A 72,089-nucleotide genomic window follows, 5' to 3' on the forward strand; every position below is an offset into this window, starting at 1 on the left:
TGGGAGATCACAACCTCCCGTTCTCTGAACTTGATAAATCTAACCTCAAAATAAGTGAAAAAGAAGTTAAGGAGGTGAATAGAATTTTAGAAAAGGCAGATATGATAGACCTCTGGAGAAAACTGAATGGGAATAAAAAGGAATGTAGTTTCTGCTCAGTGGTACATGGCACATACTCAAAAATTGACTGTGTACTAGGGCATAAAAACCTCACAATCCAGTGCAGAAAGGCAGAAGTGGTCAAAGCATACTTTTCAGATCATGATGCAATAAAAATTATTTGTAATAAAGAACCATGGAAAACAAGCTAAAAAACAATTGGAAACTAAATAATCTAATTCTTAAGAATGAGTGGGTCAAAGAGGAAATCAGAGAAACAATTCATAATTTCACTCAAGAGAATGACAATAATGAAATGACATACAAAATTTATGGGATGCAGCAAAAGCGGTTCTTGGTGGAAGTTTTATATCTCTAAATGTTTACATGAATAAAATAGAGAAAAAGGAGATCAATGAATTGGGCATGCAACTGAAAAAAGCTAGAAAAAGAACAAATTGAAAATCCCCAATTAAATACCAGATTAGAAATAACTGAAAATAAAAGGAGAAATTAATAAAATTGAAAACAAGGAAACTATTGAATTAACAAATAAAACAAAGAGTTGGTTTTATGAAAAAAAATAAAATTGATAAACATTTGGTGAATCTGATTAAAAAAAAGAAAGAAGAAAATCAAATTACCAGTATAAAAAATGAAAAGGGCGAATTCATCTCTACCGAAGAGAAAATCAAAACAATAATTAAGGATTATTTTGCCCAATTTTATGGCCATAAATGTGACAACCTGAGAAGAATGGATGAATATTTACTAAAATTTAAATTTCCCAGGATAACAAAAGAGGAAATAAAATACCTAAATATCCCCATCTCAGAAAAAGAAATTGAGCAAGCCATCAATGAACTCCCTAGAAAAAATCTGCAGGACCAGATGGTTTTACATATGAATTTTGTCAAACATTGAAAGAACAATTAATTCCTAAACTTTGTATACTATTTAGGAAAATAGGGGAAAAAGGAGTCCTACCAAATTCTTTTTATGACACAAATATGGTACTAATACTCAAACCAGGTAGAGTCAAAACAGAGAAAGAAAAGTATAGACCAATTTTCCTAGTGAATATTGATGCAAAAATTTTGAATAAAATATTAACAAAAAGATTGCAGCAACTTATAATGAGAATAATACAATACAATCAGGTAGGATTTATTCCAGGAATGCAAGGCTGGTACAATATTAGGAAAACTATTAGCATAATTGACCATATCAGCAACAAAACTAGCCGAAACTATATGATCGTCTCAATAGACGCAGAAAAAGCCTTTGACAAAATACAACACCCATTCCTATTAAAAACACTAGAAAGCATAGGAATAAATGGAGCCTTCCTTAAAATGATAAAGAGCATCTACCTAAACCATTAATAAGCATTATTTGCAATGGGGATAAGCTAGATGCATTTCCAATAAGATCAGGGGTGAAACGAGGATGTCCATTATCACCCCTACTATTCAATTTGGTACTAGAAACGTTAGCTGTAGCAATAAGAGAAGAAAAAGAAATAGAAGCAATTAGAATAGGCAAAGAAGAAACTAAATTATCACTTTTTGTAGATAATGTGATGATTTACTTACAAAATGCTAGGGAATCAAGTAAAAAACTACTTGAAATAATAAACAACTTTAGCAAAGTTGCAGGATATAAAAGACACCCACATAAATCCTCAGCATTCCTATTTATTACTAAAAAAGCCCCAAAGCAAGAGATAGAAAGAGAAATTCCATTCAAAGTTACTGTAGACACTATAACATATTTGGGAGTCTATCTGCCAAGACAAACCCAGGGCCTATATGAACATAATTATGAAACACTTTTCACGTGAATAAAGTCAGATCTAAATAAATGGAAAAATAACAGTTGCTCATTGTTAGGCCAAGCTGATATAATAAAAATGGCAATTTTACCTAAATTAATTTACTTATTCCATGCCATAACAATCAAACTACCAAAATTTATGTTATGGAGCTGGCTAAAATAATAACAAAATTCATCTGGAAGAAAAAGAGGTCTAGAATATCTATAGTATTAATGAAAAGAAATGCTAGGGAAGGTGGCCTAGCCATACCAGATATTAAACTGTACTATAGAATAGCAGTCATCAAAACTACCAGGTACTGGCTAGGAAATAGAGTCAGGGATCCGTGGAATAGGGTAGGTACACAAGACACAGTATTCAATGACTAGAGCAATCTACTCTTTGATAAACCCAGAGAATCCAGCTTCTGGGCTAAGAATTCAGTATTTCACAAATGCTGCTAAGAAAATTGGAACATGATAGGACAGAAACTGCACATAGACCAATATCTTACACCACATACCAAAATAAAGTCAAAATGGGTTCATGATTTATGAATGAAGGCTGATATTATAAGCAATTTGGGAGAGCAAGAAATAGTTTACTTATAAGATTAATGGAAAAGAAAAGAATTCATGACACAACAAGAGATAGACAGCATTACAAACTGCAAAATGGATAATTTTGATTATGTTAAATTGAAATGTTTTTGTAAAAAAAAAAACAATGCAACCAAGATTAGGTGGGAAGTAGAAAATTGGGAGAGGATCTTCACAACCAGTGTCTCTGATAAAGACCTTATCTCTAAAATATACAGGAAACTGAGCCAAATGTGTAGGAATATGAGTCATTCCCCAATTGAGAAATGGTCAAAGGATATGAACAGGGAGTTTTCTGAGGAAGAAATTAAAGATATCTATAGGCATATGAAAGTATGCTCTAAATCACTACTGATTGGAGAAATTCAAATTAAAACAACTCTTAGGTACCACATCTCTCCTGTCAGATTGGCTAAAATGACAAAACAGTAAAATGATAAATGCTAGAGAGAATGTGGGAAAATGGGAACATTGTTACATTGCTGGTGGAGTTGTGAACTGATCCAGCCATTCTGGAGAGCAATTTGGAACTATGCCCAAAGGGCTATAAAAATGTGCATACCCTTTTTTTTTTTTTTTTTTAATGCAATTTATTTATTTATTTAACAGATTTGGTTTTCAGCATTGATTTTCACAACTGTTTGAATTACAAATTTTCTCCCCATTTCTGCCCTCCCCCCCACTCCAAGATGGCGTATATTCTGGTTGCCCTGTTCCCCAGTCAGCCCTCCCCTCTATCACCCCCCTCCCCTCTCATCCCCTTTTCCCTTCCTTTCTTGTAGGGCAAGATAAATTTCTACGCCCCATTGCCTGTGTATCTTATTTTTTAGTTGCATACAAAAAGTTTTTTTGTTTTTGAACATCTGATTTTAAAACTTTGAGTTCCAAATTCCCTTCCCTCTTCCCTTCCCACCCACCCTCCCTAAGAAGTTGAGCAATTCAACCTAGGCCACACATGTATTATTATGTATAACCCTTCCACAATATTCATGTTGTGAAAGGCTAACTACATTTTGCTCCTTCCCAACCCATCCCGCTTTATTGAATTTTCTTCCTTGACCCTGTCCCCTTTCCAAGGTGTTTGTTTTGATTACCTCCACCCCCATCTGCCCTCCACTCCATCCTCCCCCTGCCTTTTATTTTTTTTTTTTTATCTTCCTCCCTCTTCTTTCCTGCGGGGTAAGATACCCAACTGAGTATGTATGGTATTCCCCCTCAGGCCAAATCTGATGAGGGCAAGGTTCACTCATTCCCCCCTCACCTGCCCACTCCCCTCCTCTCCTAGAACTGCTTCCTCTTGCCACCTTTATGGGAGATAATCCACCCCATTCTATCTCTCTCTATCTCCCTCTTTCAGTAAGTTACTCTCTCATCCCTTAATTTCATTTTATTTCTTTTAGCTATCTTCCCTTCATCCTCAACTCACCCTGTGTCTGCTCTCTTTCTTTTACATATATATATATATATACACATACATACATATACACATAGATACATGCATACATACACATTCACTTATATATATACATAAACATATATATATGCATATATATATATGCATATTCCCTTCAACTACCCTAATATTGAGGTCTCATGAATCATACTCATCATCTTTCCATGAAGGAATGTAAACAAAACAGTTCAACTTTAGTAAGTCCCTTGCAATTTCCGTTTCTTGATTACCTTTTCATGCTTCTCTTGATTCTTGTGTTTGAAAGTCAAATTTTCTATTCAGATCTGGTATTTTCACTGAGAAAGCTTGAAAGTCCTCCATTTTATTGAAAGTCCATATTTTGCCTTGGAACATGATACTCATTTTTGCTGGGTAGGTGATTCTAGGTTTTAATCCTAGCTCCATTGACCTCCGGAATATTGCATTCCAAGCCCTTCGATCTCTTAATGTAGAAGCTGCCAGATCTTGGGTTATTCTGATTGGGTTTCCACAATATTCAAATTGTTTCTTTCTGGCTGCTTGCAGTATTTTCTCCTTGATCTGGGAGCTCTGGAATTTGGCAACAATATTCCTAGGAGATTTCTTTTTGGGATCTATTTGTGGAGGCGATCGATGGATTCTTTCAATTTCTATTTTGCCCTGTGGCTCTAGAATATCAGGGCAGTTCTCCTTGATAATTTCCTGAAAGATGGTATCTAGGCTCTTTTTTTGATCATGGCTTTCAGGTAGTCCAATAATTTTTAAATTATCTCTCCTGGATCTATTTTCCAGGTCAGTGGTTTTTCCAAGGAGATATTTCACATTGTCTTCCATTTTTTCATTCCTCTGGTTCTGTTTTATAATATCCTGATTTCTCATAAAGTCACTAGCTTCCACTTGCTCCAATCTAATTTTTAAAGTAGTATTTTCTTCAGTGGTCTTTTGGACCTCCTTTTCCATTTGGCTAATTCTGCCTTTCAAGGAATTCTTCTCCTCATTGGCTTTTTGGAGCTCTTTTGCCATTTGAGTTAGTCTATTTTGTAAGGTGTTGTTTTCTTCAGTGTATTTTTCAGTATTTTTTGGGTCTCCTTTAGCAAGTCATTGACTTGTTTTTCATGGTTTTCTCGCATCCTTCTTATTTCTCTTCCCAATTTTTCCTCTACTTCTCTAACTTGCTTTTCCAAATCCTTTTTGAGTTCTTCTATGGCCTGGGACCAGTTCATGTTTTTCTTGGAGGCTTTGGTTGTAGGCTCTATGACTTTGCTGTCTTCTTTAGGCTGTATGTTTTGGTCTTCTTTGTCACCAAAGAAAGAATCCAAAGTCTGAGACTGAATCTGGGCGCGTTTTCGCGTCCTGGCCATATTCCCAACCAACTAACTTGACCCTTGAGTTTTTCAGTGGGGTATGACTGCTTGTAGATTACAGAGTTCTATGTTCTACGTTTGGGGGGGAGGTGCCAGCTCTGTCAGAGCCGCACTCCTCCTTCCCCAAGGACCCCCAGTCCAGACTGGGCTCAGATCTTCGGCAGGCTGTGCACCCCTGCTGTGATCCGCCACTTATTTCCCCCCACCGGGTGGGCCTGGAGCCGGAAGTAACAACAGCTGTAGCTGCCCCACCTCCGCTGCCCCCGGGGCTGGAAGCCGAACCGCGAACTCCTTCCACTCCCGCAGCTTTTCCCACTAACCTTCTCCGCAGTCTTTGGTGTTTGTGGGTCGAGGGGTCTGGTACCTGCTCACGTATTCAGGGCGCTAGGGCCCCCTCCGCCCGGCTTCCGGTCCGGATCGTCCACGCCGCTCAGGCTGGGCTCTGCTCCACTCCGTTCCCAGCTCCCAGCTCCCAGCTCCCAGCTCTGTGTGGAATAGAGCCCACCCAGAGACCATCCGGGCTGTCCTGGGCTGGAGCCCTGCCTCCCTCCGCTGTTCTGTGGGTTCTGCCGTTCTAGAACTGGTTCAGAGCCATTTTTATAGGTTTTTGGAGGGACTCGGGTACGGAGCTCACTCTAGTCCGTGCTTACCAGTCGCCACCTTGGCTCCGCCCCCCTGTGCATACCCTTTGACCAAGCAATACCCTTCCAGGGTTGTATCCCAAAGAGATTACACAAGTGGGAAAATGACCCATATGTACAAAAATATTCATAGCGGCTCTTTTTTTAGTAGCTGAGAATTGGAAATCAAGGGGATGCCCGTCAATTGGGGAATGGCTGAACAAGCTGTGGTATATGAAGGTAATGGAATACTATTGTGCGATAAGAAATGGGTATGATATGGACTTCATAACAACCTGAAAAAACCTACATGATATAATTCTGAGTGAGCAGAGCAGAACCAGGAGAACATAATACACAAACACAGACATATCGATTCTGTGAGGACTAACCCTGATAGACTTTGCTCTTCTCAGCAACACAAGGTGCAAAGACAACTCCAAAGGACACATGATGGGGAATGCTATCTACATCCAGAGAAATAACTACGAAGTATGAATGCAGATTGAGGCACACTTTATGTTCGCCTTTTTTCCCCTTTTTTTCTCTCTTTTGTTTGTGTTTTTAGGGTTTTTTTGGTTCTGTTTCTTCTTTCTCATGATTCATTCCATTGGTCATAATTCTTCTTCACAACTTGACTAGTGTGTAAATAAATTCAATGTGAAGTTATACATTGAAGATATATCAGATTCCATGCCCTCTTGGGGAGGGAGGGGGGTCTGGAACTCATAGTTATGTAGAACCAAGTGTTGTAAACTAAAAATAAAAAAAAATAATAAAAAAAGAAGCTGCTAAGTCTTGTGTTATTCTGATTGTGTTTCCACAAAATTAAAATTGTTTCTTTCTGGCTGCTTGCAGAATTTTCTCCTTGATCTGGGAGCTTTCAAATTTGGTTACAATATTCCTAGAAGTTTTTTTTTTTTTAGGGGGGGATCCTTTTCAAGAGGCAATTTGTGGATTCTTTGAATTTCTGTTTTACCTTCTGGTTCTAGGATATCAGGTCAGTTTGATAATGTCCTCAAAGGTGATGTCTAGGCTCTTTTTTTGATCATGTCTTCAGGTAGTCCAATAATTTTTAAATTATCTCTCCTGGATCTATTCTCCAGGTCAGTGGTTTTTCTAGTGATATATTTCACATTGTCTTCCATTTTTAGTTCCTTTGATTCTGTTTTATAATATCTTGGTTTCTCATAAAATCACTAGCTTCCACTTGCTCCAAACTAATTTTTACGTTAGTATTTTCTTCACTGGACTTTTGGACCTCCTTTTCTATTTGACTAATTCTGCTTTTCAAGGCAGTCTTCTCCTCATTGGCTTTTTGGAGATCTTTGGACATTTGGGATAGTCTATTCGTTAAGGTGTTAGGGAAAGTTAAGGTTAAGGGAAAAGGGAATGGGGGAAGTGGGGTGACAGAAGGGAGGGCTGACTGGGGAACAGGGCAATCAGTATATATGCCATCTTGAAGTGGGGAGGAGGGTAAAAATGGGAAGGAAATATGTTATTCAAAATCTTGTGGAAATCAATGCTGAAAACTAAAATATTAGATAAATAATAAAATGAAACAATAAAAATTAAAAAAGGAGAAGTTAGATAAAATTCTAGCACAATGCCCTATTTTTTTTTCTAAAGAGAGCAGAGGGGCCAACCTCTAGCCCAACCTTTAGCTTTCTCTTCTGTCATGAATCAAAATCTTCTTTACAGAAAAGTCAAGGAAGGAGACATTAGAATTGCTCATTTTTGCCTCCCTGAAAGCCATATCTAAACAGACTTGTGTGGGTACATGTAGGCTAAATTGGCCAAACAACAACATTACCTAGACATAAACCTTAAATTAGCAATGTTCTAAATTATGTCTTGCGGCTTAGCATTGCATGAATCATGAATTACCTTTTTTGAAAAGTCTTTTATGGCTGGATGTCACATCCTACATACAATCTTTGGCCATGTTACAGAAAAAAAAAACTTAATGTTAATATCACATGAGCAAATAGCTGCCTCAGTACCCCTAGGTAGCTAGATGTCATGGGGAATAGAGTGTTGGACCTGAGTTCAGGAAACATGAGTTTAAATCTATCTTCCGACCCTTAGTAGCTGTGTGACCCTGGGCAAGTCACTTAGCTTTGTTGTACATTAGATTATTCACCTGTAAAATGGAGATAATACTAGCATCTACCTCTCAGGGTTGTTGTGACAATAATGTGAGACAATATTTGTAAAGTGTTTGGAATACAGTAGATACATATTAAATGTTTGTTTCTCTCCTTCTTTCCTACTGCAAGGGCTCACTAAATACCACTTTTTCCTTGTATTTCTGCTATCTATGCACCCTCCTCCCCCATCATAAAGTTTCCAGAGAGCTTTTTACTTTATTCATTTTGAACACATTTTTCTAAGGGAGGGCAGAAACTTCTTTCTTAAAGTTTGCTACTTTTGTTCTGATTGGGCAAGGAAGAAGAGAAAAGGAGGAGAGAGAGAGACAGAGAGAGAGACAGAGAGAGACAGAGAGACAGAGAGACAGAGAGAGAGACAGAGAGACAGAGAGAGAGAAAGTGCCCACTTACTTGCAGGAAAGTTATGCTCAGATATAATGCAAATTATGATATTAAGTCTACATATATGTAGATATCTGGGGGTGGGGGTGTTGGCAAGGGATATAACTTAAAACCTTTAAATCTCCAGAGGCTGGCTAAATCAGGAGTTGAATACCATCGCTCTTATGCCATTTTCATAGCTACTTTTTGACACTTTATAGACAGTGTGTGTGGAGAAGAAAAAAATACCCAAGAATGGGAATCTTTTATCTTTCTGTACTATTTCTCATTACCCACATGATATACCGTCCTTACAGTCAGATGAAGTTACATTTAAAAATGATAATACCAGATGACAGTAATTTTTAAATGGGAAAAAGGGCATCTCTCCTTGGTTTCACCTTTGTTTGTAAAAGTCACAGATGGCATAACTAAATTTAGAAGACAGAGAAAATGTACCACATGGGTGAATTAACCTTTCTCCTGTTGCCTTTGGGAGAGTGATTATGAGAGAAGAAGTTCTTCCCAATGCTTATGGCAATTGAGAGGCCTAGGGGATGTACTTCTCTGAACATTTTGTAAATGTTAATCCTTATTTGATACTTTAAGGTAGTCTTGAATCATGCTTCTTGATTTTCAGATCCCCTGTGTGCTTAAATAACTTATGAATAATAATGATTCAATAGGTCTTTGATGGTTTTCCAAGTTTTAATCATGTGCCCAATCTCATCTGATATAATAGTATAAGTCAGATTTCTATCTACATAGAAACTAATTAGTTGTTTAAAGCCAATACAAGATGTAGTCAAAAGTCTTGATTATATTCATTGTCAGTCTAGATATAATGTATATAGTTCATGCTAAACATTTGGATTTAAATAAAGCTTTTTTTCTTATTAAAAAAAATTCATTACTACATATGTATAACCTATATTGAATTGGTGCTTTCTCAGTGAGGATGGGTGGGAAGGGAGGAAGGGGGAGAATGTGGAACTCAAGACTTTAAAAATGAATGTTAAAAATTGTTTTTACATGCAACTGGGAAAAAGATATAGAAGCAATGGGGTAAAGAAATCTATCTTTCCCTACAGGAAGATAGAAAGGAAGGGGATAAGAGAAGGGAGGGTAATAGAAGGGAGGGCATATTGGAGGAAGGGGTAATCAAAATGCATGCTGTCCTGGGATGGGGGAAGGGAAGAGAAGGGGAGAAAATTTGGAATTAAAAATCTTGTGGAAGTTAATGCTGCATACTGAAAATAAATACACATATATTTAAAAAGTTCACAGTGATAAAATTAGTGTGGGAATGAATTAGGAAGGTGAAGAGGCAAAAACTTAAAGGAAAGAATAAGATAGATAAATTCATTTCTTGTCAACATGCTACTCTTAAACAAGGTAAAATAGAGTTCGTTACCTAATAATTAGTTGTGATTTGATGTGGATAGAAAATTATTTCTTACTTTTGTTTCTGCTTCAGTGTTATTAACGTTTGCCAGTGTTAAGCAATAGTAACAAAAGAGTGGAAACTTTTTCCAAACAACCAGATAGAGTAGAACTCAGAAAACTAGAGATCTGCCTTTGTAAAGCCTCAACAAAAGAAAAAAGAAATCAACAGCCATAACCAACCCACTCCCCAAACAGCTATGACTCTTAAAGATGTCGTAAGTCCATGAATCATTAAAAGTTAGCTAAGTCCTTGTCATCTGGGGGGTGGGATGAAAGGGCAGATAATTTAGTAGATGAGTATTTTTACTTATTCTTTCTGCCTGTCATTTTCTTCGGAAGATTTTATGATTTGTGCTTTTACTATGTCCCTTTTTAAAAATTGTTATCATCAATATAAAAAAAATTTAAAAACCAATAGTTAATAGAAATTTGAACCAGAATTTCTTATTTGTACCTCTAAGCAGCTGGCAGAGTTAATGGTTAGAGCCTGACACTCCGAATCAAGGAGATCAGAGTTGAAATTGGGTCTCAGACATTTCCTATGTGATCTTGGGCAAATCATTCACTCTCTGTCTCAGTTTCCACACCTGTAAAATGGAGATAAGAGCACCTATCTCACAGACTGATTGTGAGCATAAAATGAGATATTTGTAAAGATCTGTGCAAACCTTAAACAACTATATTAGTGTCAGGAATTATTATTGCTATTATTATAAAATTTGGTAGTGTGAGAAGGACATGCAAGGGAGTTTTGTTTTTCTTTTAAATCTGTATCTTAAACATTTTTTTTTCCTCTCCTGGCCCCATTAGCATACTCAATAACTTAAAGTAAGAGAAAGGATTACCAGCAATTTTGCAAAACTAAGGAAGATCTCTAGCTGCGTAGTTAATAGTTTAAGCAATGTATATGTGTAAAAATATTATTTATTTTCAATAAAACTGAGACATTGAGAGATGTCAAGGAGGGCAGGGATCAGACAGAGACAAAACAAATAGAAAAAGAGGAACAAGAGAGAGAGAAGGTGAAGGAAGAAGAAAAGAAAGAAAAACAATGACAATGATGATGATGATAATTACAAGAATTGCTCCTAGAACATCCTAATGACTTAGAAGCTTTACATAAGAAATAGGGTTACATATCACTAGATAAATCATACTCGATGTATCTGTAGAAGATAGTTTTAAATTAAATTGGTACATCCTCATAAGTGATGAAACTGGTAAAATTATGACATCACAGTGAATAATTTTGTTTTATCATCAAAAGGAAATAACCTTGATACAAAAAATAAAATGGTACATTTCTTATAGTGATTCACAAATAATTCAGAAAACAAGTGCTTTTTTGAAATTTTTAATCAAATCTCCACATTTATTGCACAAAAGTGTCATGTAGTGTGATTTTTTGATTACTCTTTTCTTATTTTCCTATTAGTTAAGGACTCTGGGACAACTTTAACTTTCCTTATTACTATATTTTGAAAGCTTATTTAAAGAATCTTTAATCCTTTATTTTTGTATATATACATACATAATGTAAAAATATATGTGTGTGTACATAAACATATATATGTATACATACATATATATATATATACATATATATATATATATATATATATATATTGCCAATCTTTAAGAGCCAACTGCATCTTCCAATATGTCTAGAACAATTCATTTGGAGTTAGATACCTTATATGTCATCTATTCCAAAATAGAGAAGAGAAAAAAGCTTCTTAATTTTATATCTCTGGAAAATGAAAATTGAAATTCCTTAGGATCATAGCAATGCAGAGTTAGACATGAGATATGCCTCAAAGACCATCTAGTCTAACTTACTCACTTTTCAGTTCAAGAAATTGAGGAAGGAAGTGTCTTGTCTAGCCTCACATAATTAGTAAGCATTAAAAGTGGCATTTAAACATATATACACTGACTTTAAAGCCACAGAGCTATGCAATCTACATGACTAAAGTCATCTATGTAATAAATGGTCAAACCTTGATTTGAATCTCAGACTTCTCTCTCTACACACAATATTCTTTCCATTGTACCATCATAATTTTTAGGCCCTATTATATGGGAGTTATTGTTTTGAGGGTTACAAAAATAATTATGAAACAAACCTTGTCTTCTAGAATCTCATATTGTACTAGAAAATGCAGCATGAATTAATTAGTGGATATATGGATGGATAAGTGGATGTATGCATGGATGAACACAAAAAATGTGTTGGGAGGTGGCTACATGTCAAACATTGTGCTATATCCTTGGGATGCATTGCAAAATTAAACATTCCTTGACTTTGAAGAACTTACAGTCTAATAAAGAAGGTCACACATATAGTTAAATGATAAATAGTATGTGAAATTTTTGGTCTTAGACACTCCAGAGATGATGAATATAGTGACTAGGGATTCTACTGACCTTACTTTTTCACTAGCAATAGCAATACTGATTTGATTATAGTTTCAGATCAGGAAAGCTGAGGGAGAAGGGGACTAAAGGTATGCACACGGAAACAAGGAAGAGGGAAAAGGAATGATTTGGGTGAAATGTGAAGTCTCGCTATGTCAAACTAGATATAGTGGATTCTGTGACATATTCATAACATTAAGGACCCCAGGATGTGGCATAGAGGTGCTTAATTTCCCAAGGAGAGTTCAGTAACAGAGTGGATGACAAATCCTAGTCATCTAAAGGGAACAGAAATACGCATGTCAGATGTGGGGGGTGGTATGGTCAGGATGGCACATGAAACATGAAAGGGGGTGGCTAGATATAGTGAGTGAAATACTCATCAATCAAGATATTTTTTTTCAGAGACAGAAATCTAGAGCTGAAGGGGTTACTGCACTAGTAAGGTGTAGCAATAGTTCAAATGAGATACTTTAATAGATATTGTAGGCTGGTGTGCAAAACCCTTTATAAGCTAGCTGTCCACTAACTTTTTTACACCTTACTACTCACTACCCCCTACAATCTAATGACATTGAACTTCTTGATGTTGCCCAAACAAAGTATTCCCTCTTTTACCTCTGAGCATTTTCTCTGACTTTTCCCCATGCCTGAAATGCTCTCCTCCCTCATTAATATCTTCAGACTTTTTTTGGCTTCCTTCAAGATTAAGATACTATTCCATCTTCTAAAAGAAGCCTTTCCCAATCCTTTTAATTATAATGCCTTGCTTATATTAATTATTTCTTATTTATCTTCTACATAGTTTGTTTGTACATGGTTGTTTACATGTTGTCTCTTCCATTAGATTATAAGCTCCTGAGAATAGGGGTTGTCCTTTGCCTTTCTGTGTATCTCAGAACTTAATACAGTGTCTGGCACCTAGTAGGTATTTTATAAATGCTTACTGCCTGTTTGGTGGACTGGAGCCAAGAGATAACCTGAAGGAACCAAGATGCTTATTAATTCTAACCTAAGAAAAGTATAAACTACTAATAGGAATAAATTAATGGATAAATATTTATTTAGCATTCATCATTTGCCAAGTACTGTGCTAGACACAGAGGAACACAAAAAATAAAATAAACCTTGCCATCAAGGGACTTTTTTATCTGAGAGAAAGGAAGCTTTGCGTATATAATCATTTATAAAATATGTGCAAAATAAGAAAAATGTAATTTAAAAACAAATTGTGTTTGCTGTTGGTGGGATCAGGAAATTGGTACTTAAGTACCAGGGCTATGGTAGGAGTAATATCCTACTGCCATGTAAGTTAGGTTAGTTTTTTCCTCAAAAAGTATTGAAAGCTTTCTTGAGACTTTGTTCATTCAGGGAACTGGTTCAGCCTATTGACTTTTTAGCATCAGCTCTTGAGTACAAATTACCTAGGAGGAGTTTCAGGAGTTTTCCAACAAATGCCTGGTAGATTACAAAGGGTAACTTTAGCAAGGGAGTTTTGGTCAGGGGAATCAATTCAATGTGTTCTCAATAACTATCCCTTTTGAACATCCTTTTTCTTCTGTGGATAAGTAAATCTCTTTGTTAACTATTGACCGACAAATGTCTCATGTTGTTCTGATATTGAACCTAAACTACCAAAGGCCTAATCTGAATTAGGTTCAGCCCAGAAGAACAAATAGGAAGTCTTAAGTGTCAATATGAGTAAGAAAATTTGGCCCTGAACCATCAGATAAACATATAGTTATAATGCCCCTGAAGCTATCTCCTAAAGTTGAAGATGGTAGCCCCTTAAATCCTAGAGATCTCGATAACAGGAAAAGTATATAGCTTGCGTCAGGGTCATTAGGCCATTCCTAAAGTACCATTTAACCTCTTGACTTTGCTACCTTCTCTTTTTGCATTTGGCATTCTCTGAGCTTTTCACCCAGTCAGTAGCAAGAATAACCATAGCATATGTTGAGGAGGGAAAAGAAAGGAACATACTTTACTACTTCCCTAGCTTTCTTAACCCAGGAAAGAATTTGAAGAGAAACAAACTTTTCCACATTGTATAACCACTTCCTCACTATATCAAAGAGGCTTATCTTGATCTGATTCTCTCTCTCCAAATAATTAAATTCATCAAAACTCTCCACAATTGCAGCAAGTCTGATGTTCTCCAGTGACCACCATTCTTACTACTCCATAATTCTTAGAATTAAACACTGTGCATACAAAATAAATGTGACACTACAATACATTTCAGATGCAGTAAACATTTGCTTTCCATAGTCTTAGTTATTTTTAATCTAGCCCATATCAGCTTCTCTAAGTTATGGTGCTAATATACATGGTATTGTCTTATTTAGACTTAGAGTGATCTAGAATCATAGATGACCTAGAATTCCAGTCTTGATAAAATCTGGTACTATGGTTGAACCCATAACTGTAAAAAAGTACCCTAGGTCCCAATCACTCCTACCTCTAATTCTTTCTCTCTAAATTGATTGTCTTGCTCCATAGTCACTGTCAACAAAGGCATGATGAGGCAGGTCCTGTAGATGAGGAAACCAAATATTAAAGAGCTTAAATGATATATCTTAATCACACTGGTATTAATTACTAGAAGCAGGATTTGAACACAGATCTCTCCTGACTCCAAGTCCTATAATTTTACTCTATACCACACTGACTCTCCAATCTTTTCTTTGAAGCAAAGACATTATTTAAAAATTAAAGAGAAAATGATTCTCCAATAAAGAGACAAATTCCTTCAAATCTGGCCTCAGACACTTGATACATTTACTATGTGTGTTATCTTGGGCAACTCACTTACTATGTTTGATTCAAGACGATAAATATTTTATGCCTGAGAAACTCAGGAAGCCTACCCTTGTGGAGGAGTTCCCATCAGAGTCAGGGGAGAAAATGCCTATACTGACATAATAATATTCATCTAAATATTGTTATGATTTAGAACTTTATAATGATGGAGTCTGGAGATACTTAAGAAATCAAGTCCAACTGCTCTTACTTTATAAATGAGGAAACTGAGGGTCAGATAAGTTTAGTAACAAAAATACAACAGCAGGAAAAATAATAATAACTAGCATTTAATATTGCACTTTAAAGTTTATTAAGTATTTTAAAGTATTGTCTCATCTCATCCTCACAACAATCCCAGGACATGGGTAGTTATTATTTTCTTAGATGAGGAAACAGCTGTACTTAGGAGTTAAATGACCCGCACAGAATTACATGGCAAATAAATATCTGAGCTCAGATTTGAATTCTGCTCTTCCTGACTCTAGGCTCATGAGATAATGACAATATCGTGATAGAAAAGAACTACAGTACAGTGAAAAGTACTATATACATCATTTAAAAAAAAAACAAAAAAACAAAACAAATTAGAATCAGATTCCAGTTCCAATTTTTTATTGGCTGTGCGATCTACAGCAAAACATTTAACCTCTATGAAGGAAAATTGTCTCACTTCTATAATGGATTCAATAGAACTTACAAATTGTGATTTTTTTTGTTACCTACATTTCCCTTCCTTTCTCATGGATATGAGATACAGATCAAATGAGATAATGTAAACTAAAGGACTTTATAAAACACAAGCTAAAATCCATTATGTTGGAGGTAAGATGTATAATGATGATGATGTAATATTTATTATTTATCTTTATAAATGTTCAAAACTATAAGTGTATCTATTTGATCATCAAATAGCCTTGTGAAGTAGTCATTATGGACCTTTTATCCCTATTTTACAGATAAAGATAATCAAGACCCAATGGATATATGGAACTAGTATGGACTTGGGAGCTCTAGATTCAAACCTGGGCTTTGATATTTAACAGTGCGACCTTTTCTCACTTAAAAAGTTGTCAAGAAACAGGAACATAATTCACTCTTGAAATGAAAATGTGAGTCCTTAACATATGGATAATTATAAGTTGCTAGAATGGTCAATTGAAAATACTCTCATTATTATTATTGTTATTAATTATTATTAACAATAACAGGATTATTTGAAAGGACAAAGAAGGTAAGGACAAAGGTAAGAATCTTTGCTATGTCATTACTTGAAAATAAAAGCAAGTGAAGACACAAAAGTAGCTTAGGTATATGAAATAGTTTTTATTCTCTAACCAGTATTAGACTTTGGGAAATTCATAAGATGGAGCTTCATGGCACCAAAGAAGGTGACAAATGGAAAATGATAGTTACTGATGGAATGTGGGGGAAGGGTGCTGAAAGCAAGAGTAGAAAATTGTACAGATAGATCATTTCAGATACTGAATGACAGTGAAGAGTGGGTACTGGGTTACTGAAGGCACTGCAGGCTTAACAAATCATTTCCTCTAAAGCCCAGAACTGTCAAAGAAGGAATATAGGAACCTTGTCAAAAAGACTATGCTTACATAAAACTGCAGTTTGATGACTGGATACCTTATGGACAGTAGGCCTTACTATTTATTGCGCGCGCGCGCACACACACACACACACACACACAAACACACACACAACAGGCTATTTAATCTATAAGGTATTTTGTCACATTATGTAACATAATTTGCTAAATATATGGTGTTATCTTTTGATATACTATGTATGTAATATTTACTATATATTAAGTACCATAAAATTTTTATGTGATATCTACTTAATGAATTCTAATTAACTTATAAAGACTAGGGTTACTAGGTGTCACTGGAATTAAATCAATAAATCAGAAATTGGGGGTGGAGCCAGGATGGGAGCTGGAAAGCAGGGACTTGCATGAGCTCCCCTCCAGGGTGCTTCCAAAAACCTGTAAAAATGGCTCTGAACAAATTCTAAAGCTGCAGAACCCATGGAATAGTGGAGGGAAGCAGGGCTCCAGCCCAGGACAGCCTGGATGGTCACTGAGTAGGGTCTATCACACGGAGCTGGGAGCAAAGCAGAGCCCAGCTTGGGCTGCTCCCTAACCAACCAGACTGGGAGCTGGGAAGAACAGGCCCTACCACCCTAAATCAGTGAACTGTGGCAGTTACCACACTTCTCAACCCACAAACAACAAAGACGACAGAGAAGTTTAGTGGGGAAAACTGTGGGAACAGAGTGAAGGGAGTTCACGGTTTGACCACCTTCCCAGGGAGAGCAGAGGTGGTACAGTTACAGAACTACAGCTGCAGATGCTTCCAGCCCCAGGCCCACATGTTGGGAGGAATTAACTGGTGGATTTGAGTGGGATTGCAGAGCCTCCTTAGATCTGAGTGTGGTCTAGATTGGCGGTTCTTAGGAGAGGAGGAGCACTGGTGTGGCAGAGCTTGCTGTGTAGAAATAGCTCTAAAAACAACAGTGTGGCCCCTCAAGCTTGGGACAAAGTACTATCTACTCTACAAGCAGTAATACCCCACCAATAAACTCAAGCGTCAAGTAGTTGGCTGGGAACATGGCCAGGCAGTGAAAATGGTCTCAGATTCAGACTCAGACTTTGGAATCTTTCTTTGGTGGCAAAGAAGACCAAAACAAACAGCCAGAAGAAGGCAACAAAGTCAAAGAGCTTACATCAAAAGCCTCAAAGAAAAACATGAACTGCTCTGAGGCCATGGAAGAGCTCTAAAAGGATTTCAACAAGCAAGTTAGAGAAGTAGAGGAAAAAATGAGAATAGAAATAAGAGTGATGAGAGAAAAGCATGGAAAACAAGTCAATGACTTCTAAGGAGACCCAAAAAATACTGAAGAAAATAACACCTTAAAAATAAATTAACTCAAATGGCAAAACTGTTCCAAAAAGCCAATGAGGTGAAGAGTGCCTTGAAAGGAAGAATTAGTCAAATGGAAAAGGAGTTCCAAAAGACCACTGAAGAAAATATTGCCTTAAAAATTTAGATGGGAGCAAGTGGAAGCTAGGGACTTTATGAGAAATCAAGATATTATAAAACAGAACCAAAAGAATGAAAAAATGGAAGAGAATGTAAAATGTCTCATTGGAAAAACCACTGACCTGGAAAATAGATCCAGGAGAGATCATTTAAAAATTATTGGAATACCTGAAAGCCGTGATCAGAAAAGAGCCTAGATATCATCTTTCAGGAAATTATGAAGGAGAACTGCCCTGATATTCTAGAGACAAAGGGTAAAGTAGAAATTGAAAGAATCCACAGATCACCTCCTACAAAAGATCCCCAGAGGAAAACTCCTAGGAACATTGTTGCCAAATTTCGGAGCTCCCAGATCAAGGAGAAAATACTGCAAGCAGCCAGAAAGAAACAATTTGAATATTGTGGAAACACAATCAGGATAATACAAGATCTAGCAGCTTATACATTAAGGGATTGAAGGGCTTGGAATATGAGATTCCGGAGGTCAATGGAGCTACAATTAAAACTAAGAATCACCTATCCAGCAAAACTGAGTATCATGCTCCAAGGCAAAATATGCATTTTCAATAAAATAGAGGACTTTCAAGCTTTCTCAGTGAAAAGACCAGAGCTGAATAGAAAAGTTGACATTCAAACACAAGAATCAAGAGAAGCATGAAAAGGTAAACATGAAAGAGAAATCGTAAGGGACTTACTATAGTTGAACTATTTTGATTACATTCCTACACGGAAAGATGATGTGTATAATTCATGAAACATCAGTATTAGGGTAGCTGTATGGAACATATATATATATATATATATATATATATATATACACATACATTCATACATGCATAAATACATATATACATACATATATATGGGTGTATATGTGTGTGTGTGTGTATAGACAGAGGGCACAGGGAGAGTTGTATATGAAGGGATGATATCTAAAAAAAAATCAAATTAAGGGATGAAAGAGGAATATGTTGAGAGAGGGAGAAAGGGAGAGTTAGAATGGGGTAAATTATCTCACATAAAAGTGACAAGAAAAAGCAGTTCTGTAGGAAGGGAAGAGGGGTCAGGTGAGGGGGAATGTGTGAATCTTGCTCTCATCAGATTTGACCTGAGGAGGGAATAACATACATGCTCAATTGGGTATCTTACTGCACAGGAAAGAAGGAGGAAGGAGATAAAAAGCAGGGATGATAGAAGGGAGGGCAAATAGGGGGAGGAGGTAATCAAAAGCAAGCACTTTCAAAAGGGGACAGGGTCAAGGGAGAAAACTGAATAAAGGGGGATAGGATAGCAAGGAGCAAAATATAGCTATTCTTTCACAACATGAGTATTTTGGAAAGGTTTTCCATAATGATACACATATGGCCTATGTTGAATTGTTTGCCTTCTTAGGGCGGGGGTGTGGGGAGGGAAGAAGAGAGAGAATTTGGAACTCAATATTTTAAAAGCAGATGCTCAAAAAAAACAGTTTTTGCATGCAACTAGGAAATAAGATATACAGGCAATGGGGCATGTAAATCTATCTTGCCCTACAAGAAAGTAAGGGAAAAGGGGATGGAGGGCACTGGCGTGACAGAAGAGAAGGCTTACTGGGGAATGCAGCAATCAGAATATGTGCCATCTTGGAGTGGGGGGAGGGTAGAAATGTGGAGAAAATTTGTAATTCAAACTCTTGTGAAAATCAACGCTGAAAACTAAAAATATTAAATAAACAAATAATAATAAAACAAACAAAAAAATACAAAGTCAAAGAGCCTACATCGAAAGTCTCCAAGAAAAATATTGAATTGGTCTCAAGCCATGGAAGAGCTCAAAAAGGATTTGGGAAAGCAAGTAAGAGAAGTGGAAGACCAATTGAGAAAAGAAATGAGAGTGATGAAAGAAAATCATGAAAAAACAAGTGAACACCTTGTTAAAGGAGATCCCCCAAAATGCTGAAGAAAATAACACCTTAAAAATAGACTAATCCACATGGCAAAAGACCTCCAAAAAGCCAATAAGAAGAATACCCTAAAAGGCAAAATTAGCCAAATAGAAAAGGAGGTCCAAAAGACCACTAAAGAAAATACTCTCTTAAAAATTAGAATGGATCAAGTGGAAGCTAGTGACCTTATGAGAAATCAAGAAATTATAAAACAGAACCAATAGAATGAAAAAATTGAATGCAATGTGAAAGATTTCATTGGAAAAACAACTGCCCTGGAGAACAGATTCAGGAGAGATAATTTAAAAATCATTGGACTACCTGAAAGCCATGATCGAAAAGAGAGCCTAGACATCATCTTTCAAGAAATTGTCAGGGAAAACTTCCCTGACATTCTAGAACCAGAGGATAAAGTAGAAATTCAAAGAATCTGCCAATCTCTCTTGAAAAAAAATTCCAAAAAGATGATTAGTAGGGATATTGTAGTCAAATTCCAGAGTTCCCAGGTCAAGGAGAAAACATTTCAAGAAGCCAGAAAGAAACGAATTCAAGAATTGTGGAAATACAATCAGGATAACACAAGATGTCGGAGCTTCTATATTAAGGGATCAAAGGGCTTGGAATATGATATTCCAAAGGTCAAAGGAGGTAGGATGAAAACCAAGAATCACCTACCCAGCAAAGCTGAGTATAATGCTCCAGGGCAAAGTAGGGATTTTCAAAAAATAGAAGACTTTCAAGCATTGTTGATGAAAAGACCAGAGTTGAATAGAAAATTTGATTTTCAAATATAAGAATCAAGAGAATCATAAGGGACTTGCTAAAGTTGAACTATTTTTTTTTAATTCCTACATGGAAAAAATGACATTTCAAACTCATGAGACCTTTCTCCGTATTAAAGGGTGAGTTGAATATGAAACGATGATATCTAAAAAATAAAATAAAATTAAGGGGTGAGAGAAGAATATATTGCGAGAAGGAGAATGTGAGAGATAGAATGGGATAAATTATCTCACATAAAAGTGGCAAGAAAAAGCCTTTGTAATGAAAGGGAAGAGGGGATAGGTGAAAGGGAATAAGTGAATCTTGTTCTCGTGAAATTTGTTCTAAGGAGGGAATAACAAACACACTCAATTGGGTATCTTACCCCACAGGAAAAAGGGATGAGGGGGCAATAGAAGGGAGGGCAGATTGGGGGAGGAGACAGTTAAAAGGAAACACTTTTCAAAAGTGAAAGGGTCAAGGGAGAAAAGTGAATAAAGGGGAACAGGATAGGATGGAGGGAAATATAGTTAATCTTTCACAGCATGACTATTGTGGAAGTGTTTTGCATAATGACTCATCTGTGGCCTATGTTGAATTGCTTGCATTCTCAAGGAGGGTGGTTGGGGAGGGAAGAAAGGAGAGAATTTGTAACTCAAAGTTCTAAAATCAAATGATTAAAAAAAGTTGCTTTACATGCAACAGGGAAAAAAAAGATATACAGGAAATGGGGCATAGAAATCTATCTTGTCCAACAAGAAAGTAAAGGAAAAGGGGACAAGGTGAGGGGGACAGTTTGATAGAAAGGAAGGCAGACTGGGGAAAATGGCAATCAGAATTTATGCCATCCTGGCATGGGGAGGTAGAGATGTGGAGAAAATTTGTAACTTAAAATCTTGTTGAAATCAATGTTTAAAAGTAAAAAATATTAAATAAAATAAAGTGCAAAAACACATCATTTGAGGAAATACTTGAATTGAAGAGAAGAAATAATGATAGAAAACATCTGAGAGTCAACTAGTTAAGGGAAAAACAAAACAATATTCTGGTGGGATTTCAGACCAGTCGGGCAAAAAGCAGGAATGGATGATGAGTTCAAAAAACAGATCAAAAGCCTGATATTTTATTATTTGGGCATGAAACATGTATTTCTCTCTAATGAAAGCAGAGTACCAGTAAATTTTTATCTTAACAATGTCAATTTTATTTTTATGGTGATGTTTCTTTCAAAGACTTATTTTAAACTTCAATAGGAGTAAGTTGGCCCAAGAGTGATGGAAATCTCTGAAGAATTAAAACATAATAGCATAAATGTTCCCTATTATAACAAGGAAGAAAAATAGATCATTTCTAAAGAGACACATGTGAAAAGCACATAGACTGCATCAAGAAACTTAGGTTTTTCAAAGACATATAGAAAATATGGAATAAAAAATGAGTAATGGAGAATGAATTCAAAAGTGTTAAATCCTTGAAGACTAGTGACAAGATGATTAAAGATAAAAAGGTACAGACACCCACAACAAATGTCAAGGACAAGAGAAAGATATTTAAAAATTTGGGGAACAAGAAAAATGTCAACTAAAGGAACATAGAAAATGTTAAACAAGTAGGCAAAGATTAATAAAACTCTGTTAAGTGTTTTGAAAAATTTAAAGTACTATGTAAATGCAAACAGTTGTTGGTGCTTGAAGAAAATGGGCAGATGAACGAAAGAAGGTAAAAAAAATGTGGAGACAATTTTATTTTATTATGATCAATTCATTTATTTTTAGTTTTCAACATTCACTTCCACAAAATGTTGAGTTACACATTTTTCCCCATCTCTCCCCTCTTCCCCACCCGAAGATGTCATGTATTCTGATTGCTCCTTTCCCCAGTCTGCCTTCTCTTCTATCACCACACTCCCCCCATCATCCCCTTCCTCCTTACTTTCTTGTAGGGCAAGATAGGTTACTATACCCCACTGCCTGTGTATCTTATTTACAAGTTTTTAAAATTTATTTTTAGAACTTTGAGTTCCAAATACTCTCCCTTCCTCCCTCCCCACCCACCCTCCTTGAGATGGAAAGCAATTCAATATAGGTTATATATATATCCTTATGAAAAACACTTCCGTAATAGTCACATTGTGTACAACTAAGTTTATTTCCCTCCATCCTATCCCATTGCCAATTTATTCAATTTTCTCCTTTGACTGTGTCCCTTTTCAAAAGTGTTTGCTTCTATCTATCCCTCCCTCAATCTGCCCTCCTTTTTAACATCCCCCTTCCTATCTCCTTTGTCCCCTACTTTCCTGTAGGGTAAGATACCTAATTTAGTGTGTATGTTATTCCCTCCTTAAAACAAATCCAGTGAGAGTAAGGTTCACTCATTCCCTTTCACCTCCCCCCTCTTCCCTTCCATTATTACAACTTTTTCTTGCCTCTTTTATGTGAGACAGTTTACCCTATTCTATCTCTGCCTTTCTCCTTCTGCCAATATATTCCTCTCTCATCCCTTAATTTTATTTTTTAGATATTGTCACTTCACATTCAACTCATGCTGCATCATCTATCTATCTATCTATCTATCTATCTATCTATCTATCTAATCTATCTATAGTCTCTCCAACTACCCTAAGGCTGAGAAAAGTCTCATGAGTTACAAATATCATCTTTTCATGTAGGAATATTAACAATCCAACTTTAATAATGCCCTTGTGATTTATCTTTTCTGATTATGTTTTCATGCTTCTCTTGATTCTTGTACTTGAAAATCAAATTTTCTATTCATCTCTGGTCTTTTCATCAAGAGTGCTTGAAAGTCCTCTATTTCATTGAAAGTCCATTTCTCCCCCTGAGGTATTATACTCAGTTTTGCTGGGTAGGTGATTCTTGGCTTTAATCCTAGCTCCTTTAACTTCTGCAATATATTGCATGCCCTTTGATCCCTTAATGTCAAAGTTGCTAGACCTTGTTTTATCTTGATTGTGTTTCCACAATATTCAAATTGTTTGTTTCTGGCTGTTTGCAATATTTTCTCTTTGACCTGGGAGCTCTGGAATTTGGCTACAATATTCCTAGGAGTTTTCCATTTGGATCTTTTGGGATCTTCTTCAAGAGACGATTGATGGATCTTTGCAATTTCTATTGTACCTCTTCATTCTAGAATATTATGGCAGTTTTCCTTGATAATTTCTTGAAAGATGATGTCTAGGCTCTTTTTTTTGATCATGGCTTTCAGGTAGCCCAATATTTTTTTTAAATTATCTCTCCTGGATCTATTTTCCAGCTAAGTCTTTTTTTTTCCAATCAAATATTTGACATTTTATTTTTTTTTATTCTTTTTTGTTAATAATTTCTTGATTTCTCATGAAGTCATTAGCTTCCATTTACTCCATTCTAATTTTTAAGGAATTATTTTCTTCAGTAAGCTTTTTAACCTCCTTTTCCATTTGACCAACTCCTTTTAAGGCATTCTTATCCTCATTGCCTTTTTGGACCTCTTTTGCCATTTGGTTTAGTCTATTTTTAAGTCTTTATTTTCTTCTGCATTTTTGGGGTCTTCTTTAGCAAGCTGTTGACTTGTTTTTTCATGATTTTCTTGCATCCCTCTCATTTCTTTTCCCCATTTTCTTCTACTTCTCTTACTCAATTTTCAAAACCCTTTTAAAGCTTTTCCATGGCCTGTGACCAACTGATATTTTTCTCGAGGGCTTTGGATGTAGGATCTTTGACTTTGTTGTTTTCTTCTGTATGTGTGTTTTTATCTTCTTTGTCACCAAAAAAGATTCTATAGTCTGAGTTATTTTTTTTATGATGTCTCCTCATTTTCCTAGCCAACTACTTGACTTTTGAGCTCTTTGTCAAGGTATGAATGCTTCCAGAGAAAAGAGTCCTCTGTCCAAAGCTTCAGGAGGTTTATTCTGTAGGTTTCTGAAGTACTTGTAGGCACCTGTAAATTTTCACTTCTTCTGAGGTGGTATCATCCAAGGAGAGGTGTTTACTCCTGCACTGGCCTGTGCTATGGTCTGTGAGTGCTCTCAACCACTTTTTTCTTCCTTAAAACTGCTTGGAGGACTCTTTCCACAGCCACCACAAGCTCTACCAAAGCAGCACTCATTCTCACCCAAGGACCCCAAACCAGGACTGTGACCCAGATACAAGCAGGACAAAGCAAGAGAATTCTATCTCAGTCCCAAGAAAGAGATCCCTGTACTTGTGCTTTGATTCGCAGCTTGATTTCCCACACTGTCTGTGGGCCTGGAACTCTGGAAGCAGCAGCTGCTGCTTCAGCCAGCTCTGCTGCTCCATGGGCTGCTATAGGACCATTCCCTACTCTCACCCAGCTCCAAAAGAGTTTTCTCACTGACCTGCTAACTTGTCTTTGGCATTTGTGGGTTGATCAGTCTGGAAACTGAAATCACCACAGCTCAGTGATTCGAGTCCTGAGGCCTGCTCCACCTGGTCTGCTCTGGCCTGGTGTGTCCTGGCATGTCCCATGTTGGGCTGTGCTCTGCTCCCAGCATGGCACAATAGACCCTTCCCAGCAACCATCCAGGCCATCTTAGGCTGGAGAATTGTTTCATGCTGTCATTTCATGGATTCTCTAGCTCTAGAATTTGTTTAGAGTAATTTTTACAGGTGTTTGGAGGGATTTGGGGGAGAGCTCAAGCAAATCCCTGCTTTTACTCAGCTATTTTGACAATTTTATTTTTGCTTCTATTTTCTCTATGAAGCATTATGATGTTTAGACCTAAATGAATAGAAAACAAATGGGCAAACAAATGGAAATTGAAGTCTTAAATAAGAATATATAGTGTTCCTCAGTGAATTAAAGTTAGTATACCTTGATGATCTTCACCACAGGAAGCAGAACTGTTGAAACTATTCACAGTCTGTGAAATATGCAAAAGAGGACTGGTGTCATAAGACTGGAGCAAGGAAGATGTTTGAGTAAAAAAATTCTTTGGGCACTCTGTCTCTGGAGTGAAGGGTCCACAGACCAGGGACTTGAACAGAGGATGAAGAGAGAGGGGAATAAAGGGTGCTTCGTGGTAAGAAGATGTCTTATGCTTGGTGCACATGTACAATATCCTTCCTCCCAACCCTTCCTCTTACTTTTTTTCCTGGAAGAATGTGAGGCAAGAACTACAATAACACTTCCTTTGGGAAGGTGCAGTTGGGGAGGAAATGCCTTCTCTTTTACCTGGCTACCATGTACCATTGAATGTTTGCTATCTCTGTTACAGTTGTGTTTCCTGATCTTAAACAAAAAAAATTCTGAGAGGGATGCACACAGTAGAAATAGTGATGCTTAGAGAGATCCATCAAAGGCATCATAAGTCCAACTTACAAGAGCTTGTAGCGGCAGTGCAGCTGAATTTGGTGAAGGCCCAAAGAAGAAGTCAAGCAACCTATTCGACCAAGTATATGAATGGATTGACTAGTTATCTAAGTCACAGTGTCATCAAAGAAGCCAGCTCATCTGATCAGGTGCAAAGAGTTATTTCTTGTGAAAACTTCAGCACTAAAAAAGCCTTGGTGGGGATTCCCTAAAAGGAGAAAAGGACACAGTGTCCCAAAGTAAAGAGACACTACATATATAAGTGTAAAAGGAAAGTATGCCTCCTAATTGAAGATGATTATTTTGCTTCTCTTGTCTTTGCTTTACTCTCTTTGTAAGTAGTATTTTATAAAAAAAATAATTAATGTCAATTGTTGGCCTCAAGGTGGCTTGATGGATAGAGCACTCAGGCAGACCTAAGTTTGAATTCCGCCTCAGATGCATCCTAGCCATATGAACCTGGACAAGACACATAACTCTGTCTACCTCTGTTTTTTCAACTGTAAATGAAGACCATAATAGCACCTACATCATAGGGTTGTTGTTCATTGTCTGTTGGGAGAGTAATTGCAGAGATGGTACCACATATATTTTACTTTGATTCTTCTTTTTTAAAAAAAAATTTATCTATTTTAAGTTTACAACATTCAGTTCCACAAGCGTTTGAGTTTTAAATTTTCTCCCACTCTCCCCATCCCCAAAACAGCATGCAATCTGATATAGGCTCTACATATATATTCATATTAAACATTTTCACATTAGGCATGTTGTAAAGAAGAATTCAAACCATGAAAAAGAAGAAACAAAACAAAACAAAAAAGAGAGAGAGAGCAAATAATATGCTTCTTTCTGCATTCAGACTCTGTAATTCTTTCTCTGAATGTAGATTGCATTTTCCGTCATGAGCCTTTCTGAGTCTCAGAACCTTGCATTGCTGAGAAGTGCCAAGTCTATCAAAGTTACTCATCACACAATGTGGCTGTAACTGTGTACAATATTCTCCTGGTTCTACTCATTTCACTCAGTATCAGTTCATGTAAGTCTTTCAAGGGTTTGTTCTGAAGTCCACCTGCTCATCATTTCTTATAGCACAATAGTATCCCATTACATTCATAGACCAAAACTTGTTCAGCGATTGCTCAGCTGATGATCATCCCCTCAATTTCCAATTCTTTGCCATCACAAAAAGGGTTGGTATAAATATTTTTTTGCACATGTGGGTTCTTTTCCCATTTTTATAATCTCTTTGGAATACAGCAGTAAAAGTGGTCTTGTTGAGTCAAAAGGTATGCATATTTTATAGTCTTTGGGGCATAGTTCCAAATCACTCTTCAAAATGGTTAAATCAGTTCACAACCACAGCAACAATGCATTAGTGTTCCAAGTCTACCACATCTTCTCCAGTATTTATAATTTTCCTGTTTTGTCATGTTAGCTAATTTGACATCACCTAGATTCTTATAAGCCATTTGCCATTCTGTTATCATGTTCTTTTTGATGAGGGAGAAAAGTGTAGTCTAGGTGATTACATTAGAATAATTTGTTTCAGAACTGGTTTAATAAACCAAGTAACAGATCTATAGCACTGTAGAGCATAATTAGTAGGGAGTTCAAAGGCTATACTTAAATCCATGTCTGAAAAGGAATCCTCAGTGCAATAGGTGTAAAAAAATGTTCATCTAGACTTTGCTTGATCACCTCCAGTGGAGAACACACTGCCTTCTAATGTAGTTCATTTTACATTTGGATGTGTCTAATTGTTAGAAAATGTTGATGATTCCAATTTAAATTTGCCTCTTTTTAATGTTCACCTATGGTACTTGACTATACCTCCTATAGGAGTAATCCTGGAATATTATATACTCAAGTCCTTTCCCTCTCTTATTTTCCTTCCCCTGGATTCTCTCTTAATTTATAAAAGACCTTCCTATAGCTTATCAATGACACTCTTAAATTGTTGAGACCAAAGTTTAATAAAAGTACTAACACAAATAGTAGTTATAAATTTATCTCTAGATCTCTTAATGTTGCCATAAATCATGTATCTTGACCACAATATTCCACTGTTGACTCATATTCTGTTTATATTCGATGAAAAATTCCAGAAAATTTTCCCAAGGGTTATTTGGCCAAGTCTTCCAGTGTCACAAACATGTAGTTGATATTTTAACCCACCATCCTCTATACTTATTGCTATTACAATCCATCTTAATTAAATTTCCCTCACTAGTCCAGTCAATCCAGTTAATTTTGAACACTAGTTTTGCTACAGTAAAAGATGCATGGTACTGAGAGTGGGAGAGATCTGTAAAATCTTTTTTTTGGTACTGTTTTGCTAAAAGAAGAAAAAGTGTTTGTACTTGGAAGGAAATCTTTGTATCTCTAGTGCAATCCCCCTTGTTTTATAGAGAAGGGGGGAAATAGAATGAGTTATTAATTGCCTTGACCATCATCATGCAGCTAATTGGAACTAGGACTAAGTCTCTTGCATAGCAGTTCTATTCTTTCTCCTCTAAATTACAGTGAATAGTTCCTTTATTGAATGGGAATACAGAGTCAGTTACTTTTAATCATCAGTCTATAGCAGAAAAAAATCTTTCCAACTCAAAGATGTGATGATTGTATGATAAATTCTGCAGTCCCCTCTGTTTCCTTTTCCTGGATAATATTATAGCTAAAGTTTATTTACCTAATAACCCCCAAGTAGTTTGCTAGGTAGTGAATACTTTAGAAAGGAGGATTCTTCCATGTAACAGATGGAAAAGGAGTTGATCAAATTTAGTACATCAAAGTGAGAAAATAATTATAACAAAACAATTACCATGATGATTATTATTAAAATGCATTTGTAAAGAACTTAATGTGTGGTGCCAGGCATTGTGCTTTACACTTTAAAATTATCTCATTTAATCCTCACAACAACACTGTAAGGTAGATATTATTATTATCTCCATTTTACAGATGAGGAATTGAGACAAACAGAGGGTTAAGTGACTTTTCCAGGATCATGCAGCTACTAAGTGTCTGATAGTGGATTTGAACTCAGGTCTTCCTGACGCCAGGCCCAGCACTCTATCCATTGGGCAACCTGGGTGACAAAAAGCATAAAACATCATTAATTTTGTTTGCTTTTTGCCTCATAAGTAGCAAGGGAAATGTGAGTGCAGCTTTTTTGAGAAGCTTAATATCCATCAAATAACGTGCAAACAAATATCAAATGAAAGGGAATGAAAAAAAAACATGTCTTCTAAAAATGGAAAACAAAACTGATTAAAATATACATTTTTGATGTTATTTATATAGCCCAAGAGACTTCTTTAGTGTTTAGAAATGAGAATTTCAAAATACCAAAAAAAAACTTACATCCTTGAAAGCTTTCAAAGTGGAAAATTGAACTTTAATTTTTATAATATGCTATATCAATAATTGCATCTATTATTATATTATTGTACTTTAAATTATTGCAGATTAAGTCTAGGGATTATTTTGTATAAAAGGAAATTGGTAATACTTGGGAGGCAAAGAATTATTCACTCACATTTCTGAAGACACTTTCTGCTTATTTCAGCCTCCTTCCCCACAGCATTTTAATACTACAGGGCATCCTACATTGTGTATGAGATATCATCACCAAAGTGAAAAGATAATTGAAGGAATCTATCATGATTCTACAGAGACTGTGTAAATTTTAGCAAGACTTTTCTATTTCTTCCTTCTATTGTTTAGAAGCTGATTTGCATGCTTGAAACATAATCCAAAGAAAATCCTACTACCCATGTTTCAGGTACAATAAGAAGTCCAAAAGGAAAAGGAAAGGAAAGAGAAGAAAAGAAAAGAAAAGAAAACAGCAACAACAATGGAGGCTTCATTCTAACTTTATTCCTAGGAGTGAATATTACTTAGAGAATTAATGGGTTTAGAAAGTATCTTTTTTTCTTTCTAGCTACTAATCAAGTTTTCCAAACATTCTAATTTTCTTCAGATTTTCAGCTCCTACTTAATTTTCAGAGCATTTTTATTTTGAATGTTGGCTGGCATTGGACTAATATGTGAATATCTAAAGTATGAATGCAGGGTTTTTTTTTAGTATTTTACATTTTAGAATCAATTCAGTATTACAAATAATATAAGCACAGTCTGAATAAAATGTTTACAGATTTTTAAAAATTAAGATACAATTTTTGAAAGGCTGCTGGTTTATTTATGATAAATTATTAAATTAATATTAAGAATACTTTGATCTCTACCCCACACATGAGCTGCATATCAGGACTAAGACATTAAACCTTTTATAAAATAAAAAAATAATTAATAAGAAGGAATATTCATTAAGCTATAAAGTTAACATATGGGAGCTGGAATACTCCTTCAAGATCTTCTCCTCTAACTTCCTTATTTTAAACATGGGAAAATTAAAATATAGAAATATATTTGAGAAATTCTATCATATACCTCTAAAAAAAGTGAATCTGAGCAGATTTGAGAGAGTTGGAAGCCACTAGTGGACTGAGTGGGGCAAATTTCCAGGCCAGGAGAGTCCACAAAATTGACAAGACAAATCTGTAGGCTGGGAGAGCACCTAGCAAGTTGAACTGCACCAGACCATACCAGAAAGGGAGCAACAGTGAAACACAGCCAACAAATCAGTCTGGGAGAGTGCTGGGTGCGTGAAGCTGGTGGCGATCCCCAGGCCTCCCAGCCCAGGAAGGGGGATAGCAGTGGCACACCTACAGCTACAAGAGCAACTACTCCTGAGGCTTGCAGTTCACAGTCTAAAGGTTTGAAAATCACTTTCTTGAAATTCTGGAAGTCATGATGAGAAGGGAAAATGGGTCTCATCCCTCCCTTCCACACCTAGATAATACTCCCTTGGGAGAAACCCTGAAATAGAGGAGCCAGAAGTGGGGCTTCAGTAGCCAAACAGAGGGACTTCCTGAGCCTCAAGGGGGTGAAGCTAGCAAGGGTCAGTACCAGGAACCCAGAGGTGCCTTCACATAGCCAGGGGAAGTAGCAGACAATGGCTGAGACCACCCATGACGTAGCGCAGCCCTGGGAAAAGAGGAGACTTCCAGCAGCCAGACCACCCCACACACACACCTCACAAAATTAGAGGCCATAGCAGACAGAGAAACCCAGGTACCAAAACAAGAAGCTTGAGATACAGTCCCTTAGGCACCAGAAGCAAAGATCCACTTTGAAAGCCAAGAAAAGAACAGACATGAAGAAGCAATACAGAAAGCTAAGACAATTGCTGGGTCAAAGGGTATGAACATTTTTATAGCCCTTTGGGCATAGTTCCAAATTGCTCTCCAGAATGGCTGGATTAGTTCACAACTCCACCAACAATGTAACAATGTTCCAATTTTCCCACATCTTCTCCAGCATTTATCATTTTTCTGTTTTGTCATGTTAGCCAAGCTGACAGGAGAGATGTGGTACCTAAGAGTTCTTTTGATTTGCATTTCTCTAATCAATAATGATCTAGAGCATTTTTTCATATGACTACAGATATCTTTAATGTCTTCCTCTGAAAATTGCATATTCATATCCTTTGACCATTTCTCAATTGGTTAATGACTTATATTCCTATATATTTGGTTCAGTTCCCTGTATATTTTAGATACAAGGCCTTTATCAGAGACACTGTTTGTAAAGATTTTTTTCCCAGTTTTCTGCTTCTGTCCTAATCTTTGTTGCATTGGCTTTGTTTATATAAAAACTTTTCAATTTCAATTTAAGAATTTAAAATTCAATTTACTCATTTTGTGTTTTGCAGTGCTCTCTGTCTCTTGTTGGGTCATAAATTCTTCCCTTTCCCATAAATCTGAGAACAAAACTATTCCTTGCTCTCCCAAATTGCTTATAGTATTAGCCATTATTCCTAAATCAGTAACCCATTTTGTCTTTATTTTGGAATATGGTGCAAGATATTGGTCTATGCCCAGTTTCTGCCATACTATTTTCCAATTTTCCTAGCAGTTTTTGTGAAGTAGTGAACTCTTAACACAGAAGCTGGATTCTTTGGGTTTATGAAAGAGTAGATTGCTATCATCATTGACTATTGTGTCTTGTGTACATAACCTACTCCACTGATCCACCACTCTCTAATTTGTTAAAAACAAATAGACTTGGCCAAGTAGAAGCTAATGACCCTATGAGGCATCAAGAATCAGTCCAACAAAATTTAAAGAAGGAAAAAATAGAAAGAAATGTGAAACATCTGATGGAAAAAACAACTGACCTGGAAAATAGATCCAGGAGAGACAATCTAAAAATTATCGGTCTACCAGAAAGCCATAATGAAAAAAGAACCTGTGCAGTGTTTTCAGGAAATCCTCAAGGATGGCTGCCCCAAGGCCCTAAGACCAGAGGGTAAAATGGTGATTGAAAGAATCCACAGCACACTGCCTGAAAGAGATCCCAAATTGAAAACTCCAATAAATATTGTCACCAAATTCCAGAATTATCAGGTCAAGGAGAAAATACTGTAAGCAGCCAGAAAGAAATAATTCAAATATTTCAGAACTACAGTCAGGATGATGCAGGAACTTGCAGCTTCTATACTAAAAGACAGGAGGAATTGGAATATGATATTTTTAGAGGCAGAGGACCTTGGACTACAAAGGAGGATCAACTACCCAGAAAAAATGAGCATAATTTTCCAGTCAAGGAGATGGACATTCAATGAAATAAGGGAATTCCAGACCTTCCTGATGAAAAGGCCAGAGCTCAATAGAAAATTTGATCTTCATATAAAAAACACAAGAGACACATAAAAAGATAACCATGGGGAAAAAACATTATTATTCAATAAAGACAAATTGTTTACATCCTTATATAGGATTATGTTGTTTTATATGTGTATATATATATATATATATACATATATATGTCAATCTTGAGAATTGTACAGTTATTATGACAATTGAAAGGGATATGCATAGGCTGAGAGTGTCAGTATAAAGTAACTGATATGATTACAAAAATATAATTAAAGTGTGTAAAGAGATGGTTCTGGGAGAAGAGGGAAGAAGGTGGTAGAAAGCAGTAAATTGTATCACATGAAGAGATATAAAACTATATTACAGTGGAGGGAAAAAAAGAGGGAGAAGAGAAGTATTCCAGCTTTACTCTTATTGGATTTGGTTCAAGGAGAGAATAACATACTCTGATAACTATAGAAATGAAACTTGTTCTACAGGCTGTAAGAGGAAGAAGGAGAAAGAAAATGGGGTGAGGTTAGAAGGGAGTGAAGAAGTAGCAAGGGGAAAAGGGTAAGATAAGGAAGGGAAGTCCATTGGGAGGGAAAACTGAGGAAGGCAATGGCCAAAAGCAAAACTCTTTTGAGGAGTGGAAGGGAGAAAGGAGAAATAAAACCATAAATGGGGGTGAGGAGTAGGATGGAGAAAAATACACTGACTGTAATCATAACTATGAATGTGAATTGGATGAACTCTCCCAGAAAATAGAGGCAGATAGCAGAATGTATTGAAAACCATAATACTTCAATGCTCTGTTTAAAAGAAACACATTTGAAACAGGAGGATATGCAAAGGATAAAGGTAAAACCCGAGTAGAATATATTATGCTTCAGCTAACATAAAAAAAACACAAAAGCAGAGGTAGCAATCCTAATCTATGACAAAGCAAAAGCAAAGATAGATCTAATTAAAAGAAATAAGAAAGGACACTATATCCTACTAAAAGGCACCATTGACAATGATGCAATATCATTATTTAACATATATGCTCCAAGTGGTACAACATGCAAATTCTTAGACGAGAAGTTAAGGGAGTTATGGGAAGAAATAGACAGCAAAACTACACTTGTGGGGGATCTCAACTTTCCCCTCTCTGAACACAATAAATCTAACCTCACAATAAGCAAGAATGATGGTAAGGAGTTGAATAGAATTTTAGAAAATGTAGATATGATAGACCTGTGGAGAAAACTGAATGGGGATAAAAAGGCATATACCCTTTTCTCAGCAGTACATGGAACCTACTCAAAAATTCACCATGTACTAGGGCATAAAAACCTCACAATCCAGTGCAGAAAGGCAGAAATAGTCAACGCATCCTTTTCCAATCATGATGCAATAAAAATTATATGGAATAAAGGACCACAGAAAATTACACTAAAAATCAATTGGAAACTAAATAATCTAATCTTAAAGAATGGATGGGTCAAAGAACAAATCATAAAACCAATTAATAACTTTATTCAAGAGAATGGCAATAATGAGACAACATAACAAAACTTAAGAGATGCCACAAAAGCAGTTCTTAAGGGAATTTTTGTATCACTAAATACTCACATGAATAAAATAGAGGAAAAGGAGATCAATGAGTTGGGCATGAAACTGAAAAAGCTAAGAAAAGAACCAATTGCAATTCCTCAATTAAATACCAAATTAGAAATACTGAATACCAAAGGAGAGATTAATAAAATTGAAACTAAGGAACTTATTGAACTAATAAATAAAACTAAACACAGATTTTTTGAAAAAAAGTCAATAAAATTGATAAACCTTTGGTCAATTTGATTAAAAAAAAGAAAGAAGAAAACCAAATTACCAGTATCAAAAATGAAAAGGGTGAATTCACTTCCAATGAAGATGAAATTAAAACAACAATTAGGAATTATTTTGCCCAATTGTATGCCCATAAATGTGACAACCTGAGAGGAATGGACAAATATTTACAAAAATTTAAATTTCCCAGCTTAACAGAAGAGGAAATAAAATACCTAAATATCCCCATCTCAGAAGAAAGAAATTGAGCAAGCCATCAATGAACTCCCTAGGAAAAGATCTCCAGGGCCAAATGGTTTTACATGTGAATTCTATCAAACCTTTAAAAAAACCAATTATATCCCATACCTTATAGACTATTTGGGAAAATAGGTGAAGTAGTCCTACCAAATTCTTTTTATGACACAAATATGGTACTAATACCTAAAGTAGGAAGAGTCAAGGCACAGGAAAAAAACTACAGACAAATTTCCCTAATGAAAATTGATGTGGAAACTTAAAATAAAATATTAGCAAAAAGGTTGCAGCAAGTTATCATGAGAATAATACACTACAACCAGGCAGGATTTATTCCAGGAATGCAAGGCTGGCTCAATATTAGGTCAAGTATCCACATAATTGATCATATCAACAACAAAACTAGGAAAAAACATATCATTATCTCAATAGATGTAGGAAAACGTTGTTGACAAAATACAACACACATTCCTACTAATAACACTAGAAGGCATAGGAATAAATGGAGTCTTCCTTAAAATTATAAATAGCTACCTAAAACCATCAGCAAGCATTATATGTAATGGGAATAAGCTAGATGCATTCCCAATAATATCAGGGGTGGAAAAAGGATGTCCATTACCACCTTTATAATTCAATATGGTACTAGAAGTGTTAGCTTAGCAATAAGAGAAGAAAAATAAATTGATGGAATTAGAATAGGCAAAGGAGAAACTAAGTTACCACTCTTTGCAGATGATATGATTACTTACTTAGAGAATCCTAGAGAATCAAGTAAAAAACTACTTGAAATAATTAAAAAAAACTTTAGCAAAGTTCAGGATATAAAATTAACCCACATAAATCCTTGGCATTCCTGTGTATTACTAACAAAGGTCAACAGCAAGAGATAGAAAGAAAAATTCCATTTAAAGCAACTGTTGACACTATAAAATATTTGGGAGTCTACCTCCAAAAACAAATCCAAGGCCTATAGGAACACAATTACACAACATTTTTCACACAAATAAAACCAGATCTACACTAATGGAAAAGAAAACATCAATTGCTCATGGTTAGACTGAGCTAATATTTAAAAAATGACAATTTTACCTAAATTAACTTACTTATACATTGCCATACCAATGAAACTACCAAAAAATTGTTTTACAGAGTTTAATAAAATAACAACAAAATTCATCTGGAAGAAAAAGAGGTCCAGAATATCAAGAAAATTAACAAAAGGAAATGATAGGGAATGTGGCCTAGCCATACCAGACAACAAAATGTACTATGAAGCAGCAGTCATTAAAACTACTTGGTATTGGCTAAGAAACATAGTGGTGGATCACTGGAATAGGTTATGTAACCAAGACACAATGGTCAATGACGATAGCAATCTACTCTGTGATAAACCCAAAGAACCCAGCTTCTGGGTTGAGTTCACTATTTCACAAAAAGTGCTGGAAAAATTGGAAACTGATATGGCAGAAATTGGGCACAGAACAATATTTTACACTCTATTACAAAATAAAGTCAAAATGGGTTCATGATTTTGGAATAAAGACCGATATTATAAACCATTTAGGAGAGCAAGGAATAGTTTAGCTGTCAGATTTATGGGAAAGGGAAGAATTCATGACACAACAAGAGATAGAGAGCACTACAAAATGCAAAATGGATAATTTTCATTATGTTAAATTGAAAAGCATTTTCATGAACAAAGCCAATGCAACCAGAATAAGGAGGGAAGCAGAAAATTGGGAAAAAAATATGTACAACCAGTGTCTCTGATAAAGGCCTCATATCTAAAACATACAGGGAAGTGACAAATCTATAGGAATACAAGTCATTCCCCAATTGAGAAATGATCAAAGGATATGAACAGGCAGTTTTCAGAGGAAGACATTAAAGGTATCTGTAGTTATATGAAAAAATGTTCTAGATCACTATTGATTAGAGAAATGCAAATCAAAACAACACTTAGGTACCAAATCTCATCTATCAGGTTGACTAACGTGACAAAACAGGAAAATGAGAAATGCTGGAGAAGATGTGGGAAAATTGGAACATTGTTACATTGTTGGTGGAGTTGTGAACTGATCCAGTCATTCTGGAGAGCAATTGGGAACTATACCCAAAGGGCTATAAAAATGTGCCTACCCTTTGACCCAGAAATACCACTTCTAGGGCTTTATCCAAAAGAGATCATACAAGTGGGAAACGTACAAAAGTATTTATTGTAGCTCTTTTTATAATGGCAAAGACCTGGAAATCAAGGAGATGCCCATCCTTTGAGGAAGGGCTAAACAAATTGTGTTTTATAAATGTAATGGTATACTATCGTGCTATAAGAATTTAGGAGCAGACCAACTTCATTATAATCTGGGATGACGTATATGAACTGATACTGAGTTTGGGAAGCAGAACGCGGAGATCATTACACACCATTACAGATAAATGGTGTCTGTGAGGACTAACTTTGGTAGACTTGACTCCTCTCATCAATGCAAGGTTCAATGACAGCACCAAAAGACTCATCGAGAAAAAGAATTATTGAGTCTGAATGCAGATTGAGGCAAACTTTTTGCTCTCTTTTTTCCCTCTCTTTTTGGTTTCATTTCTCCTTTATCATGATTCATTCCATTGGTTATAATTATTCTTTACAACTGGACTATTATGTAAATATTTTCAATGTGGAGCTACATGTAGAACCTACATTGGACTACATGCTGTCTTGGGGGGAAGGAAGGAGGAGGAGGGGATATAATTTGAAGCCCAAAAATGTGTGGAGCTGAGTGTTGTAATAAATTCATTTAAAAAGTTTTTTAAAAAAAGAAATGTACTTACTTGGCCAACATCACACAACCAACAAGTGGAATGACCAGGATTACACTAATTTCTCCTGAATAACTCATAGAGCAACACGTTTTCTGCTATACTACAATAGTTTCTATCACCACTTAGAATATGATTACCTAGATCTCAACTGGAAAGTTTTTTGACACTCTTTTAGCTTAGTTTGTAATTTTTGGATTTAAACTTGAAAGAGTAGCACCTATTTTAGAGTACTACAATTCCATGAGAGTGAAGGACAAAACTAATTAGAATTAGTTAAGCTCTTTGGACAGATTCTTCTTCTTCTTCTTCTTCTTTGGCTTCTGCTTCTTCTTCTTCTTCTTCCTCTTCTTGCATTTTTGTAAGGATTACTATTACTATTAATGATGTTATTATTGCAATTACTAATGTTCCTTCAATTATTGTTGATTAATAATATAAAGATCAACTTCCAGATGTTAAATATATGCTGAATTCACCCTTGTTCTATGGCTTGTTCTTTGTCTCTTGGAGAGAGGGAGGGTGTGGTAACGGCTAAATAAATTATTGATTGGATGTAGCACTTTTCCTATGAGTAAGTCTGAGATAGTAAAGCTACTCTCAAATTGTTTCTTTCCAGTCTAGTAAATATGAGCCTCTTAGAAATTTATTTTAACTAGGGTTATCTTCCCTCTATAGCAAGACAATGAGAAAAATAATTGTTGAGTCCTAGCCTCAAGAATTTTTTAAAAAGGATTAAATCATTCTCACCATATGCCACACAAGTATTTGCATATGTGCATATAAAGAAACAAAAATCTTTATGATGTATGTGTTTGTGGATACTGAGAAACAGAGAAATTCCATTTATAGTAACCTTGGGGCATTTGCTATATTTGGGAGTCCATCTAACAAAACATATGGAAGAATTATATAAATACAATCATGAAACAATTTTCAAAAAAAAGATAAAACTAGAGAGCTACTAATTCCTCATAGTTGGGCCATGCCAAAATAATAAAAATAACAATACTACTTTATTATCTAGATGAGTTTTGTTAGTAACTGCCATACAAATTATACTATGGATCAATTTCTTTGGAGATCTAGAGAAAATAACAAAATTCATTGGAACAAAGGAAAAATCAAGAATATCAAGGAAAATAATGAAAGAATGGGAGAAAAGCAGCAGTGAATCAAAGAGTATGATGCCAAATTTTTATGATCAAACAGAATAATGCGATCCTCATTAAACAGTAGAAAAGTTGTCCAGTTGAACAAATGCAGATGTCAATGCAAATAAACATGTTAGTATGGTTTTTGAGGAACCCAAATACCTCATGCATGATAAAATAAGTACTCACTATTTGATGAAAACTATTAAGAAAACTGAAATGTCCTTGTAGAAATGAAGTTTATACAAATAGATCATATACCAAGATAAGCTCCAAATTACATATCTGACCTAGATCATTAAACAAGGAACAACTATGCATAATGGGAAGATTTTTCATTAAACAGGAAACGGAGAGGATGCAAGGAGGTAAATGTACAATTTTAATACATAAGATTTGATTAACTGGGGAAAATGCTTTTTTCCTCATTAGTCATGTTGTAAAGAAGAAGTAGAACAAAAAGAGAGGACACAGGAAAGAGGAGAGAGAGGAGAGAGAGCATGGTATGGTTCAATAAACATTCAGAATCCGTGGTTCTTTCTTTGGAGGTGGATAGCATTTTCCATGATGAGTCTGTTGGAATTGTCTTACATACTTGTTTTGCTGAGAAGAGTTAATTTATCAAAGTTGGTCATTGCACAATGTTGCTCTTACTGTGTACAATGTTCTGCTAGTTCTGCTCACTTCACTCAGCATCAGTTCATGTAAGTCTTTCCAGATTTTTCTGAAGTCCACCTGCTCTTCATTTATTATAGAATAATAGTATTCTCTTATATCCATATAATACAACTTGTTTAGCCATTCCCCAATTGATAGGCATCCCCTCAATTCCTTGCCACCACAAAAAAAAATGGCTATAAATATTTTTGTATATGTTAGTCTTTATCTCATTTTTATGATCTCTTTGGGATACAGACCTAGATGTGGTATTGTTGAATCAAAGGTATTCAGAGTTTTATAGCCCTTTGGGCATATTTCTAAATTGTTCTTCAGAATGGTTGGATCAGGTCATAACTCCATCAATAATGCATTAGTGTTCTAATTTTCCCACATTTTCTCCAAAGTTTATCATTTTCCTTTTTTCTCCTTCTAGCCAATCCAATAGGTTTGAATTAATTTAAATTTGCATTTTGCTAATCAATAGTGACTTAGAGCAATTTTTTTTCATATGACTATGAATAGATTTAATTTCTTTTTCTGAAAACTGCCTGTTCATATCCTTTGACCATTTGTCAATTGGGGAATGACTTGTATTCTTAAAATTTGATGTAGTTTTTTTATATATTTTAGAAATTAGACCTTTATCAGATACATTGGCTACAAAAAAATTGAAACTTTCTGCTTTCCTTCTAATCTTGGTTGCATTGGCTTTGTTCAAAAGCTTTTTAATTTAATGTAATCAAAATTATTCACTTTGCATTTTATGGTGTTCTATATCCCTTCTTTGGTCATAAATTCTTCCATTCTCTATAGATTTGACAGGTAAACTATTCCTTGCTCTCCTAATTTGTTTGTAGTCTCACTCTTTATGTCTAAATCACACATCCATTTTGACCTTATCTTGGTATGTGATATAAGATGTTGGTCTATGCCTAGTTTCTGACATACTATTTTCCAGTTTTCCCAGCAGTTTTTCTTAAATAATGACTTATTATCCCAAAGCTGGAGTCTTTTGGTTTATCAAAATGGAGATTACTGTAATCATTGACTACTGTGTCTTGTGTACCTAACCTATCCCATGATCCACTACTCTGTTTCATAGTCAGTGCCAAGTGGTTTTGATGATTGCTGTTTAAAATAAAGCTTAAGATCCAGTTGGCCACCTTAACTTGCATTTATGTTCATTAATTCCTTTGATTTTCTTGAGCTCTTTGTTCTTCTTGATGAATTTTATTAATTTTTTTCTACCTCTATAAAACAATTTTTAGTAGAATGATTGCTATGACATTGAATAACTAAATCAAGTTAGGTAGAATTGTAATTTTTATTATGTTAGCTCAGCCTACCCATGAGCAATTGATATTTTTCCAAGTGAAAAGTGTTTTGTAATTTTGTTCCTATATTTCATATAGTTCCTTAGCAAGTAGGTTTCCAAATATTTTGTGTTGTTTATAGTAACTTTAAATGGAATTTCTCCTTTTTATCTCTTCCTGTTGGGCTATGTTTGTAATATAAAGCAATGTCAATGATTTATGTGGGTTTATTTTATATCCTGCATTTTTGCTAAAGTTGTTAATTATTTCAAGTAGTTTTTTAACTGATACTCTAAGTATATCATCATATCATCTGCAAAGAGTGATAGCTTCATTTCTTCTTTGCTTATTCTAATTCCTTCAATTTCTGTTTCTCATTGCTATAACTAACATTTTTTGTACAATACTGAATAACAGTGGTGATAATGTGCATCCTTGTTTCATCCCTGATCTTACTGGATATACTTCTAGCTTATACTTATTACATATAATGCTTGATGAAGGTTTTAGATAGATGTTACTTATTTTAAGGAAAATGCCATTCATTCTTCTACTCTCCAGTGGTTATTACTATTACTGTTATTATTATTATTTTTGGGAATTGGTGCTGTATTTTGTCAAAAATTATATCTATTGAGATAATCATATGATTTATTTTAATTTTGTTATTGATGTGGTCAATTATGTGGATAATTTTCCTAATATTGCACCAGTCCTGCATTACTGGTATAAATACAACCCATAGCAAATTATTCTTGTGATAAGGTGCTATAATCTTTGTGTTAATATTTTATTTAATTTTTTTGCACTTATATTCATTAGGGAAATTGACCTATAATTTTATTTCTGTGTTTTGGCTCTTCCTGATTTAGGTATCAGTGCCACATTTGTGTCATAAAAATAATTGGTAGGACTCCACCTATTTTTACAAATAGTTTATATAATATTGGAATTAATTGCTCTTTAAAGGTTTGGTAGAATTCACTTTTGAATCCATCTGGGCCTGGAGATTTTTTCTTAGGTAGTATATTAATGGCTTGTTAAATTTCTTTTTCTAACATGGGGTTGTTTAAGTATTTTATTTCCTCTTCTATTAATCTGGGTAATTTATATTTTTACAAGTATTCATTCATTTCACTAAGATTGACAGATTTGTTGGTGTACAGTTGGGCAAAATAACTCCTAATTATTGTTTTAATTTCTTCTTCATTGGTAGTGAATTCACCCTTTTGATTTCTGAGAATAGTAAATTGATGTTTTTCTTTCTTTTTTTTAAAATCAGATTAATCAAAAGTTTATCTATTGCATGGGAAACCAGCTCTTTGTTTCATTTATTAGTTGGATAGTTTTCTTAATTTCAATTTTAATAGTATCTCCTTTGATTTTCAGAATTTCTAATTTGATATTTCATTATAAATTTTTTATTTCTTTCTTCCCTGGCTTTTTAGTTTCTTGCCCAAATCATTGATCTCCTCTTTCTCTGTGTTATTCATGTAAGCATTTAGAGATATAAAATTTCCCCTAAGAACTGCTTTGGCTGTATCTCATAAGTTTTAGTATATTGTCTCATTATTGTCATTCTGTTTGATGAAGTTATTTATTGTTTCTGTGATTTGTTGTTTGACCCATTCATTCTTTTTTTTAAATTAATTAGTTTGTTTTGAGTTTACAACATGCAGTTCCACAACTTTTTGAGTTACAAATTTTCTCCCCGTCCCTCCCCTTCCCCTGTCCCCAAGACATCATGCAATTTGGTATAGTCTCTACATATACATTCTCATTAAACATATTTTCCCATTAGCCATGTTGCAAAGAGTTATAACCAATGACAAAACAACAACAAAGGAGAGCAAATATTATGCTTTGTTCTACATTCACACTCTGTAATTCTTTGTCTGAATGTGATCCATTTATTTTTTCAATTATTTAGTTTCCAATTAATCTTTAGTTTATCTTTCCATGGCCTTTATTACATGTGATTTTATTGCACAGTGATCTGAAGAAGGATGTAGTTAATATTTCTACCTTTCTGTATTGGATTGTGAGGTTTTATTCACCAGTACATGGTCAGTTTTTTTTTGTGTAGGTGCCATGTACTACTGAGAAAAAAAGTATATTCTTTTCTATCTCCATTCACTTTTCTCCAGAGCTCAACCACATCTAACTTTTCTAAAATTCTATTCACTTCCTAAACTTCTTCCTTTATTTTGTGGTTAGATTTATCTAGTTCTGAGAGGTAGTGGTTGAGGTCCCTCCATTATAGTTTTGCTTTCTATTTTTTCCTGTAATTCACTTAACTTCTCCTCTAGGAATATGGATGCCATACTTTTTGGTGTATATATGTATAGTACTGATATTACTTCATTCTTTATGGTACCTTTGAGTAGGGTGTACTTTCCTTTCTTGTCTTTTTTTGATTAGATCTATTTTTGCTTTTGCTCTGCTTGAGATCAGAATTGCTACCACTGTTTCTTTTTTACCTTCAGCAGAAGCATAATATATTTTTACTCTAGCCTTTTGCCTTTACTCTGTGCGTCTCTCTTTGCTTTTAAAATGTTTCTTATATACAACATATTGTAGGATTGTGGCTTTTAATACACTTTACTCTCCACTTCTGTTTCATGGGAGAGTTCATCCCATTCACATTCACAGTTATGATTACTAAATGTGTCTTTCTCTCCATCCTATTCCCCCTCCCTGATTTATGCTTTTCTCTCTCCTTTCTCCTTTTCCCTTCTCACAAATGTTTTGCTTCTGACCACTGTCTCAATCAATATGCCCTCCTTTCTATCAATCTCCCTCCCTTTTCTTTCTCCTTTTCCTTGCTACTTCTTCACTCCCTTCAACCTTTCCTTCTATCCACTCCCTCTTTTTCTTTCCCCTTTTCCCTTTCCCCTCCTGCTTCCCATGTGGTGAGATAGATTTTTATCTGATAATTCAGGAATTTGGCTGAAATGTTCTTTGGCATTTTCATTGTGGGATCTCTTTCAGGACCTGGTTGGTGAATTTTCTCAATGACTCTTTTAGGCTCTACTTCTAAAAATCAGGGAAGTTTTCCTTGATAATTCCTTGAAGGATGCTGTCTAGGTTATTTTTTTATCAGAGCTCTCAGGTAGCCCAATAATTCTTACATTTTCTCTCCTGCATCTATTTTTCAGGTCAATTGTTTTTTTTTTTTTTCCCATGACCTATTTTACATTTTTTTCACAAGGGGGAAGGGAGGGCAATTGGGTTAAGTGACTTGCCCAAGGTCACACAGCTAGTAAATGTGTCAAGTGTCTGAGTCTGGATTTGAACTCAGGTACTCCTGACTCCAGGGCCAGTGATCTACTCACTGTGCCACCTAGCTGCCCCCCATTTTACATTTTCTTCTATTTTTTTCATTCTTCTGATTTTGTTTCACTGATTCTTGATGTCTCATTGAGTCAGTAGCTTCCGCCTGCCCTATTTTAATTTTAAGGAATTGTTTTCTTCAGTTAGCTTTTGTACTGCCTTTTCCATTTAGCCAGTTCTACTTTTAATGATTTCTTCTTTTCAGTGGATTTTTGTATCTCCTTTTCCATTTTGCCAAATCTACTTCTTAAGGAATTGTTTTCTTGAGTCAATTTTGTCCTTGCTTTTCCAAGCTGTTGACTCTCTCTTACATACTTCTCATTTCTTTGTCCAATTTTTTTTCTATTTTTCTTATTTCACTTATTAAAATCCTTATTGACCTCTTCCAAGAAGGCTTTTTGAGCTTTGAAACAATTCATATTTCCCTTTGAGGCTGAAGCCTTTGTAGGCATATTGACAATGGCATCCTCTTCTGAGTTTGTGTTTTGATCTTCCCTGTCACTATAATAATTCTCTGTGGTCAGTGTTCTTTTGCTTCTTGCTCACAATATTCTCCTATTTCCTGGATTTTGAAGTTGAACTCTCCTGCTGGAGCACAGGGGGCACTGTTCTAAACTTCATGTGCTGTGGGCCAGGGGCCTGGACTTTATGTGCTGGGGCTTCAGGTGCAGGCAGCTAGGGGTTCTAGGTGTCTGGCAGCTTACTTTGTGCTGAGCTGGGGTCCTAGTGGTAATATCTAGCATGTGCTGAGGCCAGGTGTGGATTTCTGTGTTTCCCTGGGGCTGTGCTGAAACACAGGGAAGTTTGGCTCCTGGATCAGGCATGCTCCTGGAGCCACATTGAAGCAGGGGTATGTCTGGCTGCTGGAAGATGCCTGCCTGACTGGGGCTGCAGCAGAACACAAGGACATCTAGCCACTGGAGGACAGTTACCCACCTGAAGCTTTTGAATCACATGGACGTCCTCTGCTAGTGGACACCTACTTGACCTGGGCTGAGTTGGAGCATGTGGTGGTTCTCTGAACTGGAGTCTGCTGATTCCCTTAGCTATGCTAAGGCACATTGGGGTTCCTGGTGTTGGCATTTGCCTACGTGAGCTCCCTGGCTCTCAGCATCTACCAGTGGTTTGCTGAACTGGTGCTTACCATTAGCTTGCTGGGACACTACCTGTCTTGGAACGTGCTCCCCTTTTACAGTAGTGAAAAGGACATTTCTTCTTGATCCTCCAAATTCCCTGGGATAAGAAACTGCTCCACCTCATTTTTCTGCTGCCTCTGCTCTTCCAGGATTTTTCTTGGGGTTCTAATTTATGACTTTTAAGAGGTTAAAAAGGGAGAGTAATGGCAACTTACTGCTTACTCTGCCATTTTGGCTCCCAGAAATGGAAAACAATTTTGAGAGCAAGTTTCTTTGATGAATGCTAATATCAAAGATTTGTACAGAATTGATTCAAATATGTAAGAATAAAATCATTCCCCAAATAGATCAGTGGTCAAAGGATAAGAACAGAGATTTCTCATGGCAAGAAATTCAAATTATTAACAACTATACACTGCACACACACACACACACACACACACACATATACACGAGAGCTTGCATACACACATGTACACAAATAAGAATTGCTAATAATAAGAGATGTTAAAGCAGTTCTGAGATTCCACTTCACAATATATCATCAAAGATGACCACAGAAAAAGAAAGAAAAGTAGCAATTGTTGATGACTATGTGAAAGGGAACACTATAATGCATTACTAGAAGAACTAGGTCCAACTATTCTGAGAAGGAATATGGAACAATATCCAAAAAGCCACATAATTATGAATATTCTTTGACTATGAAGCATTCTGTTTCATACAGAAGAAAGAAAGAAGGGCCCAAAATGTGCAAAGATATTTATAGCATAAAATTTTGGAACAAAAAAAATAGAAACTGGAGGTTTATCAATCAATTTGAGAATTACTGAAAACAATTATAGTGCTTAAATATAGTGTACTATTTTCATGGTCAAACAAATGACAATAGGGCCGGTTTAAAGAAACCTGTAAATTTTGACTGAGATGATACAGAAATAAGTGGGTACAACCAGGAGAACAAGAACAATATATGTAGTTACTACAACAATCTAAAGAGAAACAACTTTTTTTAACCCTTAGAAATTCTGATCAATGCAAGAGGTGAAGAATGAGTTATACATTTTTAAATACAGAAAATGTGAATTTATATTGATTCTCTATGATAAATAACAGCAAGTGAGGTGTTCTTGGTTTTTTGTTTGTTTGTTTTGCTTTGTTTTGTTTTTGTGGAGAGAGAGATAGGGTTGGGTGGGGAGGTTTGTAGGGGAGAGAACAGCTAGTGATAGCAATGCTCAAAAAATAGAAGAAACTAAAGAGCATCAATGAAAGAAAAAAATACACACATACATACACACACACATATAAATACAGAAAAGTTCAGAAGATTCAGAAGACAACACAGATCAGTGACATAGTTTTAGATGTAACTGCTGTATAGTATATATTTTCTAAAAATCAAAGAAAGTATAAATAGTGGGATTAGTCTATTCATTTACAAGCAGTCCTCTTTTTTATTCTTTATGTACAGAAATGTTCATAGTATTTTGTGCTTGTCTAAATCTGAATAACAATAAATTCTAAAGACCATAAAGAAAAAGACCTTGACTACTTTTATTAATGAAATCTAGAAGTACCGTTGCCAAATTATCTCTAAATATTTAATATTATAAAATATCTGTTCATATACACACATGTATATGTGTATATGCATTTATATGTAAATGTAATGCAAATATATACTTATATCTACCTGTATATATATGCAGACATACACATATGCATGTATCTATATTTATCTATTCTACACAGTACATTGGATAGAGCTCTGGGCCTGGACTCAAAAATATCTTAATTTAAATATGGGCTCAGATACTTATTAGCAAGTCATTTAACCTCTCTTTGCCTCAGTTTCCTCATTTATAAAATGGGAAAAATAATTGTACCTCACTCCCAGGGTTGTTGTTGCAAAGATCAAATAACATAATTGTAAAAATCATAGTGCAGTGCCTGACATATAAATACATATACATATATATATATATATATATATACATATATATATGTCTGTATAGTGTGTGTGTGTGTGTGTGTGTGTGTGTGTGTTGCCTTTTAACCATTCTTGACAAGGTTTCTCTGGAAAGAGAGTTGAATTTCCCTTTACTGCAATTGCAACCTTTGCTGATATTGAAACCATTTTTTTTGTATCATATAACCCATTTCATTAACCTTACCTGGACTTTAATGAGCTCTAAAAAAGTTGTCTCGTGGCAGAACTATAGAGGAATGCCATTAAATAGCTTAAGGGTATTTTCTATCTGCATTTTTATACATATATTTATAAGATCTCTGATGTGAAAAGAATATGCTTTAGAAAACTGAGTGATGCCAGAACTTTGAAGGTTCTTCCCAGGCAAGATATACTTACAGCTTTATTATAGGGTAAGCAATGCCTGTAGCTCTGCTATATGAATGCAGAAATGATCATTATAGTTAAGGTGTTCCTAGTGCTCCTAATAAATCTGTTTTCAGATTCTCATAACTTTCTTAATACCTGTTCTTCAAGCCATTTGCAGCAAGGAATGCATGATTTATTAGGTGTAGAGAGGGAAAATTGCATAGAAATTAGCAAAGTTATTATATCCCCCCAAACCTGAAAAAACCCAGAGGTAATTTCATTAGCATATGGGGTGTGCCAATACCAAAAAAAAATTAATGTGTAGAGCTGCATATGTTTTAACAATATTAAAGTGACCTAAAAGAACCATTTAATTTTTTATTCTTCTTTTTGCTTAGAAGTTTCTATTTAATTGTCTTCTTTTCATAAAAGTATTCCTTTTACATTTATACCCCATGAACTATTCACTTACTCAACAAAGATTTACTGAGAACCTATTAAATGTAAGAGATTAATGTCACATGATATTAGAGGTAATGAAAATCACTTAAAACATAAAATGAGATCAATTCTTACATTTCCTATACATTATTTAACATGTTCATCTTGGAATTTTGTGAATTATACTGTACATGTTTCACAAATATTATGTGATTCTTCCAAAGTCACTCTAGTTAGCAAATACTAAAGTGAAGATTTCATATTCAGATGTTTTAAGTCAAAAGTCCACAGTTTTTTTTTGTTTTTTTTTAATCACATTTTGTCTCCATTGATTAAAAAAAAGTACCAGACTTCAAGGAGCTTAAAAATTTGTAGGAGAAGTAGGATGCATAAATGGTTAACAATAATAGAAGCAAAGTGAAAGTAAAATGCCACAAAATACATAATGTTGTATTAGTTCAGAAATAGGCTATATTACTGTATGCTAGTAGGAATCAGGGAACCCAATTCTTAAATTCAGAAACCTGGCTTCCCAGAGCACCACACTGATTCCAGAAGTCACAATTATCTAGTGTGAATAATCAAGGGACTTGGTCCTGACATGTCTCTCTCACAACTTTCGAACATAATTCCTAGTCTCTTTACTGTAATTTCCTTTAAAGAAGATGATCTCAATACATAAATCCAACTAAAAGCTCATTTCTTCTGGAATCTTGGTAAACTTTGCTTTGAGGAGGTGGAACCAAGATGGCAGAATAGAGGCAGTGACCTGACTGAGCTCTCCACCCAAACCCCTCTAAATACCTGTAAAAAATGAAAATAAACAAACTCTAGAGCAGCAGAAGCCACAAAAATGACAGAGTGAAGCAAATTTCCAGACTAAGATAATCTGGAAGGCCAGCAGGAAGGGTCTATCTCACCATGCTATGCGGAGTGCAGCCCAACTTGGGCCACGCTGACACAGACTGTATTGGAGCAGGCCTCAGGGCACTGATTCACTAACAGTTGTGATGGTTTCCAGACTTCTCAGCCCATAAATGGTAAAGACAGCCTCAAAGGTTAGTGGAAAAGCTCTTTCACCTGGGTGAGAGAGGATCATGGTTACGCCACAGTCTGAGCCCCAGCTCCAGGGCAGCAACAGTGACTGCTTCTTCTGGAGCTCTTGGCCTACAGAGAGTGGGAGAACTTAGAAGCTGGTCTGGGACACAGTCCTGAGTGGTGGTCCCGGGGTAGAAGAAGAACTGGTGTGGCAGAGCTGGTGGCAGTTGCGGAAAGTGAACCTCCCTTGCAGAAAAGAGTGCTTGTAGTTGCTCATGGACCAGAGCACAGGACAGGAGAGGAATAAACCCCTCTCTTTTGATCATAACACTTTGGAGGAACTGAGAATTTATAGGTCCCTAGAGATATAAATGAAAACTGCTACACAAAACCCCTGAAAATTGAGGGAGCACACCCTCTACTTAACAAAGAGCTCAAAAGTCAAATATTTGGCTGGGAAAATGAGCAAACAGGAAAAAGAATATAACTAAAGAAGGTTACTTTCTTGGTGAAAAGATGTTTTCTTACACACTTACTGACAAGGAATATCAAGACATGCAGCCAGAGGAAGACAACAAGGTCAAGGCTCCTAACCACAAATCCTCCAAGAAAAATATGAAATGGTCTTAGGCCATGGAAGAGCTCAAAAAGGATTTTGAAAACCAAGAAAGAGAAGTGGAGGAAAAATTGGGAGGAGGAATGAGAGGGATGCAAGAAAATAGTGAAAAATGAATCAACAGGTTGCTAAAGGAGACCCCCAAAAAAGCTGAAGAAAATAACACCTTTAAAATAGCAAAATGGCAAATGGCAAAAGAGGTCCAAAAAGGCAATAAGGAGAAGAATACTTGAAAAGCAGAATTGCCCAAATGGAAAAGGAGGTCCAAAAGCTCATTGATGACAATAATTCCTTAAAAATTAGAAAGGATCAAATGGAAGCTAATGACTTTATGAGAAATCAAGAAATTATAAAACAAATCAAGAATTTATAAAAGAAAATTATAAATTATAAAACAAAACCAAAAGGATGAAAAAATAAAAGGCAATGTGAAATATCTCATTGGAAAAATGACTGACCTGGAAAATAGATGCAGGAGAGATAATTAAAAATTATTGGTCCATCTAAAAACCATGATCAAAAAAAGAGCCTAAAAATCATCTTTCAAGAAATTATCAAGGAAAATTGCTCTGATGCTCTAGAACCAGAGGGTAAAAATGAAATTGAAAGAATCCACCGATTGCCTCTTGAAAAATGATCCCAAAAAGAAAACTCCTAGGAATATTGTAGCCAAATTCCAGACTTCCCAGGTCAAGGAGAAAATATTACAAGGAGCCAGAAAGAAACAATTTGAGTACTGTGGAAACACAATCAGGATAACACAAGATCTAGCAGCTTCTACATTTAGGGATAGAAGGGCTTGGAATATGATATTCCAGAGGTCAAAGGAGATAGGATTAAAACCAAGAATCATCTAATTAGCAAAACCGAGTATAATATTTGGGGAGGGGGATGGAATTTCAATGAAATAGAGGACTTCCAATTATTCTTGTTGAAAAGGCCAGAGCTGAATAGAAAATTTAACTTTTAAATATAAAAATCAAGAGAAACACAAAAAGGTAAACAGGAAAGAGAAGACATAAGGGACTTATTAAAGTTGGACTGTTTACATTCCTACATGAGAAGATGATATTTGTAACTCAATAGACCTTTCTCAGCGTTATGGTAGTTAGAGTAGTTAGAGGGAATGTGTGCATGTATATATATATATAAATAAAAATATATACATATATAAACATATACACACATATGTGTGTATACATATGCATATTCATGTGTGTATGTGCATCTATGTATGTACATGTATATATGTATATATGTGTGTACATATGTGTATGTGCATATATGTAGACAGAGGGCACAAGGTGAGCTGAATATGAAGGGATGGTGCCTAAGAAATAAAATTAACTGTTGAGAGGAATGTACTGGAAAAAAGTGAAAGGGAGAGGTAGAATGTAGTAAATCATCTTATATAAAAGACACAAGAAAGACCTTTTATAATGGATGTGAAGATGGAGGAGGTGAGAGGGAATAAGGGAGCCTTGCCCTCATTAGACTTGGCTTAAGAAAGCGAAAACATACTCATCCATTTGGGAATGGAAATCTATCTTACCCTACAGGAAAACAGGGTGGGGAGCAAATAAGAGAGGGGAGATAATAGAAGGGATGGCTTATTGGGGGAAAGGGCAATCAGAAGCAAATACTTTTGTGGTGGGACAGGTCAAAGGAGAGAAAAGAATAAATGGAAGGCAATAGAGGATAGAAGGTAATATAATTAGTCTTTCACAACATGATTGTTTCGGAAGTGTTTTACATAATATAACCTATATCAAATTTCTCCTTTCTCAATCAGGGTGAATGGGGAGGAAGGAAGAGAGAGAATGTGGAACTCAAGGCTTTAAAAATGAATGTTGAAAATTGTTTTTACATGTAACTGGGAAATAAGATACACAGGCAATGGAGCATAGAAATCCATCTTGCTCTACAGGAAAATAGAAGGGAAGGGGATAAGAAAAGGGGGTGGGGGATAACAGAGGGGAGGACAGATTGGAGGAAGGGGTAATCAAAATGCATGCTGTGCTGGGTTTAGGGGAGGAGAGAAATGGGGAGAAATTTGGAATTCAGGATCTTCTGGAAGTGAATGTTGAAAACTGCAAATAAATAAATTTATATTAAAAAAAAGACTTTTCCTTGAAAATTCTCTCCACTCAAATAAAAAAGGAGGGAAGCATGAAAATTTCAATCTCATATAATTCTGGTATAAAATGAAAATACAAGGATTTACTGAATGTTCATTAATGCAAAATTGTTTTCTCACGTTATTTGTCTTGCAATTGTCAAAACAGGAAAAATATTCTTCAATTTCTTCTCCTTCCACAATTTTTGGATAAATATCATTTTGCTATTTGTATTTTGCTTTTTAAAAAACATACATACTCATAAATATACACAAAGAAAGGAATGCAAGAAGAGAATTTAATAGATTGTGTTTTAACATCTTTCTTATTACCCTAGGATGGTACTGATGAAAACCACTTAGGTAGGGCTCATAAATAGTATGATTGCGGTCAATGAGTAAATTAATATAAATTTTGTTGCAAATCTATTATGTGCCTAACATTTTGATAATGAATGTAGATGGGACATAAATACACATAAAAATAGGTTCACTCCTCAGCCCTGACTTATAATTTGTGTGTTTATTTCCCTCTCTAACTATATCTGGTACTTAATGTTTTTACCATAACTTTTGCTGTTCAATGGCCAACACAAGAATAGACAGATCCCAATGATCAGTTCTTTCCTACCCATTCAGGTAGAAGATACGTGTTTTTCTGCTTTGTTTCATTGTTTACAGAATCTACTCTTTTCTAAGTGACATTGAGAAGAAGGAAATAATAAGTTCAACAGATAAACTCTAAGGTAGGTGGCTCTGTTCTGAGCAATAATCAGGATAAACTGTGTTTAAATCCTTCCTCAGACATTTACATTTGGTAGGACCCTTTATGAGTCCCTTAATCTCTCCTAGTCTTAGTTTCCTCATCTATAAAATGAGGGGACTGGAATCCAAGAGGCCCCTTTCTCTGATTTTATTATTTGATAAAATGTTAATTAATACATTACAATATCTACTTACCAGAGGATTTAAGGAATTCCAGGTAATGTGTCAAGGACAGATGAGAGATCTTTCTGGATAGCGGATCATTTCCATATTCTTCAAACCATACCAATACAGGAAAGCTTCTCAGTCTGCCTACATGTCAGGATAGTACTGTTCTCTGAGTGGACTGAACATAAATTAACTGGCAGTCTGGTCCCTTTGCTTCTGTGCACCGAACCTTCACACATTTTGCTTCCAACATCCATATTCCTTAATTCCACCCTCATGAATTCTGTCCTTCCTGCATGGAAATTCAAAGTAAAATGTCATATAACTTGCCGTTGCTCATTAATCACTTGTTACTTCAAGACACCATTTACTCCTTAAAAGAACATGCCTATCATGACATGTCCTTTCTTTCTGTATACCTGTTGTACATTATTAGGAGGAAAGCACATTTTAAACCTTTAAGATCTATCAAAATATACCAGTATCTCCTTAGCTTACTGACTTGCTGCCAGTGATGGGGTTTTAATGCCAACAAACACTCTACAATCAAAATAATAATTACATGACCGATGTCAATGATTTCATGTCTACAGATCACTTTGTAGTTATTTGCACCATGACTACATAGTTTATATGTTAATTCTTCTTAGATTGTTCAATATGTGTTATTTATATTTCACCAGCTTAAGCATTTGAGGACAGAACCCTAGGCTTGTTCATTTTTCTCTCCCCATAATGCCTATGGTAATCCTGGGAAGCTATGAGGGTATGAGAAGAATACTTCAATGAATACATTGTTTGAAATGTATGCTTTTAAAAGGATTTTATGAATTGTATTTATCAATATTCCATTCTATTCCTAGAAGAAAATGTTCACAGAAAAGTATATTTTTTCCTCCAAACCAGAAGGATTTAGACATAATAAAGAAGGTCTGGATATGTAAGAAAAAAGTAAAAGTTATTTAGTGCTCTGGTCTCCAATTTAGAATTTTGTGAGCAACATCAACACATACAACCAAAGTCCTATTTCTCCTTCCAATAGATGATTCCTATTTGTCAGTCACCTTTCAAATTAACCCTGCAGAGAAAGAACAGAAGAAAGGGTGGAGGAAGGAAGACATGAAAGCAAATGACCCAACAGCTCCAGCTTTGTCCCCATTGGAAAAAGAGTGATTAAACATTTTAACTAGGTAAAAAAATACCGTGATGAATGCCTTTGCCTTTCAGGAGCTTTATTAAAAATGAATAAAATTATTGAGTTTTGTTTGTTTGGTTGTTCTTACTTTTACATTAGTCCTCAGCTAGGGAAAGCCCTGATGTTTTGGTTTGAGGAGGTTTGACAGAGTTCTGTCCTGTTCAATGTAATTCTAGTATTCTTAGCTGCTCACTGGCTTTTTCTATTAGAATCCCTCTGTACACAATTAAGGATTTAGACAAACCAAAAGTATCTGAAGTAAGTTAGATGCTATCAATAACAAGTTGACTTTTAAAGTAGCATTTGAAGCAGTCAATAAATCACTTTAAAGAATTTTTTTTTATAAAACACCCATATTTAAACTCTAGATTTAAATAACTGTCTCTCTGAAAAGAAAGACAATAAGTAGTAAGGGGCAAGCCACACACCATTTGCTGTCTAGAATCTTGTCCTGGGGAAAGTTCTGAAATGTTTGATCACTTTCCATGTTCTTGTTACAGTCAGCTCATTGGTCTTTATAGACGAAAATGAAGGCTGGCTAATGAAATGCAGTTTTATTCACCACTCATTTTCTTCATGATCTTCGTGTTTCTCCTTAAGCTACTTTCATCATACTGCCACATTTCTCACCTATGCTTCTCTCCTACGCCCGAAAGAAAGTTTTTCTTCCCTTCATTATATTTTGTCACAGTACTATTTGTGTATTTCTTATCTGTTCTTATAACATTCTGCTTTGTATCATATGTACATGTGTAGGTGGAGTATCCCACTTGCTCTTACACCCCCTCTTCCAATGTTTACCTTATTGGGGCTTTGGCTGTTAAGAGGACAATGAGAGAAGTATACAAGGAGCAGCTATGACATTAAAGCAAGGTACAAGGACTTAAAGAAAAAAATGGAGGCACACACTCTTTACCACTAAAATTTGAACTGAAGGACTTAAGGTAATAAACAATGTGAAGACCAACACGATAATGTGGCAAGTGGGGTAGAGAAAGTATTCTCTCCACAAATAGACTGCCCCTGTCTATACCTTTGTTTCATGAGATATAAGATAACTAAGAATAAGCATAGTTAAGGATCCTTGACAGCAACATGATGGGAAAATCACCAGGTTATTGGTTCTTGCATTTATACTTGATCCTGAATTCATGCTCTATGCCTTGAAGGACAGTTAAGACTCAGGCACAGTATTTCTGGGTCTCTACCTAGGGATGAGCCCTATTACATGACATGAGCCAAACATCATCTTGGAATTGTGTTATATTTTCTTTTGTTCCTTTGCCTACTTAGAGGAGAAATGAACACATGAAACTAGGCATATAAAAGTCTGTCCTCCTTTGCACTCCTTTGCTCATAGCAGATCGTGTCCTCTAGACACTTGAGTTTGGGAGATTATAGCTTCATGTAACTGCTCAATAGATATAATTTTAAGGTTTGTATTGTTCCTAAGCTAAATAAGGTACTATATATAGCATCTTAATGACACTCTACATAGTGTGTTTTCTTTCTATACTAGAGAAGGCATCTCTATTATACCAATTAGTAGTTAATGAAAGAGCATGAGTTAAAGGTATATATCTTATTTTGCCAGTGGCTGTGGACTTACATACGATTCTGATTGGTTAAATACACACTTTCTAGATTGATGAGAAAGGTGCTATGGAGTGAGACTGCTCAGAATTTTCCCTTGTCTGTGAGCCACAGAATACCTGTCATTTCTCCAGTATTTTCTTCTTTTTTTGAAAAAATATTTTTAGTTTCCAACATTCATTTCCACAAGCTTTTGAGTTATAAATTTTCTCTCCATCTCTACCCTCCCCCCACAACAAGATGGCATGTATTCTGATTGACCCTTTCCCCAATCTGCCCTCCTTTCTATCACCCCATCCAATATTTTTTTAAATGAGTTAAAACATAACCATTAAGAATTGCATAGGCTTCAAATAGCTTCTGATCTTTCCTGCTGAATAACATAAGGTTAATAAATCCATCAATCAACAATGATGAGTGAAGCATTGTGCTTCATACGGTGTATACAAGGACAAAAAGGAAACCACCTTGACCTCAGGAAATTATAGTCTATCAGGGAAATAATCTCTCTCTCGCTCTCTTCTCTCTCTCTCTCTCTCTCTCTCTCTCTCTCTCTCTCTCTATCCCTCTCTCTCTCTCCTTTTCTCTCTCTCTTTCTGTGTGTGTGTGTGTGTATGTATGTGTACTGGGGGTGTGTGACAAATGCATTGACTCCATCAGCTGGTTAAGATGGCCACCATCATGAGGAAAATGCTAAAGAGATGACTTCCAAGAGAATTGTGATGATGTGTAAAGGAAATTCCTTGAACTACAAGTTCCTTGAATAATTTGTCACTGGTTGGCTAACCACTCCCTGAAGAGGATACTCTGATTGGATGTGGAAATATTTGTAAGTTTTGATACCTTTAATGTTCACTCTGCCTCATTCACCACTGTAAGATTTTAGTGACTACTCTGCTCAGGAAGTAATGAGAGTAGTCTACAATTTTGAGAGTTTTGAAAGGTTTGGAGAATACATCATAGGAATCAGGAACAATCTTTAAGAATGACTTTCGTGAATCCAGCCAAGAAGGATACAAATAACAGTTATGCTTCATCTGAATATAATCTCTCTGGATATAATGCTGTGTAGAAACTGAGGTAAGTTTTGAGTTCAATTCTCACCCTCAGCTGTCTCCAAGCAGAGGAGGGATAAGGCAGTGATGTCAAACTCAAAGGGATCCCCTAAGGCCACATTATTGACTCAGAAAACTACAAATCCATATTATCTAGATTTTATTGTCTTTTTATTTTGTTAAACATTTCTCAATTACTTTTAATCCGGTTAATAAGTGAATTTTATAGAAACATGTTTGACATGCCCAGTATTTGGGGAAAATATACTTTGGCCCAGCACTATCTTTGATGAAAACATTCCTTTGTAAAATCTATCCAATGTTTCACATAGCTACAATGATTTTATTCTTCTCTGGAACTCTCCAAAATGACGACCTTCTCCAGAAATCTCAACATTGGGAATTCTCCTTATGGTACAAGTATAAATCTGCTTGTTACTCATAGCTTATTCATATGTCCACCTCTAATTGGATGCTGTGACTGGAGGGCATGCTTATAGGCTTGAGAAGCTATATTTAAAGAGGGAGCTCATGAGTTTTCCTTCCCATTTCCATCAGTTAAACTGCTCTTGCACTTCTCTGGAACTCTCCAATAAACATCCCTTTGGCATTCCCTCAATCCTGCCTTTTTACCTTCCTTCTGGGTACTCACTTCCTGCATAAAACTGCTGGTTTCTCAATGGCAAGAACTGTCTTTATTTGTATTTGTATTTGTATTTTTACCCCTAGTATTTTGAACATTGTCCAGAACATAGTAAGCATTTAATAAATATCTAATAGCATGCTACATTATACATTCTACACTACACTATGCTATTATATGCTACAAAATAATAAATATTGGCATCACCAGTCATAATCTGAATCTCAAACTAAGGAAGCATGAAGTACTGAAAGGAGCAGGAGATTTTCAGTCAGAAGATCTGAGTTCAAATCCTGGATATGAAAGTTATTAATATAAGTAATAACTATGACTTTGAGAAAGACATGCTCTTTCTGGGCTTGAGTTTCCTCATCTGAGAAGTGACAGGATTGAATTAAATGATTGCTATTTTCACTTCTTGTCCTAAATGCTGTAATCCATAAGTTCATTTGAAGTTCAAATACTATAACCAAATTAAATTTATTGAAATTGGAATCTGTGTCATTAAATATTCAAAATATTTATTTACATAGAAAATATGCTATCAGGGACAGAGTGATTAAATCAGAGCAGAAGCTGCATAATAGAAATGCTAAAGAGAAAGCTCTAAATATAATGGTGAGAAAGACATTTTCATAAACTCTTACTGATATTATTTTGGACAAAATGTAAAAAAATAATTAAAACATACGACAGCAAGTTTTCTGTTTGATAAATTTATAGGAATATGAATCATTCCTCAAGTGAGAAATGGTCAAAGGATATGAATAGACAGTTTTCAGAGGAAGAAGTTAAAGCCAATGCAAAAAAGATTAGGAGGGAAACAGAAAGTTGGGAGAAGTCTTTACAACTAATATCTCTGATAAACGCCTCATATCTAAAACATACAAGGAACTGACCCAATAAGAATAAAAGCCATTCCCCAATTAAGAAATGGTCAAAGGATATGGACAGGAAGTTTTCAGAGGAAGAAATTAAAGATATCTGTAGGCATATGAAAAAAATGCTCTAAATGACTATTGATTAGAGAAAAGCAAATCAAAACAACTCTTAGGTACCACATCTCTCCTGTCAGATTGGCTAACATAACAAAACAGGAAAATGATAAATGCTGGAGAGGATGTGGTAAAATAGGAACATTGTTACACCGTTGGTGGAGTTGTGAACTTATCCAGCCATTCTGGAGAGCAATTTGGAACTTTGCCCAAAGAGCCATAAAAATGTGTGTATCCATTGACCCAGCAGTACCACTTTTAGGGCTGTATCCCAAAGAGATCACACAAGCGGAAAATGGACCAGCATGTACAAAAATATTTATAGCAGCTCTTTTTGTGCTGGCTAAGAATTGGAAATCAAGGGGATACCCATGAATTGGGGGAAGGGTAAACAAATTGTGGTATATGGATGTAATGGAATAATAGTGTGCTATAGGACATGAGCAGCAGATGGACTTCATTACAACCTGGGAAGAGTTGTATGACCTGATGCTGAGTGAGGGGTGCAGAACCAGGAGAACATTGTACATGATTATAGAAACATGGTGTCTGTAAGGACCACCTTTCATAGACTTGGCCCTTCTCATCAATGCAGAGTTCAAAGAGAGCTCCAAAAGAGTCATGATGGAAAAAGCTATGAACATCCAGAGAAAGAATTATGGAGTCTGCAGATTGAGGCAAACTATTTGCTCTCTTTTTTCCCTTCTTTTTTGGTTTCATTTCTTCTTTCTCATGATTCATTCCATTTGTTATAATTCCTCTTTACAATTGGATTGTTATGCAAATAATTTCAATGTGAAGGTATATGTAGAGCCCACATTGGATTACATGCTGTCTTGGGGGGCATGGGTGAGGAGAGCAAGGGAGAGAACATTTGGAACCCAAAAACTTGTGGAACTGAATGTTGAAAACTAAAAATAAAAAAAAAAATTATTTTTAAAAAGTTTCCTATTTTGATAGATCATCACCCAAATTTCACCATTACATGAATGCATGTCAATAAGAGAGGGATGAGGAAAAGAGAGCTTTCCTAGTATCATATTGTTGGCTTCTGTTCTTGGCCCTAGCCTGTTCAACATTTTTGCCAGCCTTGGAAACCAAAAGACATTGTTTAAAAATTTCGCATATGCCAGAAAGCTGGAAGAAATAGTTAATACAGATAAAACTAATATTTATAAATTACCTGACAGACTTAAAAAGTTGAAACTTAACAGGCATATATGCAAAGTTCTGCCTTTATGATTAAACCTCACTGACATATAATTGAGCATAATGTCACATGGCAGCCAGCCCTCTTGTCCCCACCCCCATACCAACAAAAAAAGCCTAGCCAAGAAGAAATCAAGCCAAAATCATAAAAAAGTATGGTATTTATTTAAAGAATACATTGAACTGTGCCTAAACAATATAAAATATGTTCATAATAAGTACTCTAGTCAGAAATTAAAGAAGAAATAAAATTTAGGGAATGATGTGTTGTATGAGGAAAAGCATTGATTCAGTGATCTATTCTTTTTTCAAGTTATTGGCAGGGTGGTAGTGGTGGGGACAGTATGATGCAAGCATGATTAAAACTATAGCTAGCTTATCATAGTCCCAAATAAAATGTCCCATTGGGTACTTGTTTATACTGAGCAGAGTTAAAAACCAAATGATGTTTTACAATAACTTGGCATTTAATATTTATTTAACTTTAAGTAACCTGTGAATTCTATTCAGATATGGCATCTAGATTAATCATAAATGTGTAAAAAAAAAGGAACACAAATATTCTTAAAAGTAAAACAAATAGAATGAATAGAAGTGAGATCCCTAATAGATTTAAATAGGCACTGGTTTTCTTTTGGGATTCTCCATTTTCTAACAAAGTGCTCATTGGCTATTACATCAAGTACAAACTTGATCCTTCTACTTGATAGATCTATAAATTAGAGTTTTATTATGAAAATAATATGCCCATTTTTCTCTTATGTGAAAGGCAAGACATTGGTCAGTCATATACACAGTTGAAATTTACTAAAAGAAATTCAAGCAATTTTTCAAGAGTACAAAGTGACATCTTAACTACTTTCTTCACTCCCAGTTATTCATTTCTCTATACTAGTCATAATGAGCCTTCTGTAGATAATAAAGCAGCTCTGCCTAAAGTCTTACATTTCCTTGAGGCAGTTGGTTCCCTTGACATGTCTTTTTAACAGATGATTATGATCAGAGGCCCATGTAATTCAGGAGCTGTTTTCAAGGAAGAAAGCTTAATCTAATAACTTCTTATTAAATTTTTAGCTCCTATAGGAGTGCTTTTGAAGGATAGTCAAGGTAAATCGTTTCACTTTGAACTTGCCTGCTGGTTACCCTCATCTTTCCTAATGAAAATTTATTTTAGTTCAATAACAAATTCTCTACTTGGTTATATATTTTTGTGGTTTTCTCAACTTGAACAGGTTCCAGTTGCAAACAGAAAATAATTTTCATGATTATATATTCACATATCATTTTTCCTATATAGGTATTAAATTATTAATACAGAGGACCCAATGATTATTTTTTTTCTTTAAAGATGAGAAGGATCTTATTATGATTACCAACATATAGTTTACAAACAGAATCCTTTAAATACACACAAGTCTGAGCTAAATGAATAATATAAATAATAATGATAGTAATTAAAATGAGTAATAATAATGAACATAAAGATAAAATCAATATAATAATAATAATGATAATAACTACCACTTGCATAATTTTTACAGGCTAAAAGTACTCATCTCATAAAAACCATGCAAGGCAGGTTATGCAAAGGTAAAAACATAAGAAACATGTCTTGGTCAACCAACCCCAATTAGTGTAATTAACAAGATAGGTTATGCCTTGATACTTTTATCAAATAAAATGTTTTTATATTACAAAATCAACAAATTACATGTGAGATATAGGTATTAACAATTCCAAGCCAACTCTATTGAATCTACCAATCAATGGCATTTTGAGGAGCAATTTGATTAGTGCCATTGGATGAAATTAGATGAATAAATGTATTGGAATTGAGTCAAAGAAATAGCACATCTAGTATACTAAACACACCTCTGCCTAACAAATCCTTATGTTAACTTCAGAACATATGCAAGTATTAATCCTTAACACTTTATCACATGAAGAAGAGGATCTCTTCAATTGACCACTAAACCAGAATTAAGAGTTCCTTCAAAAGGCACTAATTAGCCAAGTTTTTTTTTTTTTTTCCAGCCATACTTCACTTAAGTGTGAGAGACATGTGATAAGCTTCTGGAAGGGAAGATGGCTAGGATTCTCTTTTCTTGAGGATGAGATATGACTCATGCATATGGATATCTGTTATTTGTCTCTTTTCATTTGCTTTTTACTCTTTTACAATGAATACTGAATGTCTATTGGGGAATATTAAAATGTATAAAAATAACTGTTGTCTTTGAAAGGTCAGAATCATGAGTGGCAGAAATCTGGGGACTGAAGTCCATACCTGAATTTACTAAAACATGGGGGAAGAAATAATCAAGACCTTGAAGAAAAATCCTCATCATCAGCCAAGCTACATTCAAAGTGAACATAGTAGGCCAATTCTTTGTAGACATTACTTTAGATTTGAGCATAATAACCTCAGGTACCAAAATGATATAGGAGTAATTGCACTTGAGGTAATGAGGGGAATATTTTCACTTCTGTTATTGCTATATCTTCTCAATAAATATCAATTTCTAAATGTTAACTTATAATAATTGGTTAAATGAACATGGCTGTAATCACTGGATAATAACTTGAAAACACACAGAAACGGAGATTTCAGTGGACAGTATTACAATAAGATACCTCTCAACCCTTCAAGGGTATTCCTTAGAACTTTGAATGGGGATGCATAATTACTCAGTAACATGAGTTCTCTATGAGAATTGGGATAGGTCTCCTCAGAGTTTATAAGGGCGATATGAATAATCATTTTTTTTCATAACAATAAGCACTAACAAAAAATAGTATGGCTGCCTCAGGAGATAGCAAAGTTATATTGTCTCCACTTTTGAGTTAAAGAAACTGAGCTTCTGAGAGGAAAAAGTGAGTTGCACAGGGTCACACAGGAACTGTTCAAGGTGACATTCAGACCCTGGTCTCCTGACTTCAATTCCAGGATATTTTTCTCTTTGACTATCAGCTCTGAGATTTCTGCTTAAATTGTAGAATGGAAAAGAAGACAAGTGAAATACCTTCTGACATTGAGATTCTGTAATTCTATTCCTCCCTTGCTGTACATGTTTTTATGCTTCAAGGTTAAAATGCAGCAATAGACAACATATGCCATAATTTGAATAATATCAAAAATAATATATTGTAATCTTCATGAGAAAAGGGGTTATTTTTTGCCTAATTTGTATTCCCAGGACATAGCACCATATCTCGGACATAGCAGGCACTTAATAAATGCTTGCTGATTGACCTACCGTTGATTGACAGTGATATCCTTGTTGCAATTTTTAGCAAGCTGGAGGCAACTTGAGAATGGTACTGAGAAACTTTGTATTTGCTGACTTTCTATCTTACATTTTGTACTACATTCATATGAAGTTTATTTATTTGTAGTTCTGAAAGCTACATGATGTGTATTAAGGACAGCTTGGCAACTAATTACCCCCAATGAATTAAATGGTACCCTAGGTTCCCTTAAAGAGTTAAGTACCACCCCTGGAACAATGCAATTTCTTATTTGCTGAATAACAGTTTGTATTATTTCTAAACAGTATTTCTCTGTGTTCCAATAAAATATGTTTTCTGACACATTCGTCAAACAAAGTCTGAATTACAACTCCAACCTGCAGGCACTGACAGATTGCATCCCACTTCGGTACTGATATACTGTGGTTCAAGATATGATTTGTTTTCCTGAAGAGAAGCCTAAAGGCTTTGATAAGGGAAAATATAAGGGAAAAATACTTTCTTTAAGAATTCATTATTAGATTCATAGATTCATAGAATTTGAGAGTTGGAAAGGACCTTAGAGATCAAATAGCTCAGTATTTCCCAAACTAATTTGGCCTCTGAACACTTTGGGACTTGAAATATATTGATGTGACTAAGAAACGGGGGCCTAAAGGGCCCAAGTGAATGGAATAGCCTTAAGATAAAGAAGAGTTGGGGAAATTATTGATAAAAATAGAAGTCGAGTTTTTTTATATAGAAAAAGTCACCCATAATACATGTTTTGATATGATACATAATTTTGTGTTTAGTAATTTAGAAGGATAAGTACTGCAACATTGAAATGCTATCATAAAACACCTATTCATATTATTTTGGAACACCAGGATTACAAAGAATGAATTGAGAGATATTTATATAATTCAAAATTTCATTTTACTGAGGAGGACACTGAGACTGCTTTATACAAGGGCAGAAAGACATGGAGCTGGTACTAGAACCCAAATACCTTGGTTACAAAGCAACTGCTTCATGTTACAGATTAAATAGCTAAAACTGAAAAGTCATCACTGCTTTTCCTATTACAGGGAAGAGAACAATTAAGATGTGCCCCAGAGGAAACAATATCTGATGGCAAATCACCTTTTAAATGTATTTCTTATTTGTGAGACTAACGGGAAAAAAGCAGAAAAAAGCTACCTAGTTCTTAAATCTTAAAATGAAATCATAAGAAATATTAACACATACTATTATATACAGGATTGGGCAGTCCCTGATTTAGGGATAAAGTCTTTCCTTGCAACAAGAAATGTTTATGAAGCACCTATTAAGCATAGTGAACTGTGTTAGATGACAGATATAGAGAAAGAAATGGAAAACAATCTCTACCCTCAAGGAGGTTACATTTTACTGAAAGCAAATATATACTTTTTTATCAGATCAGTACATAGAAGATAATTTCAATAAAGGGAAATATTAATAACTCAGGGTATTGGAAAGGTTTTCCATTGAAAATGACTTGAGGTGACCTCTGAAGGAAATTGTGAATGCACAAGTGCAGAGCCTGGAAAGTACACCTCTTAGTCATACTTTTTGTCTGTGCAAAGTTATAGAAGTGGGACATAGATATCTGAATTTGGAAGACACAAAATAGACCATTTTTTCCTGAAACAATTATCATATAAGGGCTGAGAAGGAGGGAGGGTCAATGTGAAATCAGTCTGGAAAAGAAATGGCATTTTTTCTGATTATAGATATTTCTAGTTGTTGCTGGATCCACAATGATGATATTGATTAAGAATTTTCACCCTTTACTATTTATTATCAATCACAAGTAGTTTTTATGAGTGCCTTTATAAGGTTTCCCCCCATTCAATCAAACAGATAACAACAACAAACAACTGTTCTTTACATACTGCCTTAAGGTTTGCAATACACTGCATACAGTAACATGTCTTATCTTTAAGAGAGGTTTGAGAGGTAAATGAAACATTTATTATCACTCTTACTTTAGAGATAAAGAAATTGAGCCTGAGAATATAAAGGAATTGCCCACAGTTGCACAGTTTGTAAGTGCCATAGGGCATATAGGTAGGACTAAGATTTAGTTTTCCCTGATGTTTGAGATTGGTGTTCTATGCAATACATGATGTTTCTGTAGGAGAATGCAGAGACTTGCAAAAGCTCCCCAACTAAACATTCACATTCCTGTTTCTTTATACCTATTCACTGAGCAATCTAAAATAAAACTTTCCTAGTTTTTTTTGTTTGTTTTTGTTATTTTTTTCTTAAACTTTCATAACACAGTGAAAATAATGGTAGATTTGGAGTTAAATAATCTTAGTCCAAATCCAAGCTATGGGTTAATTAACCACTCTGAACCATTTCCCAAACCTTACAATAATGATGTTAACCTATACAACTTCCATGGTTCCTCTTAGGTCTAAATATTGGAAGCAGTGAAGTAAAAGAGCACTGCCAAGACAATTCTTCTCATGAGATATTATTATAGTCAAAGACTGCAGCTAAAGCCAAAAGTTAGAAATAGAGAAATCTTCTACAGACACATACTCAGTGGTGTCTTGCCTAGTAACACCTAGAATAGAAACTAGCAGAGAAGTGTCCAATGGAGACTATCCAGTGGAGAAATCACTGGTGGTGACAATATGCTCACAGGGGAGTTAACCAGGAAGCATGACTGGAAGGAGTTGAATAATGACAAAACTGTAGCATAACAGGGGCCCAGGAAAATTGGAAGAATGCATTTCCCTTCGTGTGTGCTTTAGTCATAGACTATTGCTCTACCTGGAAAACTCCAAACATGTCCTGGCCACACATGTTGTCTATGTGTATGAATCTCCATAAATCTTTTGTATGTGTGTTTTCACTCTTTTCAATGATGACACATTATTTCTGTGGGAAAATATTGTTGAATTTGGGGCGGGGGGCAGTCAGATAGTTTATGAGAATTTTTTACAGCCACATTTCATAAAACATCTTTTTAAAAATCAGTTGTGTCCCCTAACAGATTAAAGTAAACATATTAGCATAGGCTTATGAATTATTACTTAGAGATAGTGTAGCTTGTAGTATCTTGAACATGGACTAACAATGTCTGGGGTAACTTTTTCTATGAGCTTGTGGGTGATCATAGGCACTACCACTTAATGAACAAATCTTAAGTCCATACTGTATAAAATATGTTCATTGGTATATTGGAGAACAGATAAAGGGGAAGATGAATAAGGCACAGCCCCTACCCTCTTATTAAATATTGTTATTTCAACTAAATTATTTTCTTTCTGTCATTTTTCTATTCATTTTTATCATTTATTTCTATCATTTCTCTTCTCTTCTCTTGATTTTTATTGCATTTGGGGGGAATCAATAATATTTTTTTGATTTTTAAAAATTTGCAATCAGTCAAGCATGTTGTGTTGACAGGAGGATAGTACTCTGACAGACAGTAATCAGTTGGGAAATGACACAATCTCAGTTATTTTGAATTCAAAGTACATGATTGGAAGAAGAAATGTCATCCTTGAAAACACTGCTTACTACTTTCATCATATAATTTTCTTGACTTACCTCTTTTTTAAACATAAAACCAGGTCACCTCTGTATCAGATTGTGTCTTCTAAGCATCTGATATTAATGATAAAGTATATGTTAAACTATGTTTTGTTGATTCTTTTGTTTTGGAACTATTTAAATTTACTCAATATCTCTCTCCTTTCCTCTCCCAGAGAGACATCCTATACAACAAAACATAATTTCAAAAAAGAGTAGGAGAAGAAATGAGCAAAACTAATCAATAATGGGGAAAATTCTGAAAATGTATGTAATGTTCCATATCCATGGACCTGACACATTTGAAAAGGCTTGGGCAGTGGGGAAGAATTTTCTCATAACTCTTTATTCTGGTGATGCTTGTTCTTTGTAATTCTTAAATATTGATTTTCAGTTGTTTGGTGATTGTTTTTCTCCTCATTTAAAGATTGTTATAATTTTGTGTACTCTTCTCTTGGTTCTGTTTAGTTCACTCTGTATTAGCTCATGAGAGTCTTTCCATGCTGTGCTGTATCCATCATATTATTTCTTAAAACACAGTAAAAAATTTCATTATTAATGTTCAAAGATTTGTTTATCCATTCCTTAAATGATGGACATCTTTTATTTCCAATTCTTTACTTTGACACAAAAATTTTTCTACTCTCAATATTTTGCTGTACATTGGGCTTTCTTCTTATCCATTTCCTTCTTGTGACATAAGCCTAGTATTGAAATCTCTGTCACAGTATAAATATTGTAATCACTTTATTTTCATAATTCAAATTACTTTCCTAAAGGATTGTACAGATTCACTACTTCACTAAAAATATTAACTAGTTCCTCTATCCAAACTCAATTTACTCTAGTTCTCTGAAATTGGCCAACAATAGATCCCTACCCAAGCACCATTTTAATCATTATTGTTTGGGCCCCGAAGGCAAAGAGTGAATGTAAATTGTAATTGTTTCTCTTTTGGCCAGAAACCCTGAAGGTCTTCCATTCCCAGTCTATTTTTTTGAGGGATTAAAGGGACCATCCCTTGGATCACTTCTTAAACAACCCTAATCACTGGATGGGCATTGCCCCATTCAAAATGAGAATTTAGCTTAAAAAACCTTAGCTTATAAAGGCCAAGCTCTCCCACTGATTCTGGGGCTGTCTCCAATTTTTCCTACCTTTATTTGGCCAATGGACCTAGATAGCTCAGGAGTAGAAAGGGAGGCTGGTGACTTTGCACAGCCTCCCTCATGTAAATCCAATTCATTTGCAAATCATGGTATCATCTTCCTTCTCTTCAAAAATGAAAAACAAACCACAAGCAAAACCTCTTCAACATAGACTGGTCCCACATTTTGTCATCCTTGGAAATTTGTATGAGAGAGAGAGAGATCCCCATTATTCTTTTAATCTATATTCCATATACACAATATGGAATTTTCTATCATGTAGTTGTTAATAGTTCGCAATATTTTTTGAGAAATTTCTTTTATTCATTTCTTTAATCACGCATGTATTGGGGAATGGCTCTTGGTTTTATAAACACACAGTCACACACACACACACACACACACACACACACACACATAGCACTTAGCACCGAGCCTGGCACACAGTGTTTAACCAATGTTATTGACTAACATACAAACATTAGTTATCTTTATATCTTTGATATGAAACTCTCATCCAATAAATTCAATAAAAATAAATTTTAATACAGATTTTTTTCCATATTCAATAGTTCCCCTTCTTTTCCTTGATGCATTTAATTGTTTTTTTGCTTGCAAAAATTATTTTAAGTTTCCTATAATCAAAATGATGTATTATAGCTTTGTAAATTGTCTCTATCTCTTTGGATAAGAATATCTCTCTTCCCTATATCTGTGAAAAACTGAAATTAATTAATTGTTTAGGGATATATGACTTCATGAAAGGTATAGTTTGGTAGAACTAGAGAAAAGATAGACCCATTATGGCTTCCAACTTTGAGAGAGAAGACAAATGGTCTCATTGTCTCTTCAGGTGCCTGAACGATAAAGACAATGGAAAGATGTTGACATGTAAAGGACCCTACAACTTTGATCATGTCCCTATCCTTATATACCAACACAAGAGACTTCAAGGAACTTTCCCTTGGATGACATTGAAAACTTTCTCTGTTGGTTAAGCTGAGAAAACTCATTCCCAATGGGAAACCTCATTCACTCTTTGTGTTATCTGGCTTATGCTCTCCTATGCATACATTTATTATTTTCTGTTTTGCTATTAATTTGGATAAATCGGTTTATTTGCTGTTCACTACATGTTTCAATTGTTTAATTAATTGGTTTTCAGGGGGAAGAGAGTCAAATCTTGTGTATGTATGTATATATAAATATATATATATGTGTATATATGTGCATATATGTGTGTATGATATGTGCATGTATGTATGTTGCATATATACATATATGTATATACACATACATACACACATATGTATTTGGACTTTGAACCTTCTTCATTAATGCATGATAATCAGGATCAAAATTTTACCTTTTATCCTAAAAATTATTTGCCTTAGAATAACTATACATACATACATACATACATACATACATACATACATACACACACACATATGGGGAGAGAGAGAGAGAGAATGTAGACTGCTAACCTCTGGTCCCAAAATCCTGCTTCCCCTTCTGATATGAATCACAGTCTCCATTGGAGAAGTATTGGGGAAGAGACTCCAGAGATTTCTTTTCTTATCTTTCTGTAAACCACATTTAGGCCAAACCACGTGGATACACATAACTTACATGGGCAAAACACAGAGCATGGACCATTCATCTTACATCTGAAAAACTGCTTTCTGGATTTCACAAAATTTTTTGTTATATAAGGAGTTCTCACACTAGTAATCACTAGTACACTACTAACAAAAACAAACTCATCTTCCTGAGTTTACATCTGGCATCAGACGTTTACCAGCTGTGTGATCCTAAGCATATCACTTAACCCTGGTGACCTCAGTTTCCCCATCTGCAAAATAAGCTGGAGAAGAAAATAACAAACCACTCCAGTATCTTTGCCAAGAAAACCCCCAAAGGGGGTCCTGAAAAAATGGAACACAACTGACATAACTGGACAACAATAAAAATTTTACTAAAGGCATCCCATTATTTTAGAGATTGCTTCACTTCCTTGTTATAGTCTTAGACTTGACCTAGTTACAAAATTATAACTTTGTCATGGGTTTGCAAGTGGGAGCCTCTTTTCCCCTTGATTTACAGTCAAAATCAAATGGTTTTGCTGGTTTCACGTTTGTCAGTTGTATGTAGTAAGGTAGTTATCATCTTTAAATAACTATCTGGAACCTTGTAATAAAGAATGTATTCTCTAGATCTTTCAGTTTACATGTACATAGTCACATATAGAGGCATATTCATATACATAAATGTACCCAAATATTTTTGTGTATAAATGTACGTACATATACACACATATTTAAGCCATTTTTATAGAGTTTCACTAAATAAAAGTAATTTAAAAGTTTATATAATTAAGAAAGAAAGGAAATTGAGAAAAGGTTACGTGGAATCATATATTTATAGACTGTATGACAATGTCTTCCATTTACTCTATATATTTTATGATTGTTTTGTGATGAATTAATTTAGAATATGTATGTATATATGCATATATACACACAGAGGGATGTAAATGTTTATAATTCTATGTTAAGTTGCTGAGAAAATTATATTAGCACTAAGTTAATCACTTACAAATAATAAAAAAATAATAATTTGATATGATTTTACACTTTAAACTAGGATAGAGCTCCAAAATACCATTGAAATGCGAACATTTTTACCATAAAAAATATTCACATAGTGAATGTGGGCTGCCTGTTGCATAAGTTAATAAACCCCAAAAGAATGTAATCTAATATCTCTGGAATTCGAATTTGGACATACTGCTCTGTTATTACCTCACAGGTTAAAAAACAGAGCAGAAGAGAAGTATGAGGAAGCACTCTGTATATGGTCAAACATAAAGAATAAATATTCAAATTACAGTGCATGCTGACCAAAGAGATCTGGTTCTTACAGGAGATCTTAAATGACTAGGAGGCAAGTAAAATGGGAAATAGCTTCTGTTCATCCTGATTTTCCAAGTAATAAGGCGATATTGCCATATAATCAATTTAAAGAAAGAGCAGATGGGAGTAAAAGGAAATACTTCAGTTCAATATGGATAATATACCACAAAAATGTGTTATACTGTTACTGATTCCTGAATAGATATTACCTCTGAGTAAAATATTATAAAACAAAGAAATATCGCAGTTCTTCTCAGGTCTTTCCCCATATATTGATTCAGTTACTGCTTTTAGGAAAGAAAATTCTTGACAAAAATTCAGAAAATATCTGAGATGAAGCTTCTTAGAGAATTTAAAAACATAGATATTGAACTTAAGGGTAGTTCCTTAGGTGGTTTAATATAAGGGCAATCAAAATGTTTTTTACACAAAATATTATGAAGTAATAGATTTTGAAATACAGTGATGTAAAACTTTTCACTTTTAAAAAAAGAAAATTTCAGAATTCTAAAGAGAATGAATTTTTCTGATAAATTAACAATTATCTTCTTTCCATCTACACAACCTACTAGCAATTTTGCATGAATGGTCCAGATATAAATGATGATACATGTTTCATATTAGAGATCTATACAGTATTTGAGAGAATGCATAATGTTTGGGATATACATGCTAATTTCATTAAAATACAGTTCTTACAATTTTATTGTAATTTATTCTCAAGTTTAGCCAACATTTTCTTTGCCTTAGAGATAGTATAATTACATCAACATCTCATTTACCTGTACTTATATTATTCGACCACCTCATTTCCCTGCAATATAGCTGAGGATGAGGGAAAAAAAAAACAATAAAAAAATACCCTTTGCAATGCAAAATATTTAGACAAAGCCTGTTCACTAAAGTTCTTACTCACAAGACTACCAGGGATCCAAAATAAAAAAAAAAATTTCTCTCATTTAACACACAATTCTCAGAAAGTTTAGCTGTCTATTTTTTTAGCCCCTTACCCTACAAATTATAAAATATAGGTGAGAAGAAGAGGAGATTGGGAGGAAGAAGTGTAGTTGATGCCAAAGCAGATAGAACAAAACAGCTGAAAACCTAATGGGCTTACAACATAACTATAAATATATATAGCAACACAACTATAGCTATAGATATATACATACACATAAATATACATATATACATGCATACATATAGATACATGCTTATATTGACACTTATGTATGTGTATATGTACATACATGCATATGAATATATGTATGCATTTGTGTACAGAGAGAGAGAAAATGTCATCTGCTTTCATAGATACAATTATCAGCTTTATTAATATGCATCTTAGATTTATTTGGACAGCCCTAACCTCCCTCCTAACCTTCATTCTTGAATCTCCTATTGTCTATTAGACATTGCAACTTGTATTTTCCATAGACTGCTTAACACATCCAAAATGAATTTTCCCCAAAACTTCCCCCCTCTATTTTGTTTCCCTGTTACTATAAGGACAAAACATTTTGTCCTAGACAACCAGAGTGAGAGAAAAATAAAATGAGAAATTGACAGCTCTTAAAGAGTTCATATTCTAATGGAGAGACAACCCAGATAGAAAGTTTCATATACAAGTCAGATAGAAAGATCCCATGGGAGCATGGGCTCATAGTCCTAA

Source organism: Trichosurus vulpecula, chromosome 2 (genome assembly GCF_011100635.1).
Source record: "Trichosurus vulpecula isolate mTriVul1 chromosome 2, mTriVul1.pri, whole genome shotgun sequence".
Classification (NCBI taxonomy): Eukaryota; Metazoa; Chordata; class Mammalia; order Diprotodontia; family Phalangeridae; genus Trichosurus; species Trichosurus vulpecula.